Here is a 72,089-nt window from a genome sequence, read left to right on the forward strand (position 1 = left end):
GATAAGAATCATCAACATAAAACACAAGACGTGGATAACGGATTTCGTCCAGGAGGGACTACATCTTCAGGCCCCGGTGTCAAGATGGTGTAGGCCACTGCATTAAGTGCTGGAAAGAGTGATGATGTACATGATTGTGTTTTCTCTATCATACGAGGGATATGCCCTCATGAAGGAGTGGCTCCAAGAGATGTTCCATTACAGGAACTCTCATTCAAAAAGGACTCCTATCAACATGACATAAGTTCACGTATGTTAACAATGATCATCTCGCCAACATGGCATCAAAGGGATCTCAAATCAAACATACATGGGGACACATGAGGATCCCATCAACATGATGACAAAGGGATCTCAATCAAAACATGACAATAAGTACATCTCACATCAAGTAGAAAACAAGATCACACATCAAACATCAAGCATCAAACACGAATCTATACAACAGAATACATCTCAAGCAAAGGAAAAAGAAGTACATGATAAACTATTGGATTTGGCTGCACCATCAATCTCGCGGCATCGAATCTCATGGAAATGATTGCTTGCACGTTGAATGCTCACACCTACACTCCACTTTGAAAAGTGGTCGATAAATGGAATGATCAAATGGAATATATGATTGCACCATCAAATTCGTGGCATTGAATAGTGTAAAATTGACTTTCAAGTTTCTGAATTCTGACAAAGTGAAAATTTGGGGCTACAGGAATCTTTTAGATTCCCCCTAGATTCCTCAAAGATTCCCTCCTCTAGGTCATTTGCAGATCTTCTGCTCAGATCAAAATTCTGTCTGTGCCATCAAGTTTGTGTCGTTGAGAGGTGTAAGATAGACATAAATTTTATCCGATTTGGAAACTGGCAAAATTTCACCCTCCTGAAAATTTGGCTCAATCATGGTTCTGTGTGTGTTTTTCCAAGATCATGGTTCCACCTACAAAAGAATAAAACATTATGTGTCTCGGTTTCCATGCTCCGCCTTGGCCTCCACACATTGAGAAAATGAGGGTTCATATAATCTTTGTGGGGGGATATATCAATGAAGCGTTGTGCCCTGTTGGTTAAAGAGGAGGTATTAAGGCAGACAGGTTGGGGGATCAAATCCTGCATGCTTACAAAATAATGTGGATTTTTTTAACCGTTGTGTATCAAATGGGGTAGAACCGTTATGGTAACATTTATTGGTGACTGTTTGAATGATGACATTAAATGGGCATAGTTTTGGTGCATGGGTTGGCATATTAAGGTTGGCACACTATTTGGGTTGTTATGTAACATGGGGCCGCCGCATGGTGGCGGACTAGCCCACGTGGCTAGTGCGGGTTCAATACCCGCCGATCCCGAAACTAATGTAATTAAGTTGTTGTATGTCGTATGGTATAGTGGTTGCGTGTGGTCGGGTCCACCGGAGGTGGCTTGCCCACCCCACTTAATTGTATTGTGGGTTATAACAGTGGAGATGGGGCCAGCAGGGGTCATGGCCCATCGGCCATTTATAATTTATGTTGGTTGTTGGGGGGTGGCGGGGTTGGTGGCCTGCCACCCCAAAATTTTATTTATTTTTGTTTTTTTATTTAACATGGGATTTTTTTCGATTTTGTCTAATATAAGGGTTATTAGACAAATTAACGACCCAAAAAATTCACCAGCTTTCGGGAGCTAGGGTTCATGCCGAGGGTCGGTCAAATTGTATGACACTTAAACCTAGCCCACAACCCAACTTTGACCAAAACTTTGACTCGCTTGTTCTCCCTCATACGAGCTCAGATTTGAGTGTTGTTCACACCGTTGGAATCAAGGTGACGAGCACTTCAATCTGCAGCTGGTTTAGGAGAAATCTAATCACTTTGAATTTTGACCATTTCTGAGTCCTCTCAGACTTCTGCATGTGTCTCGAGCCATCTGGATTAGATCTATAGTTTTATCTCCATGCTTATCTAAGCACTGACATCTTTCTCCCTTTGGAGGGTGGGGGCAATTTTTTCCTATGAGTTTTTCTCTCTCCCTTCGCTTATGAGAGGTTATACATGGGTACCTAAGCAAAGCGCAATGTTGAGACCCATTTTTTATTTTCTTTCTTCTTTAGTTACTCCCTATGTTTGGCTTGGGGGGGCTATTAGAGTTAGTATTCTCCAATGCTTCATTTCCCTATGAGGTAGCTATGATATGTTGTAAGATCACATAGGGATTTGCATTGCCCAATTGCCATAATTATCCTTAACCGACACTAAGAGACCACCTTCTTTTTTTTTGTAAGTAAGCTTTATATTAACAAAAATATAGTACAAAATTCTGCAGAAGCAGATTACTGGCCGCTGAACTGCAGGCCTTGCCCCATGATATCAGAAGAGTCTAAAATGACAGAGGATTGGAAAAAACTATATAGCTGAAGACTGAGAGCATGCACACCACGCAGGGTGGCAGTAAGCACGTGTGGACAGTAGACAAAGACAAAAGAAACTTGGAACGAAGACATAGAACTCGCCGAGAAGAGAAGAGCAGGGGAGGCCAGAAGGACGGCCGAATCAGAGGCGTTTGAACATTTCCAGAACCGGGTTGGTTTTTGCCATGTAGCTTTGCCCAGGCCTGGAAGAGGCACCCTGTTGGTCACCTGAAGGTTCAGTCTTCTGCTCGTCGGCTGGCTTGTTGTCTTTCCCAATGAATTGCTGCAGAATCTTGATCAGCATAGTGAGTTTCTTCGTTATGGTGTCGACCTGTTGTTGGATTGCACTCAGTTTGAACTCGCTGCTTTCCACCATGGCCATGTGATCATGCACAATAGTTTCAGCAAACTGCTTGAGTTTACACAGCTGATCCACGTGCTCCCCTTGGACGTCCATGGCTTTAGCAAGGAGGGTCTTCATTCGCCAAGCTTCTGCCTGAGTTCTTACGAACTGAGTGGCCCGGGTGCTGGGAGTTCCCGGGTCCTGGATCCACTCGACCTCGTTTTCGATTTGCTGATCAGAGAGTTTGATTTCCTCATCCTTGACCGTGGCCTCTAAATCAATAATTCTGCGCTTGTTTCGCTGCGAGGTTCGCCTCTCGAACATCTCCCTGGCCTGCTGCAAATCTTTGTTGGCAGATTGATTGCGGCTAGTCTCCCTAGCCATAGTGTTGCTTTCTTGCGAAGCAGAATCTCGATCGTTAATTGCAGAAAGAGGAGGGACGAGAATGCTATCCACAGAAACAATGTCTGTCGTTGGGTAATTGAGAGTGATTATATAATCAAAATCGGGGAGGCTTCCGGCGAGTGATTGGAACAATTTGTGCAACTTGCATGTCTGATCACAATTATTTCGACGTGAAGGATTTTTGTTTGGGATTTGGGATAATTGAGCCCTCCTACGGTCGCCGCGCAGTGCATGCCTCAAAATGTGCCATGTGTCCCTGTTCGTTGTAATGATTCGGCGGCTCATATCACCCCAGATCATGGCTCTGCCCAAATCTTTGTCACCTGCTGCTTTCATGGTTGCCCTCATCCTGTATGTCCTTCGCATGCTGCTTGGAATAAATGGTATACGCCTAGTCAGCCTGGTCATGCCATTATGGAGAAGGTCTATTCGACCTTCCGGACGGGCGCCAGTGTCGTCACCATATCCAATTGTGAGAGTTGGATGCACTTGCTCTTTAACTGCGGGTTGTCGACCTACTGCCAACAGCTGTCCCATATTTCGTTTGGGTGTTCAATCCCATGATTAGCCAAGTGGTCAGCGACCGTATTGGCATTATGCCTTACTGCTTGAAAGATGAGTCCTTTCATTGCCCCGATCATTTTGGCAATGTTATCTGTGACTTTGGACAGTCGCCAATGTTTGGTTACTTTGCTAGCCGGTGTTCCTCCCTGGATTCTCCTGGCTACATTAATGGCCACCTCTAAGTCTCCTTCAATTACTGCCTTGCCTGTTTGATTAGTTTGGAGGATCCTCAACCCTTTTTCCAGCACTGCAAACTCCATTTCATTGTTGGTGCCTTCCCCCAGAGCTTTGCTGTAAATGTATAGTATGTCTCCTTCATGATTTCTGATGACTCCTCCAATCCCTGCTTGGCCGGGATTGCCTATCGAGGCACCGTCAAAGTTTAGTTTTAAAAACCCTTCCGGTGGTGGCCTCCAGCTCTTTGGTTCTGTGTTGAAGTGTTGCTGTTGTCCGGGTGAGCCCTGTTGAGGAGCATTGAGCAGGTTGAAGGCTTCCAGTATTCGTTGGTCCTCGGCCAAAGGATGATTGTCAGGATCTGCCTTGCACTTCACAAGGATTAGTTGGCGCATGTTTTGGATTAAGATGCTATACAGGTATTCTATGCTTCTATGCTCATCCTGAAAAATTATGCGATTTCTTTCTTTCTAGAGGGTCCAAGTGATGAAGCCTGGTAGAATTTTCCATATGTTGTTGATTCTTGTGTTGTTGGAGTAATTGGTAGGCCAATGCATGATGGTATTGTGTATGGATTCCCTGTCTCTATTTGTTTGCTTCAATGTAGTTTCCATTCTTTGCCATAATTGATTGGCCCAGTTGCAGGAGTTGAAAAGGTGGTTCATGGTTTCTTCTGCTTGTTTGCACATGGGGCAAATGGAGGGGCCTTCGAAACCTTTTCTGCGCAAGTTCTCCCACGTGAGGGTTTTCCTGCTCATGAGGAGCCATAAGAAGGTTTTTATTTTACGCCAAAATGTGGCGTCCCAAACCTTGCCGCTCCACTGAGTCGCCTCCAGTTGCTCCGAGAGTTCAAGTTGCTCTCTGGCTTCTTTGAGAGTGAAGTTCCCGCTGCCTTTCATACCCCATCTCAGGATGTCGTTTTCTGTGGTCTTCCTGATAGTGCGGTTATTTAGGCCTTCAGGAGGTTTTTTGTGCTGTTATTTTCTTCAATTGGGTTCTCCTCATCCTGGACAGCCCATTCCCTCCATTCCTGGTCGCAGCTGTTAGGGTTCTAGTAGTGGTGGACTGTGAATTTTCCCCTGTTCTGGCACTCTGTTTTGAACTCTTCTAGCTCTGGTTGTTCCAGTTTTGGAAGCTGCTGCCATGCATCTTCCCAAAAGAGGGCAGTTTCTCCGTTGCGGATCTCCCAAAAGCTATGGTCCTGAATTAAGTTGCGGTTTCTTCTAGCTAAGTTCCATATTGGAGAGCCCTCCGGAGTTTCTTGAATCCTGATTAGGTCCTGATTGTTGTAGTGGCGAGTGTATTTCTCCTTCCAGTGTCTGGCCCACGGTAGGTTGATTTCCTTCAGCCAACGCAACCATAACTTGGCTCCACATGTCTTGTTGACGATATGGGGGTCAATTAAGTTTAAACCTCCAGCTGCTTTCGAGGTGCAAAGCTTGCTCCAGGCCACTAGTGCCCATTTTCTTTTTTCTGCATTACCACTCCATAGAAAGGATCGTTGGATGTTTCTAATCTTCTGCATGATGCCGCTAGGGGCCGGCATGATGGAAAGCAAATACTGCGGAATGGCCTACAGAACAGCTTTGGTTAGGACAAGTCTCCCTGCTAGGTTGAGCGCCCTGTGAGTCCAATGCTTGCATTTTTTCTCTAGTTTTGCTAAGATGTTTTCCCAGTGAATTTTTTGCCAAGGCTTGGTGGTGAGAGGGGCTCCCAGATACTTAGAAGGGAGAGAGATTTTTCGAAACCCTAGGATATTGGAAAGATGGATCTGGATGGCAGGATGAGTGTTGAAGAAGAATATAGTCGATTTGGCCTGGTTTATCTCCATACCTGAAGCTTTACTAAAGAGATGGAGGATACTTTTGAAGGCCGTAGCCTCTTTGACAGTAGGAGAGCCATGTAACATTGTGTTGTCAACAAATTGCTGGTGCATAGTGGCAGGAATGGAGGGGAAAGGGCGTAGGCCAGAAAGCTTTCTCTCCTTTCTTGCTTTGTGAATGAGCCTACTGAGCCCTTCCATGAGGATTACAAAAAGGAAGGGGGAGAGAGGGTCTCCTTGACGAATACCATGGGAGGGGGAGAATGGAGCAGAGGGGGATCCGTTTACTAGGATGGAAAAGTTGGAAGACTTGATTAGAGTGAGGATCCATTTGATCCATTGCGAGTCAAAGCCGAAGGCCTTTAGAATGGCCTCCAAGTAATTCCAGTTTACTTTGTCAAATGCTTTTGAGAGGTCTAGTTGCATTAGCATACCTGGAAGTTTCCTTGTCTGCAGGGTGTGAATCATCTCCTGAGCTAAGAGGATATTGTCTAGAATCTGCCTGCCTTCCACATACCCTGATTGTTCTTCTGAGATAAGGTTAGGAAGAACAGGCTTAAGTCTATTTGCAATGACTTTAGAAATGATTTTGTATATCACATTGCAGAGGGCTATAGGCCGAAACTTGTTAGGGGAATTGGCTTCTTCTTCCTTGGGGATAAGCGCTATGAAAGTGGCGTTCAGGGATTTGAGAATAGAACCTGAGCGTCTTGAGTCTTCGACAATTTCCCAAACCTCTGTTTTGATGCTTGACCAGCAAGCTTTGTAGAAGTTGATTGTAAAGCCATCCGGTCCCGGTGCTTTATCCATTGGCATGCTTTTGACCGCTTCCTCCACTTCCTCCATTGAAACTTTTCTGAGCAGTGCAGAGTTTTGCTCTGAGGTTATGGTGCGTGGTATTGCTTTAGTTAGTTCCTCTATGGCCTTGAATCTATCTTCTTGCGTTTCCTTAGCTATGTGCTGAAAGTGCCTGGTGAGCAGCGTTGATATGTCCTTGTGGTTTTGAAGGATTTCCCCTGTTTCATTTTTGAGCCTAAGGATTTTGTTTGCTCCCCTGTAGTGCATAGTTGATCTGTGGAAGAATTTTGTATTTTTCTCTCCCTCCTTCAGCCAATGGATCCTTGATTTTTGTTTCCACAAGGTTTCTTCCTGTTGGCAGCGAAGTTGCCATTGCTGCATCAGAACCTTCTCATGTTCTTTTGAGTCTTCTTTGTAGGTCCCGGAAGCCCATTCTGTATGAAATTCTTTTAACTTTCCTTCAATAATGTTCTTTTCCTGGAAGATGTTTCCAAACTTTTCACTGTTCCATTCTTTGATTCTGTGTTTGATGTGTTTTAGCTTGCTTTGAAACTTGAACATTTTTGTACCTGTTAGATCCAATGGTTCGTGCCACCATTCCTTCAACAGATTTGGGAAGTCGGGATGAGTTAACCAAAACTTTTCAAATCGGAATGGCTTGTTTCTGGGGGTGCGAAGAATGGCTGCTTCCAAAGCTATGGGCCAGTGATCCGATCCTCCACTGGGGAGGATATCAGAATCCACAGTGGCTCCTCCGAGTAGGATTCTTTCCGAAATTAGAAATTGATCCAGCCGGGAGGCGATCCTATTGTCTCCTCCTCTTCTATTGTTCTATGTGTAGGAACCATTTTTGGGGAGGATGTCTACGAGCTTTTCAGCTTCTATAAAATCAACAAATAGCTCTGAATCTTTGTTGAGCTTTTTGAGACCTCCCTTCTTCTCCAGCAGGGATGTTATCATGTTAAAGTCTCCCCCCATGATGATCTTAGAGGTGGGGTATCTTAACTTTAAATTCATAAGAGAATTAAGAAAAGAAAATTTGTCCTCTAGTCTTTGTGGGCTATAGACATTAATGCATAGGTAGGTATCAGAATTACCTGTTATTTGAACTTCAGTGGCAATAAACGAGCGTGCAGCCTCCATTGAGATGATGTTTATTGCTCGGGTGTCCCAAAATGTAGCTATGCCTCCTTCCCATCCGTGACTGGCTACCTCTATATATTTGATTGGTTTACCAAGTCTCTTGCTGATGATCTCTATTTGGTTGGTGGCACATTTGGTCTCCTGGATGAACATGATATCTGGCTTTTCCTGTTGGAACTTTCTCTTGAGTAGTCTTTGCTTAGCTTGGATGTTTAGCCCTCTTGCATTCCATGAGATGACCTTCATTGGTAACTAAAAGACTCATTGGTAGGTCTGGAAGGCATGAAGAGCCTTCATTTTCCCAGAATTAATCATTAGAACCCCTAGGTCATGCAAAACCTCTCCGCTGGTTCTTCTGCCTCTTCTTTTATTTGGCTTTCGGCCTGTAGGGTTGAGAGCTATGAGTTTTGATTGCTTACTTGTACCTTTTGCGATGCCTAATCTTTTGTTTTGCCTTTCGATTTCTACTTTTTGTCTTTCTATGAAGAGATCACTGATTTTCATGATTTCTTCTTCAGGTATGTTGTCTAGCCCTTGGGTTTTCCAGATTTTTTCCAGAGCTGGTAGGTTGACTCCTTCTTTTTCTAGGATTGCATTAAGCTCTAGATCCTCGCTTCCCCCATCACTGGTTAACATATCAGTGTCTTCATCATGTACCTCTTCGTGCTCTTGCATTTGCACTTCTGTTCTGAGTGTATTTTCCTCCCCATCTTGAATAGTATGTTCTGTCTTGTTGTGTGGTGCTTCAATGCGTTTTGTGTCTCTGTTAGTGCCTTCTGAGTCTGTGTCCGTTTCCAGGATGCTGAAGGTGTTAGTGATGATACCATGTCCTGTCTCTGCTCTGTGTGTTCGTTTCCTGTTGGCTCTCTGTTGTAGTTTTGGCCTTGTGAAAGCCTCTTTATTCTTTGTTGCTTGTTCTTGTTTGTGTTCTTCCCCTGTTTTGTTGAGAGGGCACTCTCTGACTAGGTGTCCGTGCTCATGGCACTTTCTACAACGGAAGGGGATCTATTCATAGTCGATGGCGTGATAGTAGTCTTCATCTCTGAATTCCAGCCACAGACCTTCATGCAGGGCCCCTGAGATGTCCATCTCAACACAAATGCGCGCACAGGAGGTATATCTTCGTTGCACTGTGGCTTCAGAAGCCTTGATGAAGGTTCCGAGCCGGTCTCCAATCTGCTTGAGCATTGCCAGTCCCCAATAGTCTATGGGTAGTGAAAATAGCCTGATCCACACTGGAACTTGTGTGAATGTCTCTTGTTCAGGTACAAAGTTTGCCTTCCATGGCCTCATATAGAGTCCAGCGGAGGCAAAGAAGTAAGGGCCGCCGTCGAAGATTCTGTCTTTGTCTTCTAGGTTTGTGAAGACAACTGTGAAGAAGCCTTTAGCTCCAAGGTGGAGTTTAACGTCCCCTTTTAGCTTCTAGTGCTATTTTATCCATTGGCAGAGAGTGCGTTCTGTTGGCCATAGTCCCATAAATTTGCAAATAACTGTGTGCTCCATCATGTGGTCTCTATAGGCCTGAATATCTGGATCTGAGAAGACTACTCGGAGGGTTTCCTTTTTCTTAGGTTTGCAAGCCCCTTGAGTTGGTTGTTTGGAGCCGGGGTTGTCTGTCTTTGCTGGCTCCTCTTGCGCTTGTGTTTGCGGCTCTTTACCATTTTCTTTCCCGCCTTCATTGTGGGCTGTTATTGGTACTGTGTTCCTTTGTTCTTCTTCCGGTCTTTTACCCTCTGTCTCCTGTTCATTATTGGCTTTGCCCTTCATCGGGGGGGTGTTTTCCTGTCTCTTTCTGCAGTGGCCGTGTCCTTTCTCCTCTGCTCCCGCTGCCATCCTTACGGTCTCCAGAGCCATTGATTTTAAACCCTTCTAACGTTTTCTGCTTTTGCATGACGACTTGCTTGAAGGTTGGGGTCCCAGTGGACCCCTCGTTTACCATTTGTCGGGTCAGTCCTCGACCTCTGTGGAGTAAATCTGCTAATCTGTCCCTTTTTGCTGCCAGAACTGTTGCTGAGGTTACAGGTTGCAGCTGCAAACCCTAGGTTGCTCCCGCCATTATCGCCTGCGCCACCCTCCTAAAAAAAACTCATTTGTCATGTATCTAGTCGAATATAAGAGACCACCTTCATTGGTATATAATAGAGGTATTTTAGGTACATTATCATAATTTTGTGAGTAATATAATAATCTTACAAAGATGGATCTAGGTTGGTTTAATTTCCCCCTTCAAATAAGCTATATTTCACATAAATACCATGAGTCAATACCATAGGTAATTTTTATTTCTATTATTATTCTATTTTTAATCTTATTTTGATAGAGTCAAGATATCTATAAGACATTACATTACAAAATCTCTACCCTACACATTTGAAGACCTAGGTACAATAATACAATCAACATAATAAATAATAATAATAAAATATTGAATTTAAATATATATTTTCTTATATATCAATATATTTTATATATAAAATACTATATTAAATATATGTTATGATTTTTTAAAATTATTTAGTGCAAAAAAAGTTTTTATTTCACAAACAAAAAAATACAATATAAATTTATCATAATTTTAAAGTTAAATAATAAGTGTAGATTTATCTTAATATTGAATTCATAAAATTTTGAGAGATATCAAATCTCTCTGAATGCAAACTTTTTCTAAATTTAAAACTTAAACTGAAATTTACATCTAAGAGATTCGAACTCTAAGTATACTCATCCAAAAAAAATGAATCTATGCTAATTTATTGTCGCGCATATTTTTACTGAGATAAAATACACTTTGAATTAATGTTTAGGAAAAAAGGAAGAAAATTATAATGATGGAGTACGATTACTGTCTCCTCTAAAATAGATAAAAAAATATTATAAGATAAAAAAAGGTTTGAAACTAAATGTCGTTGGGAATATGCCAGAATGATACTTACAAGTTACGTGCGAATAGAGTTGTCTATTAGCGTTGTATGGCGCAGTCAGAAAATTTCGGAATCATCCAGGGAAAATTTTAAGAACCCCCCCTAAATTTATAAATATAATAAATGGGCGAATCTCCATGGTATATAGGAAAAATGGAAGGCGATTTTATCAATAATATAATATGTATATATAATTTTTTGGCGAATCTCTCACCAGGCATGGCGAATATTTTACTCAATTATAAAATCTTGTAAGATCTTGGCGAGTCTTTCAATAAATAATAAAACTTTGTAAAGTCCTAGTGAATCTCAGCATAGGCTACATGCTGGTTTAATTCCCCCATTTAAATAGGCTACATTCCAGGTGAATACCATGGGTCAATACCATGTGCCATTTTGGTGAATACCATGGGTCAATACCATGTGCCATTTTTATTTTTATTAATTCTAATATTAGGGTTGACAATGGTTTTTTGCATGGTATTAATAACAATCTAGTCCATGGTATTTGTCCCATAGTATTTTGGCCATAGGTTTCACCTAAATATAACCCATTTTTTGAGTGTTCGTAAATATAAGGTGACTTATGGAGTAAATATAAAAAAATGTTTTATTTGTTTACCATACCTCTCGTTTATTTATATTTTTATTAATTTACCATACCTCTTTTACAAATATGGTATTTGGCCCATAGGATTCACTTAAATAAAACCTCTTTCTTGAGTCTTCATAAATAGAACGAGGGTTATGGACTAAATATAAAAAGAGGTTTTATTTATTTATGATACGTCTAGTTTATTTATATTTATATTTATTTACCATACCGTTTGAGTAAGTATAAAAAGACGTTTTATTTATTTACCATACCTCCACTTTACTTATATTTTTATTTGTTTACACCGTTACATGTATATAAGGTGACTTATGGAGTAAATATAAAAAATGTTTTATTTATTTACCATACCTCTCATTTATTTATATTTTTATTAATTTACCATACCTCTTTTATAAATATGGTATTTGCCCCATAGGATTCACTTAAATAAAATCTATTCTTGAAAATGGGCGAATGGATTCACTTAAATAAAACCTATTCTTGAAAATGGGCGAATGGAAGGTTGTAAGTCCTAATTTCAAGGGCTAAATTTACCTTTTTCACCCTCTCCCTTAAAATAAGGTGGGCTATTTGAGGTGATTTGTAAAAATGTACTATGATACAAAATATTCGCCCACTAAAAATTTAAAACCCCTTAATTTCGCCAAAGGGCGAACATTCGCCCCTAAAATTATCCTTGGAATCATCCATCCAATTGGTCGAATAATGGAGCGGGTATTACGGATGCTGTGCATTTCCCTGTTCAATGTATTCTGCCCCACATTTCTCTGTTCAATGTATTCTGCCTCTCAGTTGGTCCTCAAAGAAAAAGGTACCTCGGCTTCTCAGGCTCATTTGATTCCAATATGTCTCAGGTCTCCTTTATTTCCTCAGAATATCGATGAAGTGAGTACATGTTATTGCACTATATTAGCCATCGATTGATTGTTTGAGTGTGAGACATCGATTGATTGTTTTACTGTAAGAGTTGAACCATCATATAATATAATATAATATCATGGCCTCATGCAAGCGAAATCTTCTTTTTCTGCAAATTTGGTGTGTTTCAGCAGGTATGTGTGTATGTGGGTTGAGTGTTGTAATTACCATGTACTTTGTAATTTCTATCTACATTTTTGTTGCTGATGTGGATCATCCTGCATTATGGACTGTAGCTGTGCTGCTTCTGGCAATGATGGCATCTAGTGCACAAGGAAATTGGTTGAGTGGTCGAGGTGAATATTGTTCCATTTTTGCTATTTAATGCTAATGTCCAGCAGCACGGGAACATAAATTTCCGGCAGAGGATTTGGTGTAATACAATAGGTAGTAAAAGTGGGATAGGTGGCCACTCCAATATTGTGAGTAGATTGGATGGATTTATTGTTGGGATTGGGTACTGGCTGGGCAAGAATTTGTGTGGGTTGTGGTTGATTTGGTGGGGTAGGCAACTGAAGTTGCTGTTGTTTTGGCTGAACCATTTGTTGTGGAATGGGTTATGGTGGATAAAGGTTTTGAAAGGGGAAATTTAGTGCAGAAGGATAAGGAAAATTCCCCTACCAAGGTTGTTGTGGAGGTCAAGGCTGTTAGGGAATTGGAATGTTCCACATCTGATTCTAGGCATAAGGAAATTGAGAATGTTGTTCTCACATACCTGTAGGACGTGGATGCCATGGTTTTTGAGGTGCCATTGCATAGAGTGAATTGACAACTTCATGATCTTCTAGATATGCTTCTTTAATCTCCGGTAGAGAAGGACACAAATCAGTAGAATGATCAGCCTCACAAATTTGGCATAACTCTATACTCTTTGCAGGACATTCCCTCAAGGGATGTCTTTTGCTATACTTGGAGTAGAACACAACCAAGGCTTTCTCCACTTCATCATACTTCTTCTTAGCCTAAAAAACATCTAACTGTGAAGACAAAGGGCTAATAATGTCAGTTTTAAAATTTTCAAATAAGTTTCCCATTTCAGCTCTATTTACCCCAACCCCTGCAATTGATTTAGTGAATTAGGAAGAGGTATCTCTTGATCCTTTTCCAACCTTAGAATTTCCCCTTGAATACCTTCGACACAACTCACACACATAATCATAACTCAATTTTGATACATCACCTACTCCCATCAAGTTCAAAACCTCGAGAGCTTCTGGTCTTATGGTTCTTAGTAAGATTGTTCTCAGGGTTTCCTTGTTCAGCCGGTTCATCTTGGATCTTTGCAATTATACTGGAATCATTCCAAGAAGTCTTCCTGGCTTTATTCCTCCTTCTGGGTCATGCCAAAGGTTTCTTCCCTGATGTCCCTAGTCTTACAATAATCTTGGTACTCTTTCGGGAAGACCTTCTTCATGTCATCCCATGTTGAAATGGAATTCGCAGTTAGTCCTGCACAATACATTAAACTCGAATAAAAAAGAATCGGGATCTTCACTAAAGGTACCACTAAAATTAGGAAAAGCAATGGGAGGAATGTTTTTCAACTGACTCGTCCCAATAGAATATTTGATAGGAAATTTGAATGTAAATGGTTGTTCTTCCTTCTCCAGATGGTCCCCATTTGTAGTCCTAATACCCTCTAAGTGAGCCATATTGAACCAAAAGGGAGTGAGACTCTGGTAAACTACAGATCCTTCAGAGTCAGATGCCTAAAATTGTGGTTATTGAATAGGGTTGAAGAGGATTATTCTTCAAGCTGACCACTAAGAAAAGACGATGACTTCCTAGTAAGAGGAGATTCTTGATAAATAGCAATAGAGGATTCTATGTCAGGAGGATTCTTCTCTATTGTGGGAGTATTGCTTTGCTTAGGATTAGTTGTCGATCCTTGTTCATAATTGTTAGTCCTTGGTTCAGATTCCCCCCTTTTTCTTTACAAACTTATTTTTCCCTGCCAGTTTATTAGTGAACGAAGTGGTGCTCACACCACCACTAAAAATACTTGAAAAATTATATTGGCCCCTATATAAAAGAAAATTAAAAAATTCTACTTACCAAACACTCAGGACGTGGATTTGGCAAATTCTGATCTTTGCAGGTGTGTAGGCCTTACCCCACGTCTTACCACTTCGACTCCCCTAGTCCTGAAAAACTTAAACAAAAAAATCATACTAAAACACTTTCAGTATCATCCCTTAGCACCTCCCCGGCAACGGGTCCAAAATGTTAAGGCAAATTATAGGCTTATAATTTCACAGACAAATTATCAACCAAGGGTAGGTAACCTTGTGATATGTTGCGCAAAATATATGTAGGCTAATACTTTAAGTATTTTCCTAAACAAAATCACATACACACACAACTCCAATATTCTTTTTTCCCATAAACACTTAGCACCAAAGGTTACAGAGCAGATTTAATCATCCCTCTATAGCTCTGAAAATTGTTGATGCTGATCATAAAAAGATAATAGATGAATCAAATAGCAATTGAATCCATTCAACGATTTGAAATGTAAGATTAAAGCCTACTCAAATACTCTGAACATATTCATCACAAAAGCTTCACCATTTAATCATCACATAATACTATTAATAATAATATTAAGGAGGTCAATGATAATAATAAGATAAAAGTAAATAATATCAATAATAATAGTATTAAGGTTAATATAAATTGCAATAGTAATAATAATATAGACGAGAATAATATTAATAATATTAAGGATACTAATAATAATAATAATATAGACAACTTTAATAATTCTAAAGCTCCGATTAATAATGACAATGTTTATTTTCCTCCTCGTAATAATAAAGTTGTTCATCTGTCGAGTTTTTCCTTCTATGCTCCTATTTTTAATCTGTTGGAGAGAGGCTTAAACTTTGCCCTTGCTCCTAGAAAAATTCTAGTAGATGATATCATGTGTAGCATTGAATTTGGAATTAGAGGCTTACCAGATAATGCTAAAGATGTTATTAGGCAGGATTGTGTTGTTATTTTGAGGAAAGCTAGACCCCCGAGGAATAACATCAACAACGAGGAGTTCGAGGCCCTAAAATCTTTGAACAGGAACCAAGACATTGTTGTCTTGAAGGCTGACAAAGGTGGGGCTGCTGTAATCCTTGATAGGGTCGATTATTGGAAGAAGATGTTGGATCACTTGGAGAACAGTGGCAGCTACAGAAAACTTGATAAGAATCCCTTAAAAAGGATCTCTAGATCAGTGGCTCTCGCTATAAAATCCTGTAGTTCTGTTAGCTCCTTTAGCCATAAACTTATCGAGAGTAACCCCATCACTCCCAGGATCTATGGACTTCCAAAAATTCATGAGGGATCCCCCCTTAGGCCCATTATCAACACCATAGGTGGACCAACCTACCTTTTAGCTAAGTATCTAGCTTCAAAACTTAAGCCCCTAGTTTGCCAAACGGAATCGTTTGTAAAAAAATCCTCATCATTTGTCAATGAGTTAAAGGATGTGAGTTTTGGTCCAGATGACATTCTAGTTAGCTTCGATGTGGTTTCCTTATATACTAATATTCCCATCAAAGAAGCCTTATATGTCATCTTTCATCTTACCGATCCTGACACTGCTAAACTAGTCGAGATCTACCTTACTTCCACTTTCTTTTGTTTCGAAGGTGAGTTCTATGAACAAACTTGTGGCGTAGCCATGGGCTCACCCCTATCCCCTATTGTTGCTAACCTGTTTATGGAGGATTTTGAATCTAGAGCTTTGGCCTCAGCTATTTTTAAACCGAAGCTTTGGAAAAGATTTGTAGACGATACCTGCTCTATTTGGCAGCATGGTCCGAATAAGTTAGATCTCTTCTTTCAACATCTTAATAATCAATCTAGCTCCATTAAGTTTACCATGGAGAAAGAAATCAATGGTTGCCTCCCTTTCCTTGATGTCCTCATTTCTAAGAAAGAGGATGGCTCATTTTCCCATCAAGTATTTCAGAAGAAAACTCATACGGAGAAATATCTTCATGCGAGTTCCCATCATTTCCCTGCTCAGAAATTGGGTGTTCTTTGCACTCTAGCTACCCGTGCTATAAGGGTTTCTGATATCGACCATTTTTCCATAGAGAAATCCCATCTCTTGAAGGTTTTTGCTAATAATGGTTACAGTAAGAAACAAGGCCTTAAAGCCTTCCTCAAAGCCAGCAAAAGTCCTAAGGTTAAGAAAGACCCTAAGGATCATATTTCTGGTGTTAATCTCCCTTTCATCCAATGGACGACTGACAGGATTGTGAGAATCCTAAGAAAGCAAAACATTCCCTCTACCTCTCGACCCTTTAACACCATCAAAAGTTCCTTGAGATCAGCAAAAGACCCTGTGGACCCCAAGGATATGAAGGGTGTTTAAGTCATCCCATGCTCTTGTGGAATTTCATACATTGGTGAAACTGGTCATTCTATTAATCAAAGGATTAAGGAATACGCTGCTGATATTAAGCATGGAAGGACTCGCTCTTCGGCCTTAGCAAAGCATGATGAGAAAACCAAGCATCAGATATGCATTGAAGAGGCTAAGGTCATTGCTAAGATTTCTCAATTTCATCACTGTAAATTTAGGGAAGCCATTGAAATTGAGAGGAGGCCAAGTAATCTTAAAAGAGATGACGGTTGGAAAATGAGCAGTTGTTGGATTCCAAGCCTTTCCTCTTAGTACCTTCCCTTTCTTGTCTCTTTTTTCAGTTTCTCTTCCCCAGAGGTTTTTTTTTTTTTTTTCCCTAGAGCAAAGGAAATGAAAATTAATTAAGAATAAAAATCAGTGATTCATTTATTTATTTATCTTTTTATTTTTATAATTTTAATTAGTTTATAAAAGTACATTTATATCTACTATCTATGAAACACAAAATAGACAACTAAAATCTACAAACAAAAAATAATTAGAATACATTCAAATTTAATTCATAATTATTCCAAAAATTATAAATTACTATATATTTATTTTTATTTATTCATTTAATACAAATTTCATTTATACCTAGATAACTAGACCAAGATAATTAATTTATAAATACATAGTATATCTATTTGACTTAAATAATTTAATATTATTCATTTAGCTTAATTAGTGTTTCATTTAAAAAAAAAAAATTGACTTATAAAGATCATATTAAACATATAATTGAAATTAAGCTTAGGACATAAACATGTTTCATTTATACCGAGAGAACTAATTTATAACTAAATAATATAACTATTTAATATTATTTCACTCGATTACCTCAATATTATTATTTTTTACATTTAATTCATTAATTCATTTGACTTAATTATTAATTAAAAAACAAAAAATGACTTATGAGCATCAAGTTGGTGTTTATAGGTTTATAATTATACACTATACTTGATTTATTATTTTATTATTAATTATTAACAAATAATAATAATTTGTCCCATTTTTCCTATCCAATAAAAAATAGCTATTTTTTAGTTGTTTCCCCTATAGCCATTAAAAAATAGTCGTTTTTTAGTTGTTTCCCCTATAGCTGTTACATGGTCCTGACTCCTTATTTAACTTGAAGCTATGATCTGATTGTTCATCTTGTCCTGATGATGAACCACACTGGTTGGTTGAAAACGCGTCGGCCTCATTCTACCAATGTGATTTCTTCCTGTAGGTTTTAAGCCTATACAGAAATTACCTGCATACGAATTCTTAAACAAAGAAAATAAACAATGCGAGAGCATAACCCATAAAACACATATGCACAGAGATTTTTCCCTGGATCCTAAAACCGGGACTACCAGCTTGATTTTTCATTATGTTCCTTTCAATGTTACAAAACATATTTATACATGCTGAAGCATCCAATACCATGGACCGAAAAACATCGCGTCCAATACCATGGACTGAAAAACCATCGCATCCAAAAAACATGTGCAAAAATCATGCACAAAACCATAGGTGGGTCCGCCCAACCTAACATATGGTCCAAAACCAAAATTTTCCAGGGCGCTGCCCCGGACCCCAGAAAGTGGGGTTACAGGTGCCCTTCAAACCCCCTATTAACTACGTGGAAAGAATATAACACAGCCCAACAATCTCCCACTTGTTGTTTTCTTTCCACAGGGGGCCACAGGAGAGCTTAGTCATTTTTTCAGCCCTGAGATTCCCATTGCTTCTCTACACCAAGAGAACTTCTCAGAGCTCATAGATTTTGTCAATGCATCTGTAGTATTCTTCAAAGTGTCCACCTTTACCAGCAACACCTTTCTGTCTTCTATCATATCCCTCACAAAGTGATATTGAACATCAATGTGCTTTGTCTTTGAATGATAAGCAGGGTTCTTTACCAAGAAAATTGCACTTTGGCTATCACAGTCTATTCTTATAGCTCCCTGTACTAACCCCATACTTGAACACAATCTCTGCAACCAAACTGCTTCCTTGCTTGCATGAGTGGCTGCCATGTATTCTGCCTCTGTAGTTGATAGTGCCACTACAGATTGTTTCTTACTCATCCAACTAACTGCACCTCCAAATAGGTTAAACACATACCCACTTGTAGATCTTCTCTGATCCAGATCTCCAGCCCAGTCTGCATCAACAAAGCCATGAATATCCAACACTCTGTCCAATCCTGGTCTTCCTTGGTAGCACAAACCATAATCACTAGTGCCACGCAAATACCTGAAAACCCGCTTCACTGCTGTCCAGTGCTCCTTCCCAAGTTTTGACATAAACCTGCTCAATACTCCCACTGCATGTGCAATGTCTAGTCTAGTACAGACCATTGCATACATCAGGCTACCCACTGCACTTGCATATGGAACATGGGACATGTCCTCTTCCTCTTCTTGTGTCTTGGGACACTGTTCAGCAGATAACCTCACACCTACAGGAATAGGAACCTTCACCGGTTTACTATCCTGCATATTAAACCTCTGGAGTATTGTCTCGACATACTTCCTCTGGTTTAACCAGAGCTTCCTCTTTGACCGATCTCTTTTAATTTCCATGCCCAAAATATAGTTTGCAGCACCAAGATCTTTCATGTCAAATTTGGAGGACAATTGGGTCTTCAAATCCTGGATAATTTCTTTGTCATTTCCAACCAGCAACATATCATCCACATACAAGACCAGATAAATAATACGATCACCAATTAATTTAAAATACACACAATGATCTGCTTTGCTTCTGGTGAAGCCAAGTCCCCGTATAAATGTATCACATTTCTGATACCACATCCTTGGTGACTGTTTTAACCCATACAGAGACTTCTTTAACTTGCATACCAGTTCTTTCTTACCCTTCACTGCAAAGCCTTCAGGTTGCTTCATGTAGATTTCCTCTTCCAAATCCTCGTGAAGAAATGTTGTCTTCACATCCATCTATTCTACCTCAAAATCAAAAGCAGCAACAACATATAAAAGTAATCTAATAGAAGTTACCTTGGCAACAAGAGAAAAAATATCACCAAAATCAATTCCCGGCACATGGGAATAACCTTTTGCTACCAACCGAGCTTTGTATTTCTCCACCTTTCCTTCTGCATTTGGCTTTTTCTTGAACACCCATTTGCTGCCAATGGGTTTCCTTCCAGCCGACAACTCCACCGGATCCCAAGCCTCATTTTTGTGCAAAGATGCCATTTCATCGACCATGGCCTCTTTCCAGAGTTTTCCATCCTCTGAATCCATTGCTTCCTTCACAGTTCTGGGATCATTATCAGTAACAGACAAAGCAAAATTTGAACTGAAAGCAGATGGACTATACCTTTCTGGCTGCCTTCTTTCTTGAACTGATCTTCTCACAGCCAGAGTTTGTGGCTCTTCATCTTCTGATTCCTCCTCTGCTGCAGAGTCTGATTCTTCCTCCTTTGGCTCAAACTCTATCTTCTCAGGTTCCTTTGGTTGGACTTCATGTTGAATAACATATTTTACCTCTTTGAACAACACATCTCGGCTGTACACAACCTTCCGTGTGATTGGGTTCCAAAGCTTATAACCCTTTAAACCATCCTTATACCCAATAAAGATGCACTTTTCAGATTTACTATCCAACTTGGTTCGTTTCTCCTTTGGAACATGTACATATGCATCACATCCAAATACCCTTAGATGTGAAAGAGAGGGTTTCTTACTAGTCCATACTTATTGTGGAGTCTTATCCTCCAACGCTGATGAAGGTGATCTGTTGATAGGGTAACATGCAGTATCCACCGCCTCTTCCCAGAATTCCTGTCCTAACCCGGCACCACTGAGCATGCTTCTTGCCCTTTCCATCAACGTCTTGTTCATTCTTTCTGCGACTCCATTTTGCTGAGGTGTATATGGAGTAGTCTTCTGCTTTGCTATACCACACTTCTTACAAAATTCTTCAAATTCCTTGCTGCAAAATTCTCCACCATTATCTGTCCTCAGCACCTTTATCTTCTTCTCTGTCTGATTTTCCACCAGAGCCTTAAATTCTTTAAACCTGTCAAAGACTTCAGATTTCTTCTTAAGAAAATATATCCATGTATTTCTTGAGAAGTCATCTATGAATGATACATAGTACACAGACTTACTCAGTGATGGAACCTTCACAGGTCCAAACACATCACTGTGCACAAGCTCTAATATCTGTTTCGTCCTCTTACCACCAGAGGGGAAACTCACCCGATTCTGCTTCCCATATACACAATTTTCACATAAATCAAAATCCAGAGAGCTATTATTCATACCTTCTACCATACCTTTACCATGAAGTATTCAAAGGCCCTTCTCTCCAATATGTCTAAGCCTTTGATGCCACAACATGGTCTTCTCTCCAGAGACCACTAGATTCTCTACTCCATTTTCAGGAACCATAGAACTATTGCACCCATCAACAACAGTGCCACCTTGCAGCTTGTACAGAGTTCCAATCCGAACTCCCCGCATTAATATCAGTGCTCCTCGAACCATCTTGCAGGTATCTTTCTCGAACACCGCCTTTACACCTGCATCTTCCAACTTGCTTACAGAAATCAGATTTCTGGCCAATGCAGGAATATGTAGAACACCCAGAAGTGTTCTAACCCTTCCACCTTGCAACTTCAACTTTACTTTTCCCCGACCAATGCTTCTAGCCTTCCTATCATCTCCTAAGAAGATATCACCACCATTGTATTTCTCATACTCGCAGAACCACTCTCTATGGGGAGTGAAGTGAAAGGATGCACCTGAGTCAATCAACCATGCCTCATGATCTACATGTGTACTTGAAGAAGCCAAGTACACATCCCCACCTTCATCTGAGGTGGTTTTCACCTCTGCAGAAGGAGCATCATCAGATCCCTTTCCTTTATCAGGAGCTTTAGATTTACAATCCCTTCTGAAGTTCCCTTCCTTTCCGCATTTCCAGCACACCACCTTTGTAGGTTTTCCTGGAGATTTAGATCTCCCTCTAGATTTAGATCTCCCACTCGATGACTTATTTTTGTTTCTGTTCTCGGACCGTCCTCATACAGACAAGGCATCACCATTCTGGTTGTCCATATTTTTCCGTCTCATCTCCTCCATCAGCAAGGCTGAGACTATTTCATCAAACTGCAAAGCAGTTGCATTGCTACCTATTGCAATAACCAGACTATCCCACGAATCTGGTAGAGAACACAACAGACTGATGCACTTATCTTCATCTGAAATTTTAATTTCAACAGATAATAACTGACTTACCACAGTATTAAACGCATTCAGATGCTCTGTCATCGAGTCTCCATCTTTCATCCTCAGGTTATACAGCGTTTTCCACAGGAACAGTTTATTCACCAGAGACTTAGATTGGTACAAAGTCCCTAACTTGACCCACAAAGCCTTTGCCGTAGCTTCCCCTGATACATTCAGCAATACTGAATCCGAGACACACAATTGTATTGTGCTCTTTGCCTTCCAATCCAACTTCTTTCATTCTTCAACGGTCACTCCCGATGGTTTAGTACCCGGATCTACTGCGATCCACTGATCTTTATCCACCAACAGATCCTCCATCTTGAGTTTCCACAACTCAAAATTCTGACCATTGAACTTCTCAATCTCTATCTTTCCACTGCTCGCCATCTTCTTTCACCACAAGAATTGATCTCGCAGATCTCCCACTGAACAGGGTCTACCACAGGCTCGAACGAAACCCCTTAGCAACAAAGGCGTCCCCTTGAAGCCAAAACAACTCTGATACCAAATGTAGGTTTTAACCCTATACAGAAATTACCTGCATATGAATTCTTAAACAAAGAAAATAAACAATGCGAGAGCATAACCCATAAAACACATATGCACAGAGATTTTTCCCTGGATCCCAAAACCGGGACTACCAGCTTATTTTTCATTATGTTCCTTTCAATGTTACAATACATATTTATACATGCCAAAGCATCCAATACCATGGACTGAAAACCATCGCGTCCAATACCATGGACCGAAAAACCATCGCGTCCAAAAAACATGTGCGAAAATCATGCACAAAACCATAGGTGGGTCCGCCCAACCTAACATATGGTCCAAAACCAAACAGCGCTCCGGACCCCATAAAGTGGGGTTACGGGTGCCCTTCAAACCCCCTATTAACTACGTGGAAAGAATATAACACAACCCAACACTTCCGAAAATGTCTTCAAATAATCAAAATATGGATCACAAAAGCTTGAGTTTTATCATCACAGATGTGCTGCTACAATTTAGAAAAGAGGAATCAAAAGTTGTGTAAAAACTCTATCAATTCATAAAAATAATTAAAAGAACACAATCTAAAACTATGGGAGTTGTGAGTAAAGGGGCCCCTCCCTTACTCACAACTCCTTTGACCGCTAAAGGAGTTTACACAACAAGATCAGTAGAACATGAACTTTGTATTAATCTGAAGAAGTATTACAATAGTATCAAGGTCTAGTATATTTGCCTCCTTTACAAAATGAGACATGAAAGTATTTATACAAATACAAAGGCATAAACTTGCCCGAATTAGGAAAACTGAAATATTGCAACTATTTGCTAATAATAACTAGAAAAGACAATAAAAATAAGCATGTTGAGTTTGATCCATGACTGAAAGCATGGATCAAACTGATCTCGTTGGGTTGCTGAGGTTGTTTCCCACTTCGGCCGTTCATGAGAAGTCTAAATATCTGGGTGGTTTTGGTGGCAGTTTTGAGGCAGCCAATAAGACAACATCCATGTAGATGGATTTCTTGACAAAACCCATGTTTTCGTTCTCTTCAAGGCTGATCAGAACATACTCAACCATCGAGATTGCTGCAAGAAATTAGAGCGGTTACATGAAATCAAAGCGGTTATAGGAGATCATCGTATCTACAGGAAATCACGACCTGTCTGCAAGAAATCATAGAACTTCTTCATAAAGTAGTTGATCTGCATAGGATTCGGTCAGCACTCTTGTAGTTGTAGATAATTCAATTAGGTATAATTTAACTTTAGAAATACTCAAGAATAAATTAAAATGATACTTTTTAGACTAATTTGTATACCTTAGATCCCACAACACACTTTTGATCAAAACACATGAGATATGGAAAAAAGAGAGTCATGAAAGGTAAAAAAGAGTTCAAAATTGGGGAGAGCAAGGCCTTAGAACATTATAAAAAATGGACAAAAATGGGACTCAACACATATGTGAATAAATTATGAATTAAAGACAAAATTTTTACAACTTGCAACGTGTCAGAGGACGATCACACATTTTCAGATCATTTTTGGTATTAGAGCAGGTTCTGACCATATTCCAAGGATGAGTAGAAGCATGAAGCAAACTCGGTTGTAATAATTGGAATAATTCAATTAGTGATATCGACAAGAGAATGTTTCATTGCGATGAATGGTGCGTGCATTGCAAGAAGAAAAACAAAGATTGCAAGTGAGGATCAAAGCGATGTAGGGAAAACGAAAGAGGGGAAATCCCTCAGATCAAAGTCCATCCATAATTGGAGACATTGAAGTATATCCACTTCATCAGTTAGATGAAGAAAGCTCATATACTTCTGCTACTGCAAAAACATAGTCAGTGGAAGAAGCAATTGGTACTTTTTCCTCACCTTCTGAGGAGCTTTCTTATGTACCAAAATATTAGGAAATTGATTCAGAAATAGAGAAGGAAGACGCTTCTAGAAATCATGATATTGGAGCTTTTGAGAAATATACCAAAGGAATTGGTATGACGTTGATGAACATAATGGGATATCAACAAGGTAAAGGCCTCGACAAGCATGGCCAAGGCAGACTCCAGCCAATATCAGTTCAGGAAAGACCCCAATACGAAGGATTGGGATTTGACTAGACAACATGTGACTATTGTGGAAAGAAAGGTCACATAGTAGATTGGTGTTGGTCATTACATCATGAGAAAATGTTGAAAGTGCTACAGGATCATAAAGGTAAGAAGACGAGTCATTCTAGTAGTGATTCTGAAGGTCAATCTTTTAATCAAAAGTTTATTATGAAGATTGTTAAAAAGACTTATCCATGTACTTTCTGTGGAAGTAACAACCATTGTGTAGCTGAATGTTGGAAGAATAAATCTTACAGTAAAAAGGTGCATGCTAAAAGGAGTATTCCGCAAAAGGAAGACGCAACATTGTAAGTAAAGAAAAGTATGAGAAATACTTTGATATGGTTTGGGAAGGACTCGACATTGTCAAAACTTAACTCAGAGAAATAAAGAAAGAAGATAATCGTTGCAGACTCATGAGAGAGAGTTTTTTCACAATGTAATCTAAAAGGACATTAGAAGATCGCATGTCCAATGCTACCACGTGAATTGACAACATAACAATCAGTACAAGGGAAAACAAAGAAAATTGGAAAGGAAGAATCTAAGTCTCCAGAAAAATTACTTACTTGGAACCAGACAGATTTCATGCCTTATGTATGATTGTCAAATATGTCTGTGATTTATCATCACATCATTAAGTCTAGTTGAGTTTGTAATAAGGTCTAGGTTGTTATCTACAAATGATTGATGTAATATTTTCCTTATTGCCATAAAAGTTTGGAGGACCAAAAGTCATTTAGTTGGGAGGTATGATCCAGAGGGATCCTTATTGAGTCTAGTCATAATGCCTATGTAATGTTTTGAAACCAGGATGGACATGAATAGCAGCAAATCCCAACATGCTTAAAAATCAAAGTTCTCAAGTGTAGTTGAACCCATGTGTATTGCGTAGATATCGTCGTTCTAATTCTAACACAACTTGAACGAATGAAATCCAATTGAGTACGAAAAAGTTATGCAAAGTCAAAGTTCAATTCAAGCTGGAAAAATGTCAAATTCAACTTGTTGAAGTCAGTAGTCTCAGATTCTCACGAGACTAGCGCCACGTCAAAGATCTCGTCATGTTGATTCCAATGGTATCTTTGGTTTGTAAAATGTCCTTCGTATGAGGGAGGAAATTCACTTTGAAGTTTTTCTCCAACAGGAAAAAAAAGAGGCTAGAGAAGGCAAAGTGGCAGTTTCTCAGTAGGACACGCAGTGGTCAAACTTGCAGTCAAAGTCAAAATTAATAGAACGGTCAAACTGGCAGGGTCAGGGATCGAATCCATGACCTCTAAAATCACATCACAAAACCTTATCGTTAGCCCATGTCAATGTTTTATTCAACAAAGGCAGAGAATTATATTTATCATTTGGTTGTATTGAATATGGAGGAAGGGTTGGTGGAGCCCGCAATATCTAATGATCCCGCCAAACCCAAATTTCGGTCTATTGATGCTCTCAACTTAACGGAGTCTCCACCAAATGGCACAGTCAAACCCAAATTTGGTATATCGCGTCTCCAAACATAGCAATCAGCAAGAAGTAACCATATATATGGCAGAGGTTAATAAATATGCAAAGTCCAATGGTTTGTTAACTATGTGCCACGGGTTGATATCATATGAAACCACCTGATCAATGTTCAACCTTAAGATATAAATACATGTTATATTTTCTATGCCCAGATCCAAAGTTTGGATAACGCGGAGTCATTTCAATACCATTGTTAATATGTGCCATGGGGATCGATACATGTCAGTGTTGTTATAAGGTTAGAACATTATGCCACAGAAGACATCACTGTTGGGTTATAGTTGTTATAAAAAATGGCGCGGAGAGCTACATAACTGCCAGGGTAATCAAATCATATGTCAACAATACATGCCATGAGTCAAGGTTTTATACCACCGTCAGACTTTGGTTATGTTGTAAATATCCGCCAGCCTATGTTTAAACCTTATGCTATAATGGGCCACCGTTGGGACATATGGTTCAAATATATACTATTGTTAATACATGCTACCACATATGGAGGGAGGATAACATTTGTTGCAACCAAACGCCCATGGCCAATCTTATTACAACCATATGTAATCATAGCACTTGGCACAGGGTTTAAGACTTTGGTTAAACATGTTAGTGCCACGAGGAGATAGAGTATCCATTGGTACAATGGTTTTCAACCATCTTATATGTATTTTTAAAACTATGGTATAGTTGTTATATCAAATTTGACATATGGTTGCGCCGATTGTAACAATTTTATATGTTAAAAAAACTTTGGATATGATCCATGACACATAGTTATAACAATTTCTATGTTTAATACCTTTGGTTGTAACAAATGCCAAGAATTCGAGGAGGTCTGCGGGTTTGACCCCGAGACCTGCTTGTGGGTTATAAAAAAATTAACCAATGCACGCAAGAAGAAGGAGTTATGAGGAGAGAAACTCAACTTTTTGTTATTGGTGCCTATAGTGTGCCTTTTGAGGCATAACTTGGCCAATATTGGGCCTTTTTTAGATCTGTAAGTTGTATTGGGAAGCTGATATAAAGGCCTATCTTCTGATAGCATCTTTTTATGCCTATGAGCACATTACATAATGGTGAAGTTGATGTAAGATAATTTTTGAGGAAGTCATTTTATTTATTGTTGATCTCGAGTTTGAGTACAAGGACCTTTACTACATAGTCCTCTTGTTTTAGCGCAATCGCCTCTTTGTAAAATCGAGCCAAATGGTTAGTGAGAGTTCTTTGTAGGAGAAAATTTCTTGAAGGGAAACAGTGCCACTCCATCATCATCTTGACTCTAAAATACAAAGATTATTGATGTAGTCACTTTGCAACGAGATCAATAAAGTGGTCTAGCCTTTGAGCAGGGCCTAGAGAGCTAGCCCAGGAGGGGTGAACTCCATCATCAACTGGTTGTGTCTCTTGCATTATGTCATTTTTATGATTTGAATATTTCTCATCTTTAAGTTCATTAATATTTGATTATTCATATGTGAATAAATTATGAACTAAAGTCATAATTTAAAAAGCTTGCAAAGTATGAGAGGATGATCACACATTTTCAGATCAACAATCTAGAAAAACAAAAAATATACACGAACAAGGAATGTAATTAAGAAGCTTTGCAATATACAAAAATGAAAACACTCAAATAACATTATAACATATGAAGTTTGAATTTTATCACTACATTATGTTTCACTTGCTATTTTAATAAATAATTAGGGGCAAATAAATCATGTTTGCACTTTAAATTGATGACAAAAGTGGGTTCCACTATTCATACACCTAGCTGATTGTGTCTTTAGTAATGTCCCTAGCTTGTTTTCCTCAACCACTTATTTCCAATCGTTCATCTATGCTGCAACATCTTATATGCAAGAATATCACTCTCATACATCAAAAAACCATGGTTCTTAACTGCATTATCTATTTTTCTAGGTCTTTGTGCCACCACTTTCTATTCACTTTGTTGCAAACTAGATAGAAATGTTAGCTCCATGACCAAGCCATCACACTCAACATTTATACAACTTAATATTTGATGAGATTGTCAAATCATTTGAAAGATTCAAGGATTTTATATAGTGGAGTTAATATTTTATGATGATATACATGTTATACAATTGAAATTAAAATAAACAAAAAATGAGTTGAACTACATGAAAATTGATCCAGGGCCGGGTGTGAAGAAGGACCTTTCCAAGACCTTTTACTTTCATGATGTGTTAAATTGCATTTTCAAAGAACATTAATGAATACATCTGCATGCAGAAAAGAAGAGGAACATAACAATTATCAACACATGACAACATAAGCATTGATAACCCTTACTGGAATTCACCAGCCTTTTCTTTTGTCCAGCGGTTACAAGGCTAGGATTGATTTTATTTTGATGAGCCCTTACTATATATTCTACGCCATCTTTTATCCTTTGGTATTTGTTTTCATGACGAAAGAAGACTGCCTTTCTATCATACAGATATGGGCTCCCTAACACCATGCCACAGATATCCAATGGTATTACATCCAGTTCTACTTCATCCACTAGCTTAGAAGTGATTACAAATTTGACTTTACATTACTTTCATACATTCAGTTTTTCTTTATCATGTATCCATCCGAGCGGGTAAGGTTTCAGATGTGGTCTTGTTTCTAAGCCGAGTTTCTTTACCAAGGATTCTGCAATTAAGTTTGCTTGGGATCTAGTATCAAACAGAGTTTCTAGTTTAGTATGATTTATAACAACTCTGATATGAAATAGTTCAATTCTCTTTCGATCATTAGGAAGGGACTCATTTATAGAACTAGTGCCTTCATGTGATTTAGAATTAACATTATGTGTAAGAGTACATTTTTTTCCTGCGGCTGTGATTAATGCTTCATCTCCGTAATCCAATCCAAGGTCTTCCTGCGCAGTCGACAATGTTTTATGTGTATTTTGAGTTTGAACGAAAACGACCAGTTTTGGAGTTTTGTTGCGCCGGTCGAACCTTCCGTTCAAACGACTTCTATTCTAGACCAACAGACTCCACGTTTGAAACAGACTTGTCCCAAAAACGTGTTATAAAACATGATCAGTGACAGAGAGACTAGACTGGAGAGATCCTAATTATAGGGACAAACATGAGGCTCCTTACAAGGATGAGGCACGAGGAGAAAGAAGAACTTGGTGTTAATAACCAAGGCATAACTCCACCTTTGGAGGTTGTGCATGAAAATCCATTTGCAGGCTCGAGATACACTAAAGGAGAGTTCTTGAAGGTTTCAGATTCATTCGAGGCATCGTGAAGGAAAGAGAATGATGGGAAACATCCCCATCATCCCATGGCAGTTTCCATTGCAGGAAGACAGCTGAGGCAAGCTCTCATCACCATACTGACATCAGAGACATCAAGGGAAGTTATAACCATATTCGATATTCGAATGTTCATTTTTATTATGATAATGTTATTAATAATGAACAAAGACCAAGACATCGAAAAACATGTACCTTTTGTGGTATACCTAACCATAACTTTTCTAAGCGTTGGAAAAGAATGGCAGCACTCATGAGGCGTGAAAAACCCTCTTGACAACATGAAAAGAAACAAGTTAAGCAAATATAGAGGAAGAAAACCTACTGCAGTCATTGCGACAGAAATAACCATCAAAGAGCCACTTGCTGGAGGCTCCATCCAGAGCAGTGCCTTAAAAATAAAGCGTCAGTGCGTGAACTAGGAAGAGCAGTTGTTCGACAAGCAAAATTGCCACAAGGAGGTGACCCATTCACCTTGATAAGTGAAAAATGGTTTCTAGACATGTTGTTGTTTCATGGTCATTATTTTTCAAATCATTTGTTGCATTTTAAAATGTAAAAGTGATGATGTGTTTTCATCACTTGGTCAACAATAATGATGTCTGGTCATGTTTTGAGTCATACTTTGAGTTGCATGTTAAAACTCTGAAAGTGATGTTATGTTTCCATCACTTGTCAAAACAATAGTGTTTGGCCTTATGTATGTAAATCATGTGTTGCAGTGATGATGTGTTTTCCATCACTTTTTGAAGCAACAATGGTGTGTTGGCCTTGTTGTCATAGGTGGGATATTATGTCCATCTTGTTGTAAACTTGACCACTGAGTATGTGTTATAAACTCATGGCAAGTATGGGACATTTTGGGTCATTAGTTGGTCATGTCATTCAAAGCATGTAATTTGCAAAACAATGTACTACAGGTTGTAGAAGTAGCAGGTGTCGGCTCGTCGCTTAAGGCTCCGAAGAACAAAGGTGAAGGAGATGGAAGCGAGACCTTTTCAGGACACTTGTGATGCAGACAGGGTACAGAGAGAGTTGCAGATGATTTTTCATGCTTTTGGAGGACCAAAAGCTCCTCAGTGGGGAGGATTGATCCAGGTGGCTCTAGAAAGACACACAGGACAAAGTGGGTTATGAATGCTCGAAAATCAAAGTGTTCAAAATGATGTCGACCTAGGGCCATAGCATAGATATCTTCATCCTGATCGTGGAGGTGTGAACGACACTCCAATCCGAGTCTAGATGATGAAGTTATCGTGAAAAGATTTGCCTTGGTTCCTTTGAAAAAAGGAGGCTTTTCCTCTAAAAAATGGGTCTAAAAGCCTTATGAGGCAAATCACAATCGGAGGGCCCAAAGGGGTGGACTTAAGGCAGGCGGATGGGAACCCCGATTAACAATCTCTGATTAATCGGAGACAGGGGCATACTAGTTGCGATATCAGGCCTTTAGAACCAGTGATATGCGATTGTCGATATCGGCGTTGGCGGATACCAAAGGCAGGACCTCTGGTCGTAGCGATTGCGATATGCGATAGCGATCAGCGACGTGTGATCTCAACCGTCGGATCGGAAATAGATCAATGACTAGGATTAAATCGGCGGTCGAGAGATCGGCAATCCCAGATACCAAGGGGCGATGCGATAGCGATAGTGATGTAATCTAGACCGTCTGATCAAGGAACAGATCAACGGTCCAGATCTAATCAGCATATCAACGATTGAAGATCCCCCGATATGCAGGGCCATTGACATTAGCAATATGCGGTTGTGATATAGTGCAGACCTGATGGGTCCATAAGCCCAATTTAAGGAAATTTGAAGTCTAGGTTTTCGGTTTTTCAGTGTTTTCTATGTGTTATCACTTTTGAGCAGAAAATAACTATTTCAGGGTTTTTTTGAACAACTTCTATTATAAACAACGTTGACCCCCGATTTAAGTGTGCTTGTAACAAATAGGACATTATAAAAGGCCAATGATTGGAAAAAGTACAAGAGAGAGGATTTTCAGCACACAGTTCGAGGCAGGAGTAGCGCAGGAAGGCCAATAGTGCATTTTGTCTGAATTAGACAAATCTTATATGTTTTCAACCCCTCTCAATGCCACATATGCAGTGGTACTGTCCATTTCTCCATCTGAGTTCTCCATTTCACAGCCATTTTCCAGAATGGAGGTATAAGCCACCTTTTATGTAACTGATGATTGTAATTCTCTTCTTTTCATGCCATTTAATGAATGAAGGCCTCCCCATTGATCGAGCAGGGCCCGGAGACGTAGTTCGAGTTGGATGAACTCCATTATCAAGTCTTGTTGTCTTCTTTTCATGCCTTTGTGTTCCTTCTTATTTTCTTGTGTGCACATTAAATTTCTGTGTTAAGCTACAATTTTCACATGTGATTCTTTCCATACATCTATAAGTAAACGATTCCTGGATCAAAAATGTACCTTGCAAACAATGCCATTTTTTTATGTTGATTTGAAGAAATTTTTCTATCCTCTTTAATTCCTTAAAGGAATATTTCTTCGTCCAGTCAGCCTCCTCTGCTTCCTTCAAAATGTTCCTAGCCTTCATTTCTTGGAACACTCTTTTATAGTATTGTGGGAATACTTTCACAAACTTTGGGAGGAAAGATTCAAAATCACTACAGACTTCTCTTTACAGCTAAATATTAGAGTGATGTTGGTACTATTGTATCATCATTTCCAGTGTCATGACATCATCTTCCTCTTCAACATTTTCAAGTTCTACGAACTCCAGATTGCATCTTGAATCAAATTTTTCATCAAGATTAAGAGCATAGGATATACCTCCACTCATTCCAACTGCAAAATTCCTCCTAATTTCTCTAGTGATATGACCAAAATTCCACCAGCCATGTATTCACATCCATAATCTCCTACTCTTTCAACCACTACTTTCTCACCTGAATTCCTCACACACAACCTCTCTACTGTCATTCCATTGAAGTACGCTTCTCAATGTGTTTCCCCGTTAGAGAAACATTCCCAATGACAATGTTTTTTTTAGGAGCCAAATAGCTTCTTCTAGGATGGTAAACCATGATCTTATCTCTTGATAAACCCTTACAAACATAATCACTTATGTCGCCTTCCAACTCTAGGGTAACACCTGAACAAAGGAATACCCCAAGGATCTGACACGCATTGCCTGTTATTTTACAAGAAACGTGTCTATGGGAAAACTTGTCATATTGTATCCTTTTGTAATTTCATGGCTATGAATTGTACCAAAAGATCTATTGACATTCCTTATGGGAATATCCATGTAAGCAGGTATACCTTTCTCTAGAGCTTCCTTTGAAATCGTGATCAACTTTTGGTCCAAGGCCATATCTAGACCATAATATTGGCCATGAACATAATATTGAGCAACTTCTGGGAGAATCTCCACTGCAAGCTCAAGTAGCAAAGAAAGATCAATATTTTAAAGCTTCTCATTACTATCTATAACTTATTTATCCATATCTAGCATATTTGCATTACTGACCATCTCCTTTACAAAGTTTAAACCCATTTGAAACATAAGTTCACAAACGTCTTCGGCAAGCATGAAGAAGAAATTAATGACATGTTTCGGTTCTCTTGCAATTTTTTCCCTTAAAATAGGATCCTGAGTAGCAATACCAACCAGACATGTGCTTTTGTGACATTTGTGCATCATGATGCAACCTAGACTGATAAGGGGTGATGTACTAAAATCAAACTCTTCTGCACCAAGGAGAGCAACTATGACAACATCTCTTCCTATTTTCAATTGACCATCTATTTGTAGAACTGTATGACCATGCAAGTCATTAGCCACCAATCTCTGTTGAGTCTCTGCTAGCCCAAGTTTCCATGGTAGCCCAGCATTTTTTATTCTTATCCAGCGAGATGCTCCAGTACCACCATCATGTCCTGAAATAAATACATGATTTGCATGGCCCTTTACTACACCACTTGCTATAACTCCATCTCCAACTTTCGAGACCATCTTTATGCTCATTCTAGCTTCTGGATTAGGATTTTGCAGCAAAATCCATCAAAATAGTGAATCCAAGCTCTGATACCAAATGTTATGAAACCAATGCACAATAAGATAGAGAAGAGAGATAAACGCCTTAGAATTCAGCGTCTTTGAGGGGGCAGCCTCCTTTACATTACACAAATGAGCAATTCTTAGATGATACAAATGAAAAGACCTCCTTTCTATATATAGGAGTCTAAGAGGTCACAATATAACCAAAACCGACCTAACAATACTAATATAAGGGCATAAAAATAACAATAGTGGGCTTCTATGGGGCACAATAATAACAATATGGGGACAATTGGGGCACAACAATAACAATAAGGGATACAATGACAATAGTAATGGGGGAATCACTAGTATTATAGGGACCTAACATACATATTTGTCACCTTCTAGCACTGCAAACCTCATATCTTTAACATGAAACCTTACAACATGAAAAGGCCCCCAATGTTTGGTTCAGAGGAAGGTAGATGGTTTTGACCAACTTTGGTTGATGGTCCTTTTAGGAGTTGTACATTTCATTATTCAGGCTAATAAACATTGGAAATTGTGTGTGGTTCAAGAAAACAGGAATTGGGAAGAAATATAATACTCAAAGAAGCCTCCAAATTCTAGACATCCAGAATAGGAACATCAAATTATAGTCTACATTTTAGATGAAAGTTATGCCTATACATTTCATGTCAAAAAAATGGCCCTACTATTATTTAAGCATAAATTATGAAACACATTTTGCCCAGATTGGTTTATATAACTACATATAAATTTCAAGAACAAAGCCTTTTAATCTTCAACTGGAATTCCCAACCCGTCTCCCTCTAGGATATCTCAAGGCTTGCCAAATTCTTAGATCATTGTAAGAATTGAATAAAAATAAAATATTTCATAATAGAAAAATGCATACATATTCTTTAAAAAGTAAAACAAAAATTATTCCTTTAAGTCATTACTCTATAATTTCCTTAAAATCATAAATAAGTTGTGCTATATCTTCAACGAAATAAATATCATGATGTGGAGGGCTAATAAGCCCCACATCAGTAGTTGAGTTTCTTGTAACAACAATATCACCAATGGCTTTATGGCCATGAATTTCACCACCCTCACCAGGCTTTGCACCCTATAGAGGAACATTTAAAATAAATGTTAATAGAAAATATCCAGTCTAATGTAGGAAGGAGCCTTCACATGCATGCCTGAAAGTATACCATGCACAAAACATACTAAGCCTAACAACATTTCTTGGCAATAACTAAAAATCATGATCTTATCTCAGAATATGTGCTATCCCAAACTTCCACTAGTATCATTTGTGAAGTTCCTTCATGTCTAAAGAAAATAAAAATGAGAAGTTGTCAAATGGCCAATGGAGCAGCCTCCATCATAGATGGAATTCTCAAACTTCTGGGTGCATATACATATGAATGCACAAATTTTCTAGTCATCCTATAGAACTTGAAACTTGATAAGAGTGGACATAATTTTGGGAAGCTCAGGCACACAATAGAGAAGTAACAGAGCATATTTGATGTTGATCCAGGTCTGGGTGTGACAAAGGACCCTTCCAAGACCTTTTACTTTCGTGATGCGTTAAATTACATTTTTAAAAGAACATAAATGAATACATGTGCATGTTGTAAAGAAGAGGAACATGACAATAATCAACACATAAAACTCAACACGTTGACAATGGAGTTCGTCCAAGAGGGACTACGTCTCTGGGCCACGGTGTCAAGATGGTGTAGGCCACTACATTAAGTGTTGTCAATAGTGATGATGTACATAAGAGGTGATGTCATTATCATACAAGGAAAATACCCTCACGCAGGAGTGGCTCCAAGAGATGTTCCGCTATAGGAACTCTCAGTCAAGAGGACTCCTATCAGTATGACAGAAACTCATGCATGATGAGCATCCTGCCAACATGGCATAAAAGGGATCTCAATGCAAAACTACATGGCGACAACATGAGTATCCCATCAACATGACTACAAAGGGATCTCGAATAAAACATGACGAATCATGACAACAAGTACATCACACATATGATTCCGCATCACATCAACCAGGAATCATGAAAATGAGTAAGAAAAGAGATCCCCCATCAAACATCAAACAGGGATTTGTGCAGCACAATTCATAACAAAAGAAGTACATGAACACACTGCATATAGCTCACATCCTATGGCCATCTGAAGAAGTGGATGTCAAGTTACTGAAGCTGTTTAGACCATCGATCTCACAACATCAAATCACATGGAAATGACTGCTCGCACATGAATGTTGCCACCTGCACTCCACTTAGAAAAGTGGTCGAAAAATGAAATGAGCAAATTGAAAATTTGAACACACCATCAGTTTTGTGGCATCGAATAGTTTGAAATCGACTGTCAAATTTCTGAATTCTAAGAAAGTGGCAATCTGGGGCTCAAGGAGTATTTTAGATTCCCCCTAGATTCCTCAAATATTCCCTCCTCCGGGTCTTCTACAAATATGCTGCTCGGATGAGGAAACAGACCGTGCCATTGGGTTTATGCCGCTGAGAGGTGTAATATCGACATAAAATTTGTCCAATTTGGACACTGCAAAAATTCCACCCTCCTAGAAATTTCACTTAGTCATAGTTGCACCTACATTAAAAATTAATTAAAAATTAATATCCATCTCGATTTCCATGCCTGCTCATGGTTCCTCCATGCTGCCCCAGCGCACTGGTGAAATGAAGGCTTATATAAATTTTTCGGGCGGAGGTATCAATGAAACCAATTGGGTGGATTGGTAAGAATTCTGCATTAGGTGGAGGAGGTCAGGTGGTCAAACCCTGCCTCCTCCATGTTTAACCTTCTTTCGTTTTATGAAACTGCATTAAGGTATTTTGGGGGTCGGGTCTGCATTGGGCGGCCCACCCCATACCCTCCGTAACCCCTTGAACTGGTGTGTTAACTGTTTAAGGTTGGGCGCATTTATTTGGGGTTGCGTTGTTGCATGGTACATTGGTACTGTTTTATGAGGCCTGACATGGGGCCGCCGCATGGTGGCGGGCCAGCCCACATGGTTGGCGTGAGATCCATACCCGCCGACCTCCTTAATTAACATGGCATATGGTGGTTGTGGGGCGGGGGGGGGGGGGGGGGGGGTGTGGGACGGGCCCATCGGAGGTGGCTCGTGCCCACCCCAATATCTATATATATATATATATATATATATATATATATATATATATATATCTATATATATCTATATCTATATCTATATATATATATATATATATATATATATATATATAGATATATATATATATATATATATAGATATATAGATATATAGATATATATATATATATATATATATATATATATATATATATATATATATATATATATATATATAATGTGTGAAATTATGTGGAGGGCTCGGCGGGGTAATGGCTGTCGAGCCATTTAAAGTTAAAATGATGTTTAAGGTTGCGAGAGGGCCGGCGAGGGTCACGGCCTATCGGTCCGATTTTATTTAATCATTTTATGTATGTAGTTTGGGGCGGTGGGGGTGGTGGCCCGCCACTTCATATATCTTTTTTCTTGTTTTATATAATAACAAGCTGGCCATTTTTGAAAATTGCAAAAATGACCGAAGGAGACAAATTAATCAGGCCACAAATTCGCCCGGAATCTAGCCAGGTTGGCAAAAATCCGGTGGCCATATTTTGTCGAAATTGCGGCCTCCTTAAGCCTGCCTAGTCACCAAAGTCAACCTGAACATTGACTGCTCCTAACTTTCGCATACAGACTCGATTTGATGAATTGTTCATACCACCACGATTAGGACGACGAGATCTACACTCTGGTCCTAGTTCGAAAGCATTCTAATCACTTTGAGTTTCGAGCTTTCATAAGCCCTCTTTGTCCTATGTGTGTCTCTAAAGCCACCTAGATCAATCCTCCCCACTGATGAGATTTTGGTCCTCCAAAAGCATGAAAAAATAAGCTACAACTTCTCTGCACCTTGTTTGCATCACAAGAATCCTGAAAGGTCTCACTTCCCTCTCCTTCACCTTTGTTCTTTAGAGCCTTAAGCGATGAGCTGACACCTACAACCTCTACAACCTGTAGTGAATTGTTTTTCAAATTACATTCTTGAATTTCATGACCAATTAATGACCCAAGCATCCCACACTTGCCATGATATTATAACACATACTCGGGGGTCAAGTTTACATCAAGATGGACACAATACCCCAGCTACGAAAACAAGGTTAACATATCTTTGTTTCTTCTACAAGTGATGGAAAACACATCATCACTACAACACATGATTTACAAAGATAAGGCCAAACTCTATTTGCTTTGACAAGTGATGGAAACACGACATTACTTTCATAGTTTATCATGCACCCAAAATAAGACCAGACATCATTGTTGCTGAACAAGTGATAGAAAACACATCATCACCTTTACATTTTAAAATGCAACAAATGATTTACAAAATCATGACCATGACACGCTAGCATATCTAGAAACCATTTTTCAATTATCGTTGTGAATGGGTCACCACCTTGTGGCACATTCGATGGTTAAACAATTGTTTCACCTGGTTCATGCGCCGACGCTTTGTCTTTAAGGCACTGATTTCGATGGAGCCTCCAACAAGTGGCTCTTTGATGGCCACTTTTGTCGCAATGATTGCAATAGGTCTTCTTACTCCATATTTGTTTAACATGTTTCATTGCCTGCTGTTGAGAGGGTCTTTCATGCCTCATCATTTTTTGTGTTGCCATTCTTTTCCAACACTTAGAAAATGTATGGTTATGTAATCCACGAAAGGTACATGTTTTTCAATTCCATGTTTTACGTTCATCTCTAACAACATTATTATAACCGAAATGAAGATTTGAATATCGAAACTAGTTATACATTTCCTTGTTGTCTTTGGTGTAAGTATGATGATGAGAGCTTGCCTCAACTCTTTCCCTATAATGGTTACTGCCATGGGATGATGGGGGTGTGTTCCCATCATTCTCTTTCCTCGATGATTTCGATGATGTCTCGGAAGAATCTGACACCTTTGAACATTCTCCCTTGGCGTATCTCAAGCCTGTAAATTAATGTCTCTACACAACCTCCAATGGTTGATTTATGCCTTGGTTATTAACACCAAGTTCTTCTTCCTTCTCGTGCTTCATCCTGGTAAGGAGCCTCATGTTTTTCCCTGTAATTGGGATCTCCACATCTCCAATAGAAAGCATACTATGTGAAGACAAAACTGGAAGGAAATCAACATCTTTTACCTCCTTTGTCTATTTGGAAAGAACTAATGAGGGTTGTTCATCATCTGTTGTTGGTGGTTCTCTAACTGTCTCGGCACATTCCCCAACTTCCTTTTTGACATACCCAAGTCTTGTCTAATGGGGTAATTGTTTTACTTTGATGGTGTTGACAATGACTTGGCAATTAATGCCCAATCCTTTTCCTTCATACCCCATTTTCTTCAATAGTTTGGAGCCAATTCCTGTGGTATGATTTTTGAAAACAATGAAATCAATATCACGACACATACATGAATTTAGAGAATTATTTTTTACCTCACCTGGGTCACACTACAGCCTTTCCAAGGACTCGTCCTTTTCTTGCAGATGTCATAGCAAACTATGTTTCTCCTATTTCTGTTCATGTAGCTGAATCTTCAATTCAGTGTTATCTGTTTGAAGGTTCTGGTTGTTGTGCTTCAGTTCTTCTAGGGCCTCTTCTGTGGTTCGCCACTAAAGCTGCAATCACTCCTTTTCCTCTGTCTCTTTATGTAGAGTTTCATACATTATTTCCACCCTTTTGGAAATTTTGAGCATGGTCTCGTACATCACTTTTTCATCCTCTGTCGGTGTACGTTCCATTGTTCATGCTTGCAATTCACATCCACACAAAGACCGCTCTGATACCACTTGATTTAGGTCCAGGTGTGACAAAGGACCCTTCCAAGAACTTTTACTTTCGTGATTGTGTTAAATTGCATTTTTAAAAGAACATAAGTGAATACATGTGCATGCTGTAAAGAAGAGGAACATGACAATCATCAACACATAAAACTCAAGACGTTGATAACAAATTTCGTCCAGGAGGGACTACGACTCCAGGCCCCAGTGTTAAGATGGTGTAGGTCGCTGCATTAAGTGTTGTCAATAGTGATGATGTACATAAGAGGTGATGTCCTTATCATACAAGAAAAATTCCCTCACGCAGGAGTGGTTCTAAGAGATGTTCCACTACAGCAACTCTCAGTCAAAAGGATCCTATTAGTATGACACAAACTCATGCATGATGAGCATCCTGCCAACATGGCATAAAAGGGATCTCAACGAAAAACATACATGGATGAGTATCCCATCAACATGACGAAAAAGGGATCTCGAATAAAACATGTTGAATCATGACAACAAGTACATCACACAGATGATTCCACATCACATCAAGCAGGAATCATGAAAACGAGTAAGAAACAAGATCCCACATTAAACATCAAATAGGGATTTGTGCAGCACAATGCATAGCAAAAGAAGTACATGAACACACTGCATATACCTCACATCATGTTTCCATCTGAAGAAGCAGATGTCAAGTTGCTGAAGTTGTTCAGAACATCGATCTCACGACATCGAATCACATGGAAATCACTACTCGCACATGAATGCTGACCCCTGCACTCCAGTAGGAAAAGTGGCCAAAAACTAAAATGAGAAAATGGAAAATCTGAAAGCACCATCAGATTTGTGGCATCGAATAGTACAAAATCGACTGTCAAATTTCTGAATTCTAAGAAAGTGGCAATCTGGGGCTCAAGGAATTTTTTAGATTCCCCCTAGATTCCTTAAAGATTCCCTCCTCCAGTTTCTATGCACGTCTGCTGTTCAGATTAAGAAACTGACTGTGCCATTGGGTTCGTGTCGCTGAGAGGTGTAAGATGGACATAAAATTTGTCCAATTTGGACACTACAAAAATTTCACCCTCTTGGAAATTTCGCTCAGTCATGGTTCCATCTGCATTAAAAATTAATTAAAAATTGATATCTGTCTCAATTTCTATGCCCGCTCCTGGTTCCTCCATGCTGCCTTAGTGCACTGGTGAAATGAAGGCTTATATAATTTTTTTGGGCGGAGGTATCAATGAAATCAGTTTGGTGGATTGGTTCCAATTCTGCATTAGGTGGAGGAGGTCAAGTGGTCAACCCTGCCTCCTCCATGTTTACCCTTCTCCCATTTTATGAAACCGCATTAAGTTATTTTGGGGGTCGGGTCCGCATTGGGCGGCCCGTCACATACCTTCTGTAATCCCTTGAACTAGCGTGTTAACTGTTTAAAGTTGGACACATTTATTTGGGGTTGCGTTGTTGCATGGTACATTGGTACCGTTTTATGAGGCCTGACATGGGGCCGCCGAATGGTGGCTGGCTAGCCCAGGTGGCTGACGCGGGCTCGGTACTCTCCGGCCTCCTTAATTAACATGGCATACGGTGGTTGTGGGGGGGGGGTTGGTGTGGGCTGGGTCCACCGGAGGTTGCCCATGCCCACCCCTATATATATATATATATATATATATATATATATATATATATATATATATATATATATATATTATATATATATATATATATATATATATATATATATATATATATATATATATATATCTATATATATATATATATATATATATATATATATATATATCTATATATATATATATATATATATATATATATATATATATATATATATATATATATATATATATATATATATATATGATGTGCAGGAGTATGTGGAGGGCTCGACAGGGTAATGGCCGTCGAGCCATTTAAATTTAAAATGATGTTTAAGGTTGCGGGAGGTCCTGCGGGGGTTGTGGCCTATCGACTCAAATTGATTTAATCTTTTTATGTTATGTAGTTTTGGGGTGGTGGGGTTGGTGGCCCGCCACTTCATATCTATATATATATATATATATATATATATATATATATATATATATATATATATATATATATATATATATATATATATATATACATATATATATACATATATATATACATATATATATATATATATATATATATATATAGATATAGGTATTTTGTTTTATATAACAACAAGCTGGCCATCTTATAAAATTGGAAAAATGTTTGAAGGAGACAAATTAATCAGCCCACAAATTCGCCTGGAATATAGCCCAGGTTGGCCGGAATTCGGTGGCCGGATTTTGTCCAAATTGTGGCATCCTAAAGCTTTCCTAGTCACCAAAGTCAACCTGAAATTTGATTGCTCCTAAATTTCACATACAGACTCGGTTTGACGAACTATTTAAACCACCACGATCAGGATGACGAGATCTACGCTCTGGGCCTAGTTCGAAGGCATTCAAATCACTTTCATTTTCAAGCTTTCATAAGCCCTCTTTGTCCTGTGTGTGTCTCTAGAGCGACCTGGATAAGATGTGTCAAGTGACACTGAATGAAGACAAATTTAATTAAAATTTTGAACCACAGGACACAGAGGAAAAGAAGTTTGAACCACACAATTTTGAAAAATTGGCTACAGTTTATAAAGTAATTGATGTTTTAAAATATTTCATGGGGTTTTTAATAGTGATAAGTGTCTTTGAGATTACAAAAGTAGTGTCTATGTCATGACAAAATCAGTGTGTATGTTTGCAGTAAAAAGAGATAGAAATGAAGTTATGTGAAAAGCTAGAAAAGGAAAGTTCATTTATGGGAGAAACCAACAAAATGATCAAGATGAGTGATTCATTATCATCCTCATATACATACAACTGGTTTATCAGGAAATATAAATACTCTTCTTCTTGTTAAAAAAGGTATGAAGTTTTTTTACAAAAATATATCAAAATGGGAAGTTTTCCCACTTGCAGCGAACTCCAGGAAAGATAGCATTCAACAAGAATGCAGAAGAGTACACCATAATTCCATAGCTAAATACCTTGGAAATATTGTTAGAGATGAATTTCACATATACTCCTTGAGGATACATGAGTTCACTATCTTTTTCTATCATATTCCTCTCGATCACCATGGTCACTGAGAAGACAACTGCCCATTTCCCACTTGACCCAAACCAGGCCTTGCAGAACACTATATACCCATCTCCCATCTTTGTACCCAAACTTCCCCTACAATGCACCCTATCTCCAAACCAATGACACCCAAACCATAAGACTCTTTTTTCTACTTAAATATAATTTGTCTCCTAATTAAATACAAATGCAAGCAGTCCATCCCCAAAGCAATACCAATGGTTTTCATTTTCACAACAACTCTACATTTAGAGGGTGGCATAGAGTTTATGGCCATACTAATTGCTGGAACTTCCTTCCAGCCCAAAAATCACAGTCCAACTGATAGAACAAATCAAGTTCACAGAACTCACTATTAAAGACAAGGATCTCATGCCTACAAGACAACCTCTAAAACTCAACAATTGGCAAGTGCTATTGGAATTACACTTGATCAGAGCACTAGTTAAAAATGCATTGGAAACAAAGTTAGTTCCTTTGTTGTCCACAACATAATCTCTCACTATCCTTCTGGCTACCAAAGAGCTAGAGGAACCATCCATACTTAACCAACCAGTTAGTACAATATTGATTAATGTTTCTATGAACCTTGGAAATATTAAGGAAGTTGTGTTGTATTTGTTCTTTAATTAAGGAAGAAATATCATATTCTTCTACTACTAACATTGACTACCCTTTTCCACTCTGGGAAATTAAGTTAAACAAGATATCTGAACCCAATACCCTCACTTCTCTATCTACTTGATCTTTAGACCTGAGACATCTGATCAACAACATTATCCAGTCATCATCGCCTGCTCCACTCATTGGAATGCAGATATAAGTTACTCTTTCTAGATGAATTATGGATCAATATCAAATATTTCAGAGACTGCAGGGGAATCCACCTCTGAGTCACCTTTGTCAATCTCCCATTCTACACATGTGACCAGCTCTAATTACAACCATGGAATTCTTTTCTATGGAAGCAAGGACATGGAAGTAGGCACATGACATCAGAAAATCATTCAGAGTTCCAAATATTTGATGAGAAAGCATGATTGTGGTCTCTTCCTCTGTCCAAGACACAATGCATCCACATAGCCCTCCACATCCACATATCTCTAGAGTCTGCAGTGACTGCTGCAGAATTTAAAGGAAGGAACTGGAGTGAGATGGACTTCATATCATGGGCATGGTAGATATATTTCATGAATTCCTTCATGGAAGGATGGGACATGTTGTTTGATATCATAAAAACATCAGGAGAATAACGTGTGCTCAATATAAACCCACTTATGCCTTCAGTTTGGGACCTCTTTTGGTGGCTGGAACATCTCTCTCACTGATCTCTAAATCAAGCCTTCCTCCTAATAGGCTTGTAATAAAAACTGTAAATTTCCCACACAGGTGATTCCCTATTCGGAAAAACTAGTGGCTCCTCGCTTCACTAAAGTAGTCATTGCAACTACCTCACCATGTTTATGATAACCAACATAATCATGCATCAACTTCTTTCACTATTGAATACCATCATTTCAAAAAACACTAGAGTGTGAAGTTTTCTGAACCTCTGAGAATAAAAAATCATTCATCGGTCAATCCATTTTTTTCCCTTAATGTTTAATTATGCTTGTTAGTAAAGGAAATTACTTAAAATCTCAGGGACAATTTTATCTACTTTTTCAGTAGGAAAAGAAAGGCCTTACATACCAACTATTGGTAAAATGAACAAACCATGAAAGGTGGAGAAAATGACTCCTTGCAAATGCTAATTGTTTCCCTTAATGTTTAATTATACCTGTTAGTAAAAGTAATTAATTAAAATCTAGTGGAAAATTTTATCTTCTTTTCCAGTAGAAAAAGAAAGGCCTTACATACCAAATATTGGTAAAATGAACAAACCATGAAAGGTGGAGAAAATGAGGAAGGTAAAATTATCAATGTTCCAATTATGAGGAAGGTGAAATGTTCCAATGTCTTATCAATTATGTTTTGGTACTTCTATGCTTGTTCAACATTCTTATATCTATTTTTCCAATCCTCTCTTTCCCTAGAGTATGCTTCTTAGAAACTAGTTGAGTTTAAAGTCAGGAACTCATAACTTTGCAAAAACTACAATTTTAATGCCCACTAATTTTCTCAATCTTAACTTGTTCTTGCAAGATACGTGTAAGTCCACATACCACCAGAACAAATCATATTCTCACCATATGTGGTGATTGAATCTTTTCTACCTAAGGAATTCTTCCAAACCATAGACACTCCCTTTTACAATTTGACCAAATTTTTTTTACAACTTGAGACAATAGAAAATATATTTTTGGATATGCTTGAACTTTTGTCCTCCACATAACATCTTTTTTTGTCATTTATATAGTTTCTACTACTTTCCAAAACTATGTTATTTTCCCCATGACATGGGTAACACTTTGATGTTAATGCATTCAATTTTGGTTCATAAACATTATAGTTTGAGAAAATGCCAAAACAATGACACCTAATCATAAGTGCAGAGCTAAACCTAAATAGAGAAATATGGATGAAAGAATTCCTTGTTGAACCTTTCCACCTTACCGGTAAATACATCATTCATTGGTATTTATAAAAGAAATCCTACTCCAAACAAGCAAGCCTATGATATTTGGATTTATAAAAGAAAGCCTACTTCATACAAGCCAAGCCTGGGATAGAGGTGTTGTGTTCCCCTAAGGCTAGGCATCTACACTTGTTTGTCCATTAAAACCCCTTTCATTTCAATTTTGGGCATGAAAAGGGTAGTAGAGAAGCATTTCATCCAATTCTGGGCATCATTTGAAATAATTTCCTGTGGCAATAACCTCAAATCAGTCTACCTATGCAGTAAAGGATGCAGATTAATGAGCACTGAAGCCCTCTTGGACATATTTTTCCTTGGAAAATCTTCACTTCATAATTTATACCCTTGAAAACTCATTTTATAGTGTACTTGGAGAGTATTTTAATAGTGTCTAACAAATGAACACAAAGTAGGTTAATGGCACTAAGAGTTACATTGAAAGCAAACACTATGGGACTTAAAAATGCATAATAAATGGCTGACTATAATTAAAGGAGGTAAATAGTAGACTCTATTCCAAAAGAAGTAAATTGGAATCTACATATAAGGTAATCATGAAATTTTTCAATTCTAATATAAGATAATATAATGTTACTAATGTCCAACAAATGACCACAAAAATAGGGCAATGGGAATGAAGAGTACAACCAACATGAATACAATGTGGGAGTGCTAGTGCAACTCCTAGAAAGTGCCAAAAATAATATAAAGCAACAAAACAACATAAGTATAACATAAGAACATATGTATAGTAGACAAAATACATGTGGGAACCAAATAAGAGATCAACATTTAGATATCTATATGAACTTTGAAATGTTGCGACCTAAGCTTATTGTTGTTAAAAAGGAGATCATGTGCAACATGATATTAGATAAAGTAGTGGTTAGTGGTGTAAGATTCCATAGGAATGAGTTTGTACAATTGGTATGTATCACTTGCAAGGCATCTTTGTGATTGTGTATTTAGAAAATATTTTTTCTTAAAGACCTTGTTCTTCTAATGTCATCATATAATGTAATCTATTAGGTTACGATGCCACCATTTTTCCAATTACGTTTTTCCAACTAGTCTACATATAATTCATAAACCATTAGAGGCTTTAGTATTGGTTTGAGGAACATATTTAGGGTTTTCTAGGACAATCCATGGCCAGTGATTCCAAGTAGTAGACTCGGAAAATATTGGAAAATCAATATGGTCATTTGATCTCAACAATCTCTCTTTAGATCAAAACTTGTAGAAATAATTGATAGACCAAGAATAATAGTCTTCCAGTCGAGGAGTTTGAAGCAACGAAACCAAAGTTGTCAAAGGAAGCCAAGAATAACTTCAAAGCCGAAATGTGATTTTTTTTTTACAATACCCCTGTCTAGAGCTAAGTGGCCTTGAAGGAGCAACCTATAGGGCGTAAATGAAATCCCAATAACTTTCATCCTTAATGGACACATTAATCTCATTTATGTTTAAAGGATATCATTGTGGTGTATATATTGTAAAATTACAAGGATATAAGTAATCTACAAAGAAAATCATTTTACAAAGAACCAAAACTCATTAGGCTCAACGCACCCACGAGATAATTTGTAAATTCAATAAACTACTAGAAACCTATGTTTCTGAACAATTGTCTCCCATGAAATTGTTCATATGTGAATAAGATATATATTGTATCTAGAGAAAAGATGCAACAACACAAAAGTTTGTGTGAACACAATAGGAAATTGATTGTTCAACTCATTATCAACTCAAGCATGATTTTGTCAGCCTCCTCCATGTAAGCCAACTTTTTCTTGAACTAAACACCCATACTTTAAAACCATAGAGTATTGTAGGTATCACCACAATAGCCAAGGATTTGATATCAAATGGTATGACCAAAACTTCAAGTTCGAAACATTTCCTATTTAAAACTTCAGAGGGAACTTTGGCATTAACATAATCCAGACTTAGGTCACATGCAAAAAAATCATCCTAAATTGAACTATGAAAATTGAAAGGTGGGATATGAAACCTCACCCTTATATGTTACAAGAATTCTCAATATCACATATTACACTATTATAGCCAAGATTATGGCTTGTGTTTTCTAGCTTATATATTGCACTTATTTGTACCCACTACCCAACAGATATTTCAACATCACATGGGTGGATACACTCTACATTTTAATTTTTATTAACTAACACCTATTTCATTTAACAAAGAAACAAATGTAGAAATAGTAAAGGATAGCTATATTTAATTTTGAACACTGAAAATATAACGATTGGGGAAATAATAATGACATAGACAAAGCAATGAAATTGATTACCTAGGATGGGTAAAGGTGGGGTTAATAGCCTCCAAATTATACTAAGGAACAAGAAAAAATTAAATGTAAATAGCCAAATATCCATATCAAATGTAGGTGTTGGGATCCGATCATATGTTTCCATATTCATGTCCTACCTTATATGTAACTTCTTGATCACAAATCCAACTAAACATTATTCCCAATTTGAAATGAGATGAAAAAGGTTAATTGTGGTCACATTTATCCAAATAATATATGTTTCCATTGGGTTTCTCCTCTAGGCCACTTAGATCTAAATTATCCTTCTATGCAAATCAATTCCTCAACATCTTTATTACCCTAAACAATTTTTCTAGAAACAATCACCATATACATTTTGAACTTAAGCCAATATGAATCTCTTGAAAAAATAAATCAATAAAAAGGTAAAGAATCTTATTCATCAAGATCAACATCTTCATGAATCTTCTATCTAGAAAAATAGATGAAAAATCACTTCATCCTTTATGAGCTTGTATTCCATCATATTTAAGACATATTCCGTTGTTAATCTATAAGAGTCACGGGAGGATTCCTTTGACCTATGAAGAGGTGGAACACCATTTAAACATTTTTTACATGTGATCAATAAACCAACTTAATAGCCATGACGACTCAACCACTTATCAACATTTCCATACCTTCCACTTTTCTGAGAAATAAAACCTCGTGGGAGATATGACACTACCCACTTCACTTACCAGGTTTTCCTCTACTTACAAATTACTTATTTATAATAGAAAACAAACCACATTTTCTATAGGGATTAATGCACGCGTGTTTGGTGATGGAGATACCCTCAAGGATCTTCCTGAGATCCTTGGAAGATTGTCATATTAGCTGCATCTAATACAGAGATACAACATCATTCCCAATGCCCCTAGAAACTTCGATGCTCCTGCTACTCAACAACCCAGTGCACAGGCCGATGGTATTATTGGCGCTACTTCCAGGGCTAGTGTAAAAAAACTTAGTGGTCACATTGCCAAGTTGTTAGTTAACTCCACTACCCAATCGACTGCTATTCCTACTGTCGCCATAAACTCTGTGCAATCTACAGAAAAACCCGGTGGTAAGAATAAGAAGAATAAGAAAAAGATCATTCCTTCTGAAGAGCAGTCAACGAAGAATTACAACCCAAAGAAGAAAGTTGTTGCGCCTCCTAATAGTGGTAAGGAAAAACTTGCCAAGTTACCTTATAAAATCTGTGTGGAAGACCATATGACACATCATTGTACGCATTTCCACGAATTCAAAGATTTCTTTGCTCAAAAGGACACTTGCCGAGCCCCTTCGGTCCTAAACAATCCCTTCCCTGCTGAGTAGAAGTAGTATATTATTGCAAACCAACCCCAACCCCCACAAGGGGGAAACGATGGTTCACATCATCCTTCATATTGTGAAGTATCATCTACTTTTTACACCTTTAAAACGGTATATCTTCTGTTAGGAAACCAGCTCATAAAAAGATAGAAAAGATAGATCAATGCCTTAGAATTCAGCCTCTTCGAGGGGGCAACCTCCTTTAAATTACACAAATGAATAATTCTTGGATGATACAAATGACTAAACCTCCCTTCTATATATAGGAGTCTAAGGGGTCACAATATAATCAAGCCGACATAACAGCAATAACATAAGGGCACAAAAATAACAATAGTAGGTTCCTATGGGGCATACTAATAACAATATGGGGACAATAGGGGCGTAATAATAACAATAAGGGATACAATGACAATAGTAATGGGGGAATCACTAGTATTATAGGGGCCTAACATGCCCCTTTCCTTTCAAAAAGTGTTGTCCTCAATGCTTGAGTAGCTCTAGATGCGTCTGTATAAAATTCTCATCCTCCCATGTGGAATATGGATAAGTTCTTCCACTTGATGAGATACTCCGAAATTGATCGATTTCGTAGTTGTTTAGTTCTTGTTTCTGTGACTGCTTCTAGTTACAATATGATTTTTCCTTCATCGTCAAGTTATGGCAATATTTTTTGAACTGGGAGCTTGTCACCTATAACCTTCTTTAAACATGAAACATGGAAAATTGGGTGCACCTGGGAAGCTGTAGGAAGCTCCAATTTGTATGCCATAGTACCAATCTTTTGCAACACCTTGTATGGACCATAATACTTTGGTGATAATTTATTATCTTTGTTAGCTTGCTTGAGGGACATTTGTTTATATGGTTGTAGCCGTAGGAATACCCAGTCACCTACATCAAAACTTCTTTCGCTGTGATGTTGATATGCATGTTGTTTCATTCTATTCTGCACCAACATGAGGTTATCCTTTAAGAGTTGGAGAACTTGTTGTTGATGCTCGATGTGATGTTCCACTGCTTGAACCTTATAATTTTCTCTTAAATATGATGTGATGGATGGTGGATGATATCCATAAAGTTCCATAAATGGGGTAATTTTTGCTATAGTATGGAAGGAAGTGTTATACCACCATTCAGCTAGAGGCAACCATTTGACCCATTGTGTATGTTTATCAGATATGAAGCAATGAACATATCCTTCCAAACATTTGTTTACTATATCAGTTTTCACATCAAATTGAGGATGATAAGATGAGCTATGAACTAACTGAGTACTGAGACAAGCAAATAATTTTGTCCAACAATTTCTAGTGAAAATGGGATCTCTGTCACATACAATAATCTTTGGGTTTCCATGTAGCTTTTGAATTGTTTCCATAAATGCAGTAGAAACTGTATTGGCTTTAAATGGATGTGATAATGCACAAAAGTGTGCATACTTGGTAAGTCTGTCAACTACGACCATGATGACACTCTTTCCTTCGGACTTGGGTAAACCTGTGACAAAATCCATTGAAACCTCCTCCCAACGTTGGCTTGGAATGGATAAAGGTTGTAATAGACCTGGGGTCTCAATTGTTTCAACTTTATTTTATTGGTAAACCAAACATTCCACCACAAACTTTTGAATATCTGATTTAAGTCCATCCAAAAAAAATTCCTTCTTAACCTTGTGGTAAGTTTTTAAAAATCGCGAGCACCCTCCTAAGGGAGAAGTGTGCAATTCCATAAGAATCTTTTGTTTGATTTTGGAATTCTTACATAGGTATAAGCATTCTTTGTACCATAACGAATCATTTTTCCAACTAAATGTATCAGACGTATTGGAATCGTGTTGTATCTTTCGAATGAGTGCCCATACTTCTTCATCATTATTCCATTCCTCCCTTGCTTCATTTATCCAATTTGGTTGGATAATAGAAATGGCGCACAACAATGCTTCCACATCCTCATCCTTTCTTGAGAGTGCATCTGCCACAACATTTTGCTTCCCTTTTTTGTAGATGATTTCAAAGTCATAACCCAACATCTTTGTGACCCCTTTTTATTGCTCTTCATAGGATAATCTTTGTTCTAAAAAGTATTTAAGCCTATCATGATCTATTTTTACCTTGAAGTGTCTTCCCATTAGGTAGGGTCGTCATTTCTTAAGTGCATGTAGTATTTCCAACATTTCCTTCTCATAAATAGCTTTGTGTAAATACTTTCCCTTGATTGGACGACTTTAAAAAGAAATGGGTCTTTCATCTTGCATTAAAACAACACCAATTCCATTTCCTGAAGCATCACATTCCATAATAAAGGTTTTTGTGAAGTCTGACGTAGCTAAGACCGGTGCTTGGCACATCGCCTCTTTAAGATTTTCGAAGGCCTTTGTTGCTTCTGGAGTCCATGAAAATGCATCTTTCTTCAATAATGTTGTTTGAGGTGCTGCTATTCTCCCATAATTCTTAACAAACTTGTGATAATACTCTATCAACCCGAGAAATCCCCATAAATTCTTTATGGATGTGGGGATTTTCCATTCCTTAATGGATTTAATTTTTCTAGGTTCTACCTTAACATCTTCATGAGATACAATATGACCCAGATATTCCACCTCTTGTACTCCAAAGAAACATTTGGAGATTTTTGCATATAATTGTTTCTCCTCCAATAGTTTGAGCACCCTATCAACAATTTCAACATGATCCTTCCAAGACTTGCTGTAGATTAGTACATCATCAAAAAATACTAACACAAATTTTCTAAGGAATGGTTTGAAAATGGAATTCATCAAACCTTGAAATGTAGAAGGTGCATTGGTAAGGCCAAAAGGCATGACCAAAAATTCATAATGACCCTCATGAGTTCTAAATGTTGTTTTCAGAATGTCTTCAGTCTTCACTCTGATTTGATGATATCCTGAATGAAGAAATAGCTTGGTGAAGTAAATTGATCCATGCAATTCATCCAATAATTCATAAATGATAGGAATGGGAAATTTATCTTTAATAGTGAGCTTGTTGAGCTCCCTATAATCCAAACACATGCACCATGATCCATCCTTCTTGTGCACCAATACTACTATAGTAGAGAAAGAACTTTGACTAGGTTGAATTATACGAGCCTCTAGCATTTCTGCAACCATACGTTCAATTTCACGCTTTTGGGCATAGGAATATCTGTATGGCCTGATGTTTGGAGGAACACTTCTTGGAATCAAATGAGTAGCATGATAATGATCATGAATAGGTGGGAGACCTTTGGGAGTCTCAAATAACTTGGAATGATTGTCCAAGACTTTTTTGAGTTCTGGAGAAATACATGATTTCGATGTGGGAACCTCTTGTGAACATAATTGTGTAATTACACCTCATTGTTCCTTCTTTAGAAGATTTGTCATACCATTAGAGATGATTATCTTTCCCAGTTTCCTTGCAATACCCCTTAATTCAACTTCCTTTCCTTCTGCAAAAAATTTCATGAAAAGTTCTTGAAAATTAAAAGCTATTGTACCCAAGGTTTGTAGCCATTGGAATCATAGTACAACATCAACACCACCCATTGGAATGGAAAGCATTGGGCTATTCAATACATATTATCCCATGGATAGCTTGATATTATGGCACTTTCTAGAGAAATTTATGGTTCCTCCACTTGCAACCATCACTTGACACTCGGGTGTTGGATATCGGAAGCAATTCAATTCCTTTGTTATCTTACAATGAATAAAATTATGGGTACTTAATCAACACTATTAACTTTTTCTTCTTGATATGTCCTTCTATCTTGATAGTTTGAGGAGTGGTAATTCCATCCAATGCATTACAAGATATGGTTAGATTCATTTCTTCTTTATCTAGGGTTTGTTCCTAGAGTATATCCTCTTCTTCTGACATTTCTTGTTCCTTTTCTTCCTCCCCTTCACAATCTATGTAGAATAATTTATTCTCGGCACACTTATGACCTTTAGTGTATTTTCTATCACAACTGTAACAAAGCCCTTTTTCTCTTTTTTCTTCCAATTGTTGTGGTTTCAACTTTGTAGGTTGTGGAAGGCTAGAGGAAACAACACTTCCATATTTATAGTTGTGAGTAGTAGGTTTCTTGGTTGCCATAATTTTGCTTTCTATTTCTCTTGCTAACCTGAATTCATTCTCCAATGAATCAAGTTCCCAAAGGTGAACCTCATGTTGGATATTATCCTTTAAAGTCCCTATGAACACATCAATCTTATGCTCCTATGGAATATCTTTTACCCTTACGTTAAATTTTTGGAAGTCCAAAATCACGTAAAATTTTAAGAACCCCCCCTAAATTTATAAATATAATAAATGGGCGAATCTCCATGGTATATAGGAAAAATGGAAGGCGATTTTATCAATAATATAATATGTATATAGAATTTTTTGGCGAATCTCTCACCAGGCATGGTGAATATTTTACTCAATTATAAAATCTTGTAAGATCTTGGCAAGTCTTTCACTAAATAATAAAACTTTGTAAAGTCCTAGTGAATCTTAGCATAGGCTACATGCTGGTTTAATTCCCCCATTTAAATAGGCTACATTCCAGGTGAATACCATGGGTCAATACCATGTGCCATTTTGGTGAATACCATGGGTCAATACCATGTGCCATTTTTATTTTTATTAATTCTAATATTAGGGTTAATAATGGTTTTTTGCATGGTATTAATAACAATCTAGTCCATGGTATTTGTCCTATAGTATTTTGGCCATAGGTTTCACATAAATATAACCCATTTTTTGAGTGTTCCTAAATATAAGGTGACTTATGGAGTAAATATAAAAAAATGTTTTATTTGTTTACCATACCTCTCGTTTATTTATATTTTTATTAATTTACCATACCTCTTTACAAATATGGTATTTGGCCCATAGGATTCACTTAAATAAAACCTCTTTCTTGAGCCTTCATAAATAGAACGAGGGTTATGGACTAAATATAAAAAGAGGTTTTATTTATTTACGATACGTCTAGTTTATTTATATTTTTATTTATTTACCATACCGTTTGAGTAAGTATAAAAAGACGTTTTATTTATTTACCATACCTCCACTTTACTTATATTTTTATTTGTTTACACTGTTACATGTATATAAGGTGACTTATGGAGTAAATATAAAAAAGTGTTTTATTTATTTACCATACCTCTCATTTATTTATATTTTTATTAATTTACCATACCTCTTTTATAAATATGGTATTTGGCCCATAGGATTCACTTAAATAAAACCTATTCTTGAAAATGGGCGAATGGATTCACTTAAATAAAACCTATTCTTGAAAATGGGCGAACGGAAGGTTGTAAGTCCTAATTTCAAGGGCTAAATTTACCTTTTTTACCCTCTCCCTTAAAATAAGGTGGGCTATTTGAGGTGATTTGTAAAAATGTTCTATGATACAAAATATTCGCCCACTAAAAATTTAAAACCCCTTAATTTCGCCAAAGGACGAACATTCACCCCTAAAATTATCCTTGTCCAAAATGTGCTCCATCATTGAACCATTTTGTTTGAGAGTTATCAATTGGCTAAAAAAGGTGTTGCATTTTGTATCCTCATAATGTGCTATCATTTCTTCCATAAAAATTTCCCAAGTGACAATTTGTTTACGAGAGCAAAGCCATCGATACCATACAAACTAATTTGGTTGCAAATATAAAGTTGCGATACGTACCTTTTGTGTGTTTTTCACATTATGTAGATCGAAAAATTGCTCCATCTGTAGTATCCACGTTCTGAGATCCTTGCCATCAAACTTCCTCATATCGATTTTTGGAACATGGTGGGTCTTCAATCCAACATTAGAGTCGATGAAATCATGATTAACATTTCTTTTGTTCTCATCTGAGTTTCCTTTACTACCCTTTCACCATTAGTGACCATTTCTTGTAGCAACGTATTCAAATTTACCTTCAATTATTCCATCTTATCCTCCATGCCATTTATCTTAGCATCCATGCCATTCATCTTAGCTTCCACGCCATCCATATTAACTTGCATTCCATTCATATTAGCTTCCACGCCATTCATCATGGCTTTATTTACCTTTAGTGAGAATGAAATTTGTTGTACTTGGTCTTTTAATTTTGATATATCATGTTGCATTTCTTCCTCTTCTTCACGAGTCATGCTAGATCTTTCAAGTTGCTTACTAGGTGTTTCCATTTTCTTTCTTCGGGGCATTGATTAATGCTTATAATTCTTCACTATTCTTGTTGGCTTGTTGGGGCCTGACCCAGGTTCGGAGTTAATTAACCAAACAAATCCCTCTAGTACTGGCCCTTTCGGCAACAGTCTGTGAAGCGCGGACTGAGGTCTCACCCAAAGTAGTATGGGAGGGTGCTAGAACCAGGTTTCCACACCCTTGAGATGTTTAAGAGGTTTGACTGGTCCTTAGTTTGTTCCTACACGAAAGCTACTTCGCGCACCTTTTGTTCCTCACAGCCTGATACCCTGCCTTCACGCAGCCCTAACTAGGGGTTGTGCCGCGTTCTGCGCTATTACACGAGATCTTATTTATCTTCAAGTATTAATTAAGCACCTTCGCCTACTTGAATGTCTTAAGTTATAATTAGCAACACAAAACATTCATACAAGTTCGTGTAATAAATAAACAGTATACTTGCAAATTATATCATTCATGCATTAACCCAGGAACAAATACACATAATTATAGAAAAACTTCTCTTTATTTATTTTCCACAGGTTATAGACTCGACCTGCCCTGCGCACACAGCTCTAGGTTTCCACACATTCAACTGTGGAATACTAGGCCTCTGCGCACTCAGCTACAAAGCCTTCTCCTACTCTATGACCCACAGACACACTTTACACTTCAACTCAATCACTTAGACTTCTCATGATCCTATTCTATTTTTCCTATTCTAGTTATCTTTTATACTTAGAGCCTCGCTCTATTTTTACAATCCCATGGTCCATGGACCATGGGTAGGTCTATCCAGCCGACATTACATTAAAAAAACTAGAGTGGACAACCTTGTGACTTTATTATACTTTCGCGCTTCGCGCCCGCAATTCACGGAGCTTTTACAATAATATTCGGTCAAAACTTGGGATTTAAGCCCAAAAACATGCCTTGGGGCGATTCCATGCCCAACAGGCCCACAACACAAACATCGTGACTCACCCTTGTGTCACTCGGTCAGTGAGTAGATCTTTGAGCAGATTCCCTCCAACTGTTCTTGAACTACGACAAGGTCAGCCGTGCACTGGCTGTTGCTTACTGGATCTGCTACATACGTTGTTACGAGAGCTCTGTGTTGGGAGTGCTCTCTGAATTAGTATGTGCATCCCCTGCATGTGTGCGAGCTTACCTTCAATTTTTTTTGTGATGGTGAAGGCCTCGTTGATCCAAGGTTGAATGCGCGCCTTCTAGACCACTTCCGTGTGTTGTGTCATGCCCACCTGCTCTTTCAATGCTTTAGCCTATTGCATCCATGTGAGCCTCTGAGTGAGGACCACCATCTGTGCAGTTCCTTGAATGTTTTCATACTATTGTTGGAGTTCTCGCACCTCTGTCTCTAAACACTGGATGTTGGGTTCCTCTTGTAGATTGGTGAGGACCTCAAGTGATTCTTCCAACATATTGGTGTAGTCTCGCACTGCAACGCCAATCACGTCCAGTCCCACTGTGATAGTGCTAGTGTGTTGTTCTTTGACTTCCGAGGGGGTGGACAGCTATGCCTTTACCTGCAGCTCAACGATCTGAAGGTTTAGCTCCAGCTAAACCTTTGTCATTTCCTCCCGCGCCTCACGCACCCCTGCTGACAACTTGTGGATGTGCACCTCTGTTGTTATGTCCACTTGGATGGCCAGCTCTGGGATGCTTTGGAAGGCTTCGTCTATTACCTATACCAACTGGTGATTCTACGACACCAATTCGTTGCGCTACAACCTCAATTGCTCCATATTGATTTTCTGCTCATTGAGAACTTGTAGTGCGCGACTCTCCCTATCTTGCAACTCTGCAGTTATCCCATCCTGGAAAACATATAAGGTCTCTCATGGGAATGCAACCATATTGATACCGAGACCCTTCAGCGCACTCACTGTAGTCCTGTCGATCTCATTTGTTGTCACGAGTGCCCCTTCCGACAACACTATGGTATTTTTCATCCACGCACGCAACGTCTGTTCTGCTGGAATTGTTCTGATTGCGAGGCTTGTCGAAAGGGTACCAACCTAAGGAAGGCATGCCTATAATTCCTACAATTGCGCTCTGAGGGCCCCCAACACAATCTGGTTCTCCTGCATGAAATCTTGGAGAGCCTCAGAGGTGACATTGCGCACTATCTTGCCGATGTCGTGCAGATAACCCTCAATTAGGGTGATCGGGTCAATAGACAACTTTGATGCCTTAACCTTCTTACGCGACCCTTCCCACTCTGTTGGGTGTTGGCACTTCAACTGTGTTGATGCAGTTTTTGGGTCTGTGCCTTCCTCTTCTTCCTCTGCTTTCTGCCCATGCAAAGGCGACAGTTGGCCCTCGCATGCCTTCGTGGCTGCCTCCTGTGCTGCTACTGCTGCTACGACCTTTTCCTACTTAGTTTCTTTCTATGTAGCATCCCACACTGCCCACACTTTTGCTGCCGTTGCTGCCTCCCTTCTCTTTTCTACTAACTATGCGATGCACAAATTGGCCTCTTCTTTCTTCCTCTGTGCCACTGACTTCTCTATCTCTAATTTGATAATGAGATCTTAGACAATTATTAAGGTATTACAGACTCATGTGCATGGATTTTCCTATGTTACTTTGTGCAATGGATTGATAAGATTGCGAAATACATAGATAATGAAGCAGTTAAAGAACATAATAGACAAAAACACATAAACACAACAAGTTTAATAAGGAGTTCACCCAACACTCCTGGGCTACATCTTTTGGTCCAACCTTCAGTGGTGATCTCTCTATTATGTCTTTAGAAGCAGATTTTTTACAAAAGTGAGCTCAATTTGAGTCTCACACAATAGATACGAAACAAAAAGGCTTCACTTGAATTCCCCAAGTCTTTTTGAGTACACAGACTCTCCCCATTAACTCTATATCTCTGTTTGCTCTTCGTCTCAGCAATTCTTGCTCTATTTTCTATCAACATGTGGCTTTAAAGCCAATCGACATTGTATGTTCGTTTCCCCTTCTCGAGCTTTCTGGCTTCCTGGCCTCTGTCCACTCAGATCCCCCTCTGAGCGTTAGAAATCATTGCTAAATGATTTCAGGGATGGTGGCCACCTGTTCTGTAACGGAATGGGTCATCGGGACTTTGAAATTCCCAAAAATAGTATTCTCTGTTTACACAAAGAAATACACTAAAAACTATGAAAATTCCCAAATCTGCCATTTATCGGATTTGAAAGACTATAGATTCTGCCTTATAACCCCTTTTGGGTCTGCCTTTATGTCTCTTATCACATCTCCACCATTGATCTAGAAGATCAAGATCCAAAGGTTGTGGTTCATTTCAGGCGGCCCATGCATATGGGAGTTAACCGCCTGAAAAGAGTGGTTTTCTCTCTCCAGGGCCTAGACACGTGGCAGCCAATGTATGGGCTCGGGCGGAGCCTGACCAAAACCTCTTTCTGCCTTCGGTCCTCCCGAAATCGCTTGTTTCCTTGGTATTAAAAAATACATTAAACACTGAAAAACCTCGTAAAATGGCTTTAGATGGACTTGAAATATTATATATATATATATATATATATATATATATATATATATATATATATATATATATATATCTATATATATATATATATATATATATATACATATACATACATACATACATACATACATACATACATATATATATATATATATATATATATATATATATATATATATATATATATATATATATATATATATATGCCTCCATAAACCCTTTCGGGTCTGGTTTCATCGCATCATTGCATTTTCTTTTGTTTTTCGTTTATTTAACAAAAATGCGATTTACAGAGGAAAACCCTGTTTTTCGGATCTCAAAAGATATATAATACCATCTATATTTCCATCGGGTCCGGCTATCGCGAATCATATTTATATCAGCCCCACTCCATTGTAATGTTTTTATGTGATGTTGCGATGTGATTGATCACAATTGCATATCGCACATATCCCCTGGCTATTTGTAAATGCTCCTCTGTAATCGCCGATTGCGATATTGCGATTCAACTTGGGCCGTCGATCTGCGCACTTGATCAACAATCCTTGTTGACTGTGCTGATCGCTATCACAATATCTATGTGGTAGCCTCCGATAGCCTTTGATAGCCTCCACCTATTGCGATATGTCGATCAGATCTAGACTGTTGATTGGCCAGATCTGACAACTCCCATGCAAAGTAGTTTTAAGCCTTCGATACTCTGTTTTTCAATGTTTTCTCTATTTTCTTGCCTCCCGATAGTGTAATCTGACTTTTTAAAAGGCTCTTATTTTGCGATAGTATTGAATGTTTTGAAGACTTTAAAGACTTACAGGGTTTTCTAGGATCCATTTGGATCACGCCTTCCCACAAAAAAAGGATTTTAGACCACCAAAAGTTGGTTTTTATTTTTTAAGCATCAATCAAGTGAGGATACAGCTTCCTCACTTGTCCAATCTCTATCCATCTTGCACTGCTTGGTTTTGAACCCTTGAGTCCAATTCTTAGGTACTCAACGTCCGCTCTACACGTAGTTCTCACCTTCCTGTCCAGAACTGTATCTTCTTGCAACTCATTGAGATATTCAGGCAACAGATCATCAATAGAAGGCAACTGACTTTGCTCTTCGGGATCTTCAATCAATGAAGGTTCAAATAGTCTTAAGTTCTCTGCATTAAATACTAAATAGATGTGCATGTAAGCTGGAAACTCAAGGCGAAAAGCATTCTCACCAATTTTCTCAAGTATCTTGAAAGGCCCATACCTTATTGGCTTCAGCTTCTTACCTTCACCTTCCATTCTATCTTTGTTGATGTACAGCTAGACGCGACCACCAACTTGGAAGCTATGCTCAATTTGATGGTGATCATGCCTTGCCTTGTACGTGGCTTGGCTCTTTTCTAGCTGTTCCTGCACTGCCTGGTGAATTTGTTGGATTTGTTCAATGAACTTGGTTGCTTTGTCCACATCACTGTGTCCATCAACTGTTATGTATTTACTAAAGAAAAAATCCAAGGGAGACCTTGGTGTAAAACTAAAACAAGTCTCAAAAGGAGATCTTTGTGTAGAAGAGTGCTTAGCACGGTTGTAAGCATGTGGCACATAACACAAATGTTCATCCCAAAGCTTGGGATGCTTGCTACAATAGCCCCTGAGCAACTGGATCACTGTCCTGTTGACCACCTCTGTTTAGACATTTTTTTGTGGATGAAAGGATGTGCTCTTCTTTAGTTTGGTGTCCATTAACTCCCATAGACTTGACCAAAGCTTCCCAACAAATCGAGAATATCGATCAAATACAATGGAAGTGGGTAACCTAAAATGAACCCATACATGCTGAAAGAAAAACTTTGTTGTTTGCTCAGATGTAATCTGCTTGTTACAAGGTATTAAAATACACATTTTGTTGAACCTATCCACAATAACATATAAATAATCATGACCTTTTCTAGATTTGGGCAGTCCCCCAACAAAGTCCATGGAAACACTTTCCCAAGGATGAGAAGGAACTGGAAGTGGAGTGTACAAGCATAATTTTCTATTGATAGGCTTGCTTTTAGCACACATGGTACACCCTTTAATATATCTAGAAACTGTTTCATGCATTCTTGGCCAATAACAAAACCTTTGTAGCTATGCAACTGTTTTACTTACACCAAAATGACCGGATATTAGAGAAGTATGTGCTTCTCGGATTATGTTAACTCTTTCAGTTTGAGGAATGCATAACTTTCCCAAATGATGCAAGAGTAGGTCCTTAACATGATAATCTAATTCTTCTACTTGTTTGCCATGACTTAAAGTTGCATATACATCCTTAAAATCTACATCTTGAGCATATTGTTCAATGTAGCTTTCATGCAATACTGATTTATGATTAAGTATAGTAGATGCATTTATAATTGGTCTGGATAACATATTTGCAACCTTATTGTGTATGCCTTTCTTATATCTAATGACAAGATGAAACTGTTGTAGAAAACCCATGCACCTATAATGTCTTGATTGCTGCAATTTAGTTTGTGAGTGAAAATATTGAAGTGGTTGATGATCAATATGTATAAATGTTTCTTTTCCCATTAGGTGATGTTTCCAATTTTTCACACTCTGTACTAATGCAACAATTCCTTATCATATGTGGGATAATTAACTACTGCAGAATTAAATGTCTCAGAATGATAACATATGGGTTTACCATGTTACATCAACACTGCTCCCATGGCATAGTCATTGGCATTTGTTTCAAACTCAAATGGTCTTTGAAGATCTGCCAATTCTAGTACTGGTGTTGTACTAATTTTTTCTTTTAAGGTGGCGAAGGCTTTCTGTTGTTTGCCTCCCCACTGAAACACCTTATTCAATCCTGTGAAAGCATGTAAGGGAGCTGAAATCAAGGAAAAGTTAGCAATAAACTCTCTCCAATATTGTGTTGCTCCTAGGAAGCTCCTAAATTCTGTAGCAGATTTGGGTTTAGGCCAGTTCATAATGACTTCAACCTTAGAGGGATCTATCTTCAATTCACCACCCCTTACAATATGACCCAAATAATTTAAAGATGTTTTTCCAAATTCACATTTTGATAACTGCACATAGAGATTTTCTTTTTTCAAAACATCTAGAGTCTGCTTTACATGCTTCAAATGTTCTTCCCATGTTTTACTGAAAACAAGAATGTCATCTTAATATACAATTACAAAATCATCAATAAAAGGATGGAGTACATCATTCATAACTCTCATGAAAGTGGCAATAGCATTACTTAAGCCAAAAAACACATATTTCATTAAATTTGGAAGTATTCTATTACAAGGCCTCCAACAACATTCATTTTTTTTGTAAATTTCCATATTAAATTGATTCAACATTAAAATAATTTGCAAGTAATTTCTAACCAATTAGAGATCATGAATAGGTCAAACATGGGGTTGTTATGTATAATAGTATCAATACACAATAGGAGTGCGAAATCAAACTCTTAGAAGAAATTGATTTAAGTTAAATCATATTCGTATGTCAAACATCCAATCAAGATATTATAGTTATGGATAACATGCTAGATTTATCAATGTTTAAATTTTATGTCTCGCAACTCTAACCCCTTCCCCCAACCTACAAGGGATTTGTTGATTGAATGATGGTGATGTGAGGATCTTCCTGTAAATGACAAGGATAGGTGTCCCTTGCATTGCATTGAAACTAGTCTATTAAAACCTTAGTAAAATGTTCTTGTGCTCAATTTCCTACGGCCCCTTTGTGCATTTATGAAGCACTAATGAGGGGGTTATCATTCATCTTCATAGAATGCAGGCATATACTATAAAGGTTATACATTGTTGATCTACGTATTTCAAGAAGGTTAGGCACCATTGGTCTATCTCCACTCAAATCCAAGTACATCAAATGAGAGTTCTTAAATTGGTATTCAAGTCATTCCATTATGATGGACAGTGTCACAAAATGAAGTAAACAAGAAACTTTAGTGGTGAATTCTTGTAAGTAGTGGAGGAAGGGGTTTTCAAATAAATATTGATCTCTCCTTGTAAACATTGTCAAAACCAATAATAGTCTCGATGTAAATTTAGTGTCAACCAATAGTATGGAAAACCATGATTGACCATTACTTTCACTAAGAAGAGAAAATGATAAGCATTTTTAATGGGGAAGAAATAAATGTGAAACGTAACTCATGTATTTTAGTTGAAATTTATATAAGTCCCGGTGTTCTTTAATTATTAAATACTTAATGTAAATACTTCTAAATTATCATTAAGATATTGATTTTGAAGATTAAATGTGTATTAAAAGGCAGCCTTTTATGACATTGGATTTTTCATGTAGCATGAATAAACCACTTAAAGCTAATTATCAATTAATCTTAAATAGTTTTGTATAAGATATATCTTTACTTGCATTAATAGATTTATTTCAAAAATAAATTACATTTTTAAACTTGTATGAATACATATAACTAAATAAAATTCAATAAATAACTTCCGAGTCTTGTTGGATTCTATGAGATTATTTTAAGTACAAATAGTTTATTTAAGATTTGAAATTTACAAAATGTTAATATTGATGGTGAAAGCATGTCATATGGTGTAAAAAGTTTAAAGGCATCCATTTATGGCCCATCTCTTGAATGAGCTTAAATAGTCTACTTAATGCTCATGGTGAATTCATTAATCCATGTTTTATTAGAAAATTCATTTTCTTTACATGGTTTTTTATTCTAGAAATAACAATTTCACATTTGTACATTCATATTAAACCACATGATAGTTAAATAGAAATTTATTAATGCTTTCTTGACTTATTGACTTATATGACATGATTACATATAAGAATAACTGATTTAATAATGCATAGTTAGTCAAACTTTCAATTCAAAATAGAATAAACCAGTTAGAACTCATAAATAATTGGTTTTAAATTATTAATTTTCTAAAAATATATATTTTTTACTTACATTGAGATCTTTATTTCAAAAATAAATTCCATTTATACATACATACATTCTAAATATAATTTAATACATACTTGTCTTGTTGGTTTCTATGAGATTATTTCAATTACAAATAATTTATTTAAGAATTGAAATTTACCAAATGTTAATAAAGGTGGGAAAATCAAATGCCATATGTTGCATAAAGTTTAAATACATTTATTTATGACCTGTACCTTGAAATAACTTTAACAATCTACTTAACATTCATTACCAATTAATTATTCCATGTGTTGTTAGGAAAAACATTTCATATTACATGGAGTTTTATTTAAAAAAAAAGTGTCACATTTACGCACTTAGATTAAACCTCATGATATGAAAATAAAAGTCAATAGATGGCTTTATATAGACCACTTAAAACTCATTATCAATTAATTATAATTTGTTTTTTGAAAGATAGATATATATATATATATATATATATATATATATATATATATATATATATATATATGTACATATACATATACATATACATATACATATACATATACATATACATATACATATACATATACATATACATATACATATACATATACATATACATATACATATACATATACATATACATATATATATATATATATATATATATATATATATATATATATATATATACTTACATTAAGAATTACATTTAAAAATTGCATCACATTTATGAACTTCTATCAATGCATATAGCCAAATAGAATTCTTCAAGTCATATTGGATTCTATGAAATTATTTAAACCATAAAGAAACTATTTATGAATTGAAAATGACAAAATGCTAATATGGATTGAAAAATCAATGTCTTATGGTGCAAAAAGTTTAAATACAACCATTTTTTACCCATTTGTTTAATGAGTCTAGATGGTCCACTTAACACATTGTTAATTAATTATTCCATGTTTTATTAAGAAGAGAATTTTGTTTTTCATAGAGTTTTGTATCAAAACAATACAATATGAGATTAATACAGTCTTAATAGATTACGTGATAGACAAATAAAAGTCAATAAATGGATTCCTTATTAAATTAAATGAGATGAGATGATTGCATATACAAATAGTTGATTCAAGAATATATGAAGAAAAAAATATGGGTTAAAAATTGAATGCCCTGCAATTTAACGAGTAGTATTCACTTATGAGTCATAACTCTTTAGCCTAAATAGTCCACTTAATACTTATTATCAAGAAATTAAAAGACTTATTTTTCGAAAAAATGCATCATAGTATATGGCTATTATAATCACATTTATACACTCATATTAATGGACATAACTAAGTACAAGTCAATAATATAATTATAGCTCAAGTGATATAATTTCAGTTTATTTAAAAGACAAATTTACAAAAAAAAATGACTTTAAATAATGAAATTAGATGCCTTACGGTTCAAAATTTTCAATGACATAATTAATCCATGATAGTATCTAATCAAACCTTGATAAGCCACTTATCAATCATTATCCTCATATATATGTTTTTTTAAGAAATGCAAAATTATTTACAATATAATTTTATCTAAAGAATTACATATCACATTTATGCACTCATATTAGTTCATTTTATATGTAAACAATGAATAACTAACTTTGTGCCTTATTGATTTTCAATATGATATGATTGTAGTTACAACCGTTAATTGATTTAAGCATATAAATTTATGAAAACTATCAATTGAGAAATCACATATCTTATGATTCAAAAAGATCAAATCATTTACCTATGGCACATTTCTCATTAACCTTAATAGTGAATAATGCATTGTAAATAGTGAATAATGCACATAACATTTATCAAGTAAATTGTTATAATTTCTTTAGTAAGAATAGCACCTTTGTTTGCAAGGAGTTCTATTTGAAAACTTGTATTTCACGTTTATATATGATTATTGATACATATAATTAAACATAAGTCATTAAAAAAATCATTATAAGATGGTTCATATAAGATAATTTGAATGGCAAACAATTCATTTAAGAACACGCGCGCGCGCACACACATCTTAGAAAAAAATCGATACAACAGTCATTGCAAAAACATTTATAAATAATAAGAAATAAACATATTAATATAATTGGCAATTTCCATCTATTTCAAAAAATATAAAATCATACAAATTGATTCAACAAAAACTATGTCCAAAATGTATTGAAAATTTGGAATGTACTTTTCAACAAATTTATAAAAGAAATTATCTCAATGAACTACAATGAAGTACATGTTCTATTTAACATTCGAATGTACTTGTGTTTTTGTTTGATACGATGAAGTGTCTTAAGAAAGGGGAATAAAACTTGCATAAGCCACATATCTTGCTCTTTTCCTGTATACGATTTTATCAAGATGTGGTTTGAATGATATCCCATGAATTGAGAAGTATGCTTTTCTGTATCTATTAGCAATACATTTGATTCTTCATAATTATCTCCATATTGGCACCACACATCAATCAACCTTTTCTCATAAAATTGTCTTGTTCTCCCTGCTTCCAATTTTGTTTGCAAATGACAATGAGATCTGTCCCATGCAAATTTAAAGTCCTCTATATCAATATTTGATTTTTCAAGTACTTTTTGGATGTACTTGTCAGTGACATTTAATGTCCATATTGCGACATCATAATTTCTTAAGCAATATTTTAATACTTTTGAATAAAAAGGCCTTAAAAAATAGGACCTATCACCAAACTGCCAGTCTGGTTCTCTTTGAATATGAAAATCTTGTTCATCTTTGGTGTATGATTGGCAGAATACTCCTTCCATTTCGAATATCAACAACATCTTTTGACTTGTAGTAATTCCCATCTGCATTTGCACTGCAACCACATGTATGATATTAACATATCTCCACTTCAACACTTCATTGCTTAAGGACATAAAAACCTATCATTTTAAAAATGATGTTAATATTTATTATGAACAGTTTCCATTTGTATGCAAAGGCAATTTTACAATGAGTTCAAAGTATCACAAAATACAAATACAATTGCCCCATTAAAATGAACAAACAAATAATATGTTTACTTTATACATACAACCTAATACCTTTATTTAATTTGTATGGAACACAAGTATTATAAGAAAGCATTGACCCACCATTTAGATCATTAATTTTAAGACTTATAATGATTTATATAATTGCAATTGAAAAATATAATTATAATGGTCTAGCGCAACTAAACAAACTAATTTTTTATTAATTTTCACATACAATATAACACAATTTTTAAATTTCAAACCTAATTAATTATATGTTAATTTATAGAGTTTCTACCTTAGCTTTTTTTTGTGCTTCTTTTAGTGCAAATTGTATGTTTATTATTGGTGTTACATACAACTTAATATAATTTTTCAACTTATATGGAATAAATAGGGTTATAAGAATGCAATGGGTCATCCTTCAAATTACTATTTCTAAGAGGTATAACAATAACTTAAACCGCATTTAAAGCAAATAATTGTAATGATCTAATTAAAACAAATAGAACAGTTACCTATTAATTTTACATACAATGTAATCCATTGTAAAACAAAAAATATAGACTGGGAAATTTTGATATGAAAACATTAAATGACCATTCATCTCACCAAAAATAAATAAAATAAAAATATTTGATTTTTAGAAATGACAAACCAAGTCAACAATTCTTTTATTAGTGTTGTGAAATAAAAGTAATCAATCATGATGTCATACATATAACATCATGATATAGACATATGTAATCTTAAGGTACTTCTAAATATAATTGAACATCCTTCAAAATAGCTCACACATCCGTAGCCTTGTTGAGTTTATGCAATATTCTCCATAGCTCATGGATCAACCAATTATCCCCTTGATTTCCTCCAATGAATGGAGGGGCAAGAATCACATTTTCTTTTGGATTCTCTTTCACTCTCTCAATTAAACAATCAACTATAGTAGTATTGGTTGCATCATATTGGGTATGCATTTCCCACACTTTTTTCAATGATTTAGTGTGTATAACTTTCGTTGAATTGTCAATGACCTTATGTCCCTTTTGTGGCTTACAGTCTGAAGCAGTCCACTTAAATAGAAATTTATCTTGTAATGTTTCTGAAACCAACTTTTTTAGAAATCTTGTTGTGCTTTGTTTCAAAGCTGTCGTCCAAATTGCAATGTCAAGAGATTCATTTTTGAAACACATTTCAAAAAATGATTTTGCATGTGGATGAATCCAAAATAGTTTTTTCTCTATTGTGTAATCAGCATCAGCTCCCATTTTCTCAATATGCCCTTTGTTTGTTGCTTCATCATCAATGCTATGATAAAAAATGTCCTTTAGTTCAAAAATAACTAGTTTCTTTTCAGTTATTTTGGCTGCAACACAATGGAAAATAATATAGTCAAACCATTTTATTCATGTTACAAAAATTACTAAAAAAATTGTTGAAACAATACACTTACCTTGAGTGGTTTTTTCAATATTTATAGATGAAACAATAAGTTCTTTTATCATCTGGATAGGACCTGGAGTAAACATATTAAACCTTCAATCAAATACCGATTGTACTTCTATTTAAACCTTCAATCAAATACCAATACCAAGAAAAACATTAGTAATGCAACCTTTAAAAAGGAACACACACACACACACACACACCTTAAACATTATTTTGATTGTTAATTTTACCATTTTTATTTGTTCCTATAATAAAAATATACAACATTATGGTAGTTACAAGTATTTGAGTTTGAAGAATAATAAGATAAACAACAAGACAAGTTATAAGTATCTGATATGACATTATCTTCATATTTGTAACGTTGGACCTCATCATCATCTTGGTTAGCTTTATTTGTTTCCAAATTAAACATATAAAATATTTTGAATTGTGAAAATGAATAGAATCATTAAATAACAAGGAAAACAAGTGGACAAATTATAAGTACCTGATGTTATATTTGGTTCTTGGTTGTAGTTTTGTGGGACAATACCTTGGTCATTATATTCATTCTCTTTATTTCCAACTATAATCAACATATGAAATGGATATGAATCACAAAAAAAAAAAATAGAATAATAATAAAATAAAAAAAGATAGAGATACAATGATTAATACCCATTTCTATCTCCATCGTTCCATGGTCATTGTCTTGATTAATTTCATTCATCTCATAATTCCCTATAATAGTCATCCAAAAATATTATGAATATGGAAATTAAATAAATTGAAAAATTATCAAGAGAAAAAACTAAACAAATTATGTACCTGTGTTGATAACTTCTTCCTCTCCTCCTTCTCCTCCTATTTCCATCTCCATACTTTTTTCAACAATATAAGCACTATGTTGATTAATTTGTTTCTTCCCACTTTCATCATTCTCTGTTTTAGAATCTCCATCATTAGTCATTTTAGTAAACACTTTGACAATTAAGAAATATGAAAAAAATAGTATCCAATGTATTATAAGAAAATAAAGAAATGAATTGTAGTACCTGAATTTTCCAAGAAGTTAATGGGTACTGGATTTGATAGTTGAAAAGATTTGTAATTATTTAACATGATTGTCCTTTGTGACTCTGTTTGCACAACACATGAAATTCTTCTTCCATATGTACAACAGGCCTTGATAAAAAATTTCCCCGCATAAAGAGAAATAACCACTTTTGCATCACTACATTGTTGGTGCTTTTCCACTAAATCCATCCAAAAATCATAATCTCTCTCATTTTCATCAAATGTGTCTTCAAATGTGTGAGAGTATTTTATAGCCTCCAAAATTTTTAATTCTGAAGTATAGAAATGTATAGTAAGAACTATATCATAACTATAATTGTTTTGGCAATTATATTCATAAATGCCACTAGTAATTTTATAATTGAACTTGGAGTTCTTTATCGAAATTTCCAAAGACTGGCGTATATCATTACAAAACCAAAGTTCTACTAAGAGAACTGTAGTAAAGTCATTCAACTCATTTTTTTCGATAAGAAATCGAAAAAATTCAATGTAATACCCCTTGTTGAATTTTTCTTTTTTCAAAGCTAGTGTGTCCAAAACAACAAGGTCAGTGTGTAAAACTGGTTGCAACTGACATGGAAAAGAGTGCAAAAGTGTTGACAAAAGATCAGGGCCTCCAAAATGACAACCAAATTCAAAATTGTTATCAACCTGTTGAACACTTGTTGATCCATTTATCATTCTGTCAAGGACTCCACATGCTTGCTGAGAAAGGGACTCTATCTTTGTATTACGTGTTCCTTTGACATAAGTAGACCCCTCCACCGTGTTGCAAAAATTGGTGAATATGATATCATTAATTTCATAATGCTCAAGAATGTTGAATGTGGTTAAGTCATCTCATTCAAGTTCTGATCATGACTTTGACAATATGTAACCATTGCATCCAATATTGTTCTGTTGGTTTTCAATTTAGAACAATAATCTTTTATTTTTATGGCATTTGTTGGATGATTAATTGGAATAGAAAACCAAATGGTTCCATCCAATAGCTTATCTGCTACTGAAGCAATTTCTTCCATGGTTAATCCCTGAAGGGGCTGAAAAGTAGCTGCTGTCAAACTGTGTAGACTATTTTTCTTGTAGTTCTCAAAATCAGGCTGGCTTGGAGAACACTTTAATGTGCCTAGTTGGTAACAGTTAAAAACAGTGTCCCATTTATCCCAAATAGGTTCATCAAGATATAAGAGAATTTTTTTATCAGAAAAATTTGTAATTGGACAATCGAAGAATGAGCACAACATTTCATCATCAACCTGATAAAATAATAAATATAAACTAATAAGAATCCAATGTAAAAATGAAACTAAATAAGGTGTTATAATCTAATGTGAAATCATCATAAATATCAGAAAATATGACTTATATTATCGGCTTTAGTAATTTATCTACAATAAAATTAGATACAATAATAAAATTTAAATGTAAAAATAATTAAAATTACATACCTTGTCTTCAGCCGTCTTAGAGCATCCAATCCTCCTTTTCTTTAATTTGTCATTGGCAATTAAGAAATGCCTTGCCGAGCGCACACAATCAATAAATGGAGTTTTATAAAATACCTTATTTGCAGAATTTAATTGACAACAAATGCGGATCACCTCAGTGGGTTCAACTGATGGATGCAAGAATCGAGCATTACGTTTTTTATATTTTTTTTCGCTTCTGTTGATACATTATATTTAGGATTTGTTAAAATTTCTTTCGCTGCTTGAATGGTATGTTGACCATCAACTATCCAAAAATTGATATTCTTAGAATTTAGATCTGTCTCATTTATAATTTTGATAGAGTTGACCAAAGGATCAGGCTCATTGATGTCAAATGGAATCAGAAGAGCATCAGGTAATGAGGTTTGAAATTTTTCTAGGAATGATTTCACTAATACTTGAACATTTAAATCATCTCGTGATCTTAATTTGAACACCTTAGGAGCTTCTTTACATCTTTCAACAAGCACTTTTCTATTAAAGGAGTTTGAAAATAGATAGCAATGCTTGAAAGCTTCATGAATCTCATCACATTGATTTGCAAGGTTAGTTGTCTCAAATTCAACTTTCCTAGTTTTTTGAAATTCTGTAGTGGGCTTGAAATCACTTTCTTTTATATTCTCCTCCAAATCAGATAAATATACTCTTCTCAAAGCAAGTAATTGAGAATCAATTTTATCATCTGGTATTTTATCAAAAAATTTACCCTTTTGTTGTAAATGAAGAAGTACAGATGATGTTTTTTTACTTCTTACATAACGATATCTCAGAACAGTGGTGATGCGTTTTAAAAGATCTGCACAACTATTTAGTCCAGATTTAGAGAAGCTCTCAAAGCTATCCAACTTGAACATTGAATTTTTTATCGTATTTGTTGAATCAGTACTTGAAGCTTCAATCAAATCTGGTCTAAAATTTGTATACTCCACTTGACATGAAATTAATTTTACCTCATTTTCTTTAATCATTTCCACTTGAAAGTCAATGTCATTTTCATTGCAAGCATAGCAATTAATTATTATTCCTAATATCTCTGGTTCGTTTCCGTCTATTGATCCAAATAGGTACATATCAGGAAACATATTCATTGGAGTTTCTATTTGGATGTACCAATCTTGCACGAATTCATATTTATTATTTGTATTGTATTTTTTAATCATTTCAAAAGTAGAAGTTGAAGGTGTTATTGATATTGCCTTTTGAGTTGAATAACTTTTCTTTTTCTTAAGTGATTGTTGTAACATTTCATTTGCTTTTGGGCCAACCAATTCTGCAAATAATAGCAAAAAAAATATTTGCATTAATCAAAATGAAAATATAATTTCAAATATTGTCACATAATGTTCTTATAAATACTGAAAACCCACCTAATCTAACCATTTCCAAGATAGTGTACATAAAATATAAAACCACCATACCAGTTGAAGGAGGCAATGTTTGTACATCACTTTTTTTTTGTCTTTTCTTCACTACTTTACTTTGAATTTCAGGCACACCAGATTCCGCAGTTTCTAGAAAAAAAAATTATGGAATACATGAAATACTAAATATTATTAAACAACCTTATAATATATGATTTCCATTTACATGCACAATAATAAACGAGTACATATGCTATGCAAGTTTACTATATGACACCAAAAGTTATCACCTAGGTAAAACTGATAAGAAAAGAAACCACATAATCCAACCATTTCAAAAAGAGTACAAAAAATATAAAACCACCATACCAGTTGAAGGGGGCATCATTTGTAGGTCACTTGTTTTTCTTTTTGTCTTCGCTACTTTACTTCGAATTTCAAGCCCACCAGTTTCCACGGTTTCTAGAAAGAAAAATTTAATGGAAGACATGAAATAACAAATAGTATTAAACAACCTTATAATACACGATTTTCATTTACACGCACAATAATAAATGAGTACATATGTTATGCAAGT

The 72,089-nt window shown here is 36.7% G+C and overlaps 1 pseudogene; it reads right to left on the minus strand.

Moving 5' to 3' along the window:
- Nucleotides 1–9,491: 9,491 nt before the first annotated feature.
- LOC149256904 (glutamate synthase 1 [NADH], chloroplastic-like) lies at nt 9,492–42,342 on the minus strand (annotated as a pseudogene).
- Nucleotides 42,343–72,089: the final 29,747 nt, after the last annotated feature.

This window comes from Pinus tabuliformis, chromosome 6, assembly GCF_031772625.1.
Source record: "Pinus tabuliformis cultivar Carrire ecotype Pingquan chromosome 6, CPIR1, whole genome shotgun sequence".
NCBI classification, from domain to species: Eukaryota; Viridiplantae; Streptophyta; class Pinopsida; order Pinales; family Pinaceae; genus Pinus; species Pinus tabuliformis.